Source organism: Gossypium raimondii, chromosome 11 (assembly GCF_025698545.1).
Source record: "Gossypium raimondii isolate GPD5lz chromosome 11, ASM2569854v1, whole genome shotgun sequence".
Taxonomy (NCBI): Eukaryota; Viridiplantae; Streptophyta; class Magnoliopsida; order Malvales; family Malvaceae; genus Gossypium; species Gossypium raimondii.
This window is the reverse complement of record NC_068575.1, coordinates 52,675,189-52,725,708: the sequence shown is the minus strand read 5'-3', so window position 1 is coordinate 52,725,708 and position 50,520 is coordinate 52,675,189. Positions and strand designations below refer to the sequence as shown.

At 33.2% G+C, this 50,520-nt stretch overlaps 5 protein-coding genes across 9 annotated transcripts; 3 read left to right on the top strand and 2 right to left on the bottom strand.

The window, feature by feature from the left end:
* The first annotated feature begins 4,025 nt into the window (after nucleotides 1-4,025).
* LOC105803039 (cullin-1) lies at nucleotides 4,026-10,128 on the top strand. The gene is made up of 20 exons (XM_012634983.2): nucleotides 4,026-4,248; nucleotides 4,626-4,795; nucleotides 4,912-5,011; nucleotides 5,525-5,710; nucleotides 5,844-5,891; nucleotides 5,980-6,183; nucleotides 6,292-6,369; nucleotides 6,745-6,834; nucleotides 6,940-7,020; nucleotides 7,113-7,160; nucleotides 7,558-7,587; nucleotides 7,662-7,748; nucleotides 7,833-7,982; nucleotides 8,062-8,117; nucleotides 8,243-8,363; nucleotides 8,444-8,605; nucleotides 8,703-8,846; nucleotides 8,979-9,197; nucleotides 9,309-9,476; nucleotides 9,883-10,128. The coding sequence occupies exons 2-20, from the start codon at nucleotides 4,665-4,667 to the stop codon at nucleotides 9,982-9,984; spliced, it is 2,205 nt and encodes a 734-aa protein (XP_012490437.1). The 5' UTR covers nucleotides 4,026-4,248; nucleotides 4,626-4,664; the 3' UTR covers nucleotides 9,985-10,128.
* A 149-nt stretch (nucleotides 10,129-10,277) lies between these two features.
* Nucleotides 10,278-20,167, bottom strand: LOC105803038 (hypothetical protein). Of its 3 annotated transcripts, none has more exons than XM_012634979.2 (15): nucleotides 20,018-20,167; nucleotides 19,567-19,717; nucleotides 18,761-18,833; nucleotides 18,517-18,647; nucleotides 17,979-18,380; nucleotides 16,580-17,859; nucleotides 15,938-16,374; nucleotides 13,959-15,850; nucleotides 13,713-13,873; nucleotides 13,355-13,515; nucleotides 12,726-12,886; nucleotides 11,585-12,429; nucleotides 11,288-11,444; nucleotides 11,095-11,219; nucleotides 10,278-10,538 (listed from the first exon to the last, which is right to left on the bottom strand). In XM_012634979.2, exons 2-12 carry the CDS (start codon nucleotides 19,663-19,665, stop codon nucleotides 12,235-12,237), a joined length of 4,992 nt encoding a protein of 1,663 aa, XP_012490433.1. In that variant the 5' UTR covers nucleotides 19,666-19,717; nucleotides 20,018-20,167; the 3' UTR covers nucleotides 10,278-10,538; nucleotides 11,095-11,219; nucleotides 11,288-11,444; nucleotides 11,585-12,234. The 3 variants fall into 3 exon arrangements, with proteins under 3 accessions (XP_012490433.1, XP_012490434.1, XP_012490436.1); XM_012634980.2 differs by having other exon boundaries at nucleotides 11,585-11,951; nucleotides 12,054-12,429; nucleotides 19,567-20,101; XM_012634982.2 differs by having other exon boundaries at nucleotides 11,585-11,946; nucleotides 12,054-12,429; nucleotides 19,567-20,101.
* An 8,500-nt stretch (nucleotides 20,168-28,667) lies between these two features.
* On the top strand, nucleotides 28,668-29,382 carry LOC128034576 (uncharacterized). Its single transcript, XM_052623128.1, has 2 exons — nucleotides 28,668-28,792; nucleotides 28,885-29,382. The coding sequence occupies exons 1-2, from the start codon at nucleotides 28,690-28,692 to the stop codon at nucleotides 29,340-29,342; spliced, it is 561 nt and encodes a 186-aa protein (XP_052479088.1). The 5' UTR covers nucleotides 28,668-28,689; the 3' UTR covers nucleotides 29,343-29,382.
* Nucleotides 29,383-36,308: 6,926 nt separating this feature from the next.
* LOC105803044 (uncharacterized) lies at nucleotides 36,309-41,940 on the bottom strand. 3 transcript variants are annotated; one of them, XM_012634988.2, is made up of 15 exons: nucleotides 41,483-41,940; nucleotides 41,248-41,320; nucleotides 41,110-41,131; nucleotides 40,927-41,005; nucleotides 40,752-40,784; nucleotides 40,402-40,550; nucleotides 40,002-40,158; nucleotides 39,500-39,740; nucleotides 39,029-39,270; nucleotides 38,300-38,563; nucleotides 38,100-38,210; nucleotides 37,331-37,555; nucleotides 37,030-37,233; nucleotides 36,758-36,934; nucleotides 36,309-36,680 (listed from the first exon to the last, which is right to left on the bottom strand). In XM_012634988.2, the coding sequence occupies exons 1-15, from the start codon at nucleotides 41,747-41,749 to the stop codon at nucleotides 36,471-36,473; spliced, it is 2,454 nt and encodes an 817-aa protein (XP_012490442.2). In that variant the 5' UTR covers nucleotides 41,750-41,940; the 3' UTR covers nucleotides 36,309-36,470. The 3 variants fall into 3 exon arrangements, with proteins under 3 accessions (XP_012490442.2, XP_052479772.1, XP_052479771.1); XM_052623812.1 differs by lacking the exon at nucleotides 41,483-41,940 and having other exon boundaries at nucleotides 40,752-40,834; nucleotides 41,248-41,296; XM_052623811.1 differs by lacking the exons at nucleotides 41,110-41,131; nucleotides 41,483-41,940 and having other exon boundaries at nucleotides 41,248-41,267.
* A 3,867-nt stretch (nucleotides 41,941-45,807) lies between these two features.
* LOC105803045 (zinc finger CCCH domain-containing protein 32) lies at nucleotides 45,808-50,226 on the top strand. The gene is made up of 7 exons (XM_012634993.2): nucleotides 45,808-46,199; nucleotides 46,370-46,512; nucleotides 47,578-47,640; nucleotides 47,764-47,883; nucleotides 47,991-48,272; nucleotides 48,355-48,672; nucleotides 49,448-50,226. Exons 1-7 carry the CDS (start codon nucleotides 46,106-46,108, stop codon nucleotides 49,844-49,846), a joined length of 1,419 nt encoding a protein of 472 aa, XP_012490447.1. The 5' UTR covers nucleotides 45,808-46,105; the 3' UTR covers nucleotides 49,847-50,226.
* The last annotated feature ends 294 nt before the right edge of the window (nucleotides 50,227-50,520 follow it).

Genomic DNA, 50,520 nt, shown 5'->3' with positions numbered 1-50,520 from the left:
ATTTCATGCCTTTGTCGTCCAGCCCAAATAGACCTTGGGTCTATTTGCCTTTGAAGCCCTCTTCCTTTTACCATTTAAGCTATTTAATCATTTCCCATAAGTTTGCATTTGTTACAATTTAGTCCTTTTTGTTCAATTAATTATCGGAACTTTAAAATTTCTTAACGAAACTTTAATACTAACTTTTTAACACTCCATAAATGTTTATAAAAATATTTATGGCTCGATTTAAAATCTCTGAGGTCTCAATACCCTTTTTTTTATTTTAATTATTTTAATATTTATTTCTAGTGCACTATTCACTATTTCAAAATTTTTCTTAACTTCACATTTAACTTATATTCACTAAATTAATAAGATTTTCTACTCATTTGTCAAATTTAGTGATCTCGAATCACCGTTCCGACACCTCTGAAAATTCAGGCCATTACATTTTTTTTCCTCGTCGGATTTGTCGTCCAAAAACCACTGTTCCATCTAGACCCAAAATCGGGTTTTTACATCCACTATGGGTATCACGATATCCACCCTCCAAGAAAACCCCAAGTTCAAAATTGTCTGAGGTATCGCGATAACAATATCTTTAGGGGACAAAATTAGACAAAAAAAAGGTAGTCTTTGTCCACCTGAAGCACCGATCATTGAAAACCCATTCAAGTTTGGCACAAGAATAGGGTCAGAATAGCTGCTTATATTAGCCAAAATTTGGCTGAGAGAAAATGAGGCCACATTAGAGGAGTTTTAGTTTAGGGTTTTCTTTAGTTTCTCTTAGCTTTTCTTTATCTTCTTCTAGGATTTTTTTATTTTCATTTCCTTAGCTATAGTTTTTACATTTCCCAACAAATTATCTTCTTGTTTTAGTTGTTCTCAGTGTTAGTTAAGTTAGTTATCACTTTAACTTAGGTTTATTTGCACTTTTAGGCTTATTACCTTGGTTGTAAGACATTTTCAAACTCAGTTTAATGTAATTCAGTTTCTTTTACTTTGTACTTGTTAAAGTTTGTTCTTTTTATGTTTATTGCTTTAAATTTTCTTATTGAAAGCTTTTCTTTACATGCCTTTTAAGTTTTCTTGTATAAAAATTTCAACTTTTATATTTTTCTCAGGCTTTACTTCAATGGCTTTTTTGCTTTTCATTTTCATGGTTGTTAGTTTTATTTTCAGCATGAGTAGTTAAACTTTTAAGGGGGTTGGTAAAATTTATCTTAGGTTAACTGATGAGATTGAGAGATAATCTAAATTAATTTGTCTAACTTGGTAAAATAGAGACATAGGAATAAAATGGAGCCATTTTGGGAGTTTAAACGATTTGGATCCCTAATCCAAGGATTAGTGAACCACACCAATGTTAACCAACAACCGTTTGTTATTTAATTGTTAATTTCGTAAATTTACATGTTTTACACATTGTTAGCTAGATAGTAAAGTAGATTATTTTCTCTTAATTTTATGATTTGTCGTAATATAACTTTTTGCAATTAGTTGGTTAGACTCTTTATTTTACACGCACATTATTTATAAATCGTTAAACCATTATTCTCATGGATTTGATCCTTGGAATACTCTAGTATTCCATTGTAACACTGTAAATATTACAACTGACCTGTCACATTTGCAGTCAAGTTGAGATAATTATATATTATTTTATTTCTTGAATGTTGATATTTCATATCTCTTTCCTTCGGCGATTGAGGGAGAGAGAAGCGGTCAGCTGATATATGGCACTGTGTCTAGATCATCCAATGAGGTGCAATAGAAGGTGGAGGAGGCTTTTGACTCATGGATGGTAATGGAGCGGCAGAAACAACGGTCACTTGTGAAAAATGCTGGGTTGGGATCAAACACTAATGGGATAAGATCGGGGAGTACAAGGTTTGATGTGCTTGTTGATCTAGATAGGGATAAAGATAATGATGGTGAGATTAGTAAAAATAACTTGGGTCCTACTAATGGTCAAAGTTTTTGTACGGATTCAACTACAGTGAGAGCCAAATTGGCTTTAAATGGACATAACAAGGGCAAGGGCTTAATGGGTGACTTACGTATTGATCTAAGTGTACGATCTCTTAGGTACGATCCTCGGAATACTTACTAAGTGTTTTTGTAAACAAACTATATTACAACCTGACCTGTATACTTGCGGAAACCACCTTAATTCATATCTTTAGCTGCAATATTCTCACTTCCTACGTTGGTACGTCGGGAGGTAGTCACATCCCATGAGAAACAAGGTCCTTAGGGGTTAGCAATCGTTTGTATTTAGCACAAGATGGTCAAGTGGTGTGATCAGAATTCGAGTGTAGTGCAAGTTGCACCATCGTCAAACTTGGAATCGATTTACCTTTTAGGCTGGTAGGTATGATCGAGTGATGAGCACGAGCTGAAACATAACTGATGGCGGAAAACGTACTGGTTGGCAACTACCACCATAGGACTGAGTGATAGCGAATGTCGATGTTGCTATTGACATGGGGGATGGTGTTGTTGTCGTAGGAGGGGTTACAAGGGATGCTCAATGAATGTGAGTTTGTGGCTTTAAGGATTGGTGTGGTCCTTATACTATTTGCAAAATTGCGTGTAGTGTATGAGGGGCAGAAAGTGGTGTGGGATAGCGGGTATTAGGGGAGGACCTCGATGATACACATTGCTCTAGTATGTTGCAGCACATTCAATCGATGTTACAAAGGCAATGGAGGGTTAAGGTACAATACACATTCAGATTATGTTGCGAAGTTATTTCGAACGGAAGGTTATGCCCATAAGATTTTAGACACACCTACTCCAGGCTATCAGGCGATATCGGCTCGTGGTTTGGTGTGCTTACCCATTTGATAATATTGAATTTTACTGTATATGTAATTAAGAAAAAAAATTAAGCTTACATAAGCAAAAACGTCATCTCCTCCATTTAAATAAATGGTCATCCTCTTAAAAAAATTCCGTTTGAAATAATATTTTTTAGTAGTATTTTCTTTTTATTAACCATATGTTTAGTTAGTTGTTCACATAATATTATAAAATTAATAACAATTTAAATACTACATTCAACATTTCTAAAATACAAATATTATAAAAAACATAAACAAATATCACGTTTACAAAGTAGAAACTATACAATTATGTGTTGAGTAAATTAACTATACTCACTACACGTAATATTTAATGTGTTTCGACCCAACAGATTAATTTACATTGAACTTACAAAAGCATTCTCATAAAGGTATTAAATCTCCTTTTCTTCTCAACTTTTTAATTTTAAAGCTTAAGCTGTACTTTCTAGTTTTAGAGGCATTACGTGGTCAGTAGAGCTGTTTATGGGCCGGCCCGGCCCGAAATATGGGCCTGAAATTTTGCTCAGGCCTGACTCGGAAAAAAAGTAAGCCCGAGCTCGGCCCGGCCCGGCCTGATTTTTAATAAACACAAAAAAATATTTTAAAAATAAAAATAAAAATATTTTTAAAGTATTTTAAAATTAAAAAATAAAAATAAAAAATATATATTTATTATATTCGGGCCGGGCCGGGCCGGGCTGGGCCAAAAAAGTTGAGCCCGAGCCCGGCCCATTTTTTAAACGGGCCTCATTTTTTTGCCCAAGCCCATATTTTGGGCCTATATTTTTACCCGAACCCTCCCATATTTCTGGCGGGCCGTCAGACCGGGCCGGGCCGCCCGGCCCATGGACAGGTCTAGTGGTTAGTGGTCACCAAGAAAATTATCTTAGAATTATATTAGATCAATGTATTTTAAAATTATCTTAAAAAACAATCTTAAGCACATGGCATCTTCTCTTAAAATTTATTTTTAATAAAAATATTTGTCCGAAAATTTAAATTTTTTAAATAATACATAAATACCTTTGCTTAATAAATCCCGTTAAAATTTAGAAGTTAATTACGGTAGAATCTTAATAAAAGAAAAAGGGGAGAATTTGCATTTAATTAGATGTAGCAAAGAAAACTACAAATAAACCCAAACATAGCACAAATCCTGATCTAAAACATTACTTCTTTTGGTTGTAAAATACTAAAAATTACCCGCTATTTAAAGCCATAAGCACACCACTTTGCGAAGCTAGAAATGCCGTCCATGTCTCTCTTTTTAACCAATCAATCCTCGCCTCCATAATTACTTCACCTCCCTTCCTTTCTCCAATTCTAACCTTCTTTGGCGATAGGCTACGATTCCTTCTTCTTTAACTACTCTCTATTTCACAACTCCATTGATTAATCGCTGCGTGTTCTTCTATTTGTAAGTAATCTTACTTCTTTAGTTTCGCTGTCATTTTATCGTTTCCTTTGAAATCTTGTTAATTCTAGGGCTTTCTTTCTTTCTTCCTTTTCTAAAGGAAAAAAATAAAGAAATTAATCTTTTGATCGACTATTTGACTATGTTATATATTCTTTGATTTCCGTGTGGCATTGTTTAGAAGTTTATGATTTCGCTGATTTTACTGTTGTTAGTTTATATTCGTCAATGTTTGACCTGCATCGGTTGTTATATGGTTATTTGTTTATGTATTTATTTACTTGGAATTCATTTAGTTGCTGAATTTTTGTTTGCCGATGCTCATGCTAGGGTTTTGTTGATTGTTTGATTTTTATTGTTTTGTTTATGTGTTTTTACAGATTTTAATCTGAAGAAATCTTAGCGCCTCTTTTACAACAATGGAGCGCAAGACTATTGAACTAGATCAGGGATGGGATTATATGCATAAGGGGATCAAAAAGCTAAGGAGGATTTTGGAAGGACTTCCGGAGCCTCCGTTTACCTCAGAAGAATATATGATGCTTTACACGTACCCCTCATTACTTAGCTTCAGTTTTGCTGATTTCTTTTGAGCCGTTAGTTATTATTTTTAGTTGTCTGTTTTATTTTGGTTCTCATCATCATTCTTTTATTGGACTATCACAGTACCATATACAACATGTGTACCCAAAAGCCGCCTTATGATTATTCTCAGCAGCTCTATGATAAGTACCGAGAGGCATTTGAAGAGTATATTACTTCAACGGTAAGGAAGTTGGTATTATCTCACCATCAGTAGGTAGCCAACTAATGGTTTGGTTTAGATAAATAAGTGTTGTGCATAAAACTTGGTTTCATTTGGAGGCTTTTTTTTCTAGTATGATTTTGAGGATGTTTATGTATATATCCCCTCTTGTGAAATCTTACTGAAATTCTCATATGTTTTCTTTTTTTCATGACAAAGATCTTTACCCAATGTAATTTACAATGCCTATTCCAGGGGATGAAACTGATGCCATGTTTCATTTATTTTGTTTAAGCGTCTATGTACCAAGAACTTCGGTTGTATTCGTTTGATGTTTAAAGATCATAGTTCTAGTTTGCTTTGTTCGTTGTTTTATAAGCTCTATGGTTTTATTGTCTATTACTTTTGTAAATTCTTCTTTTACTAGTCTTCTCCTGTATAGAAACCCCCCATTGAAGCTATTTATGCATCCATTTACCTTTTTGTTGTGAATGTGCTTTTTGTCTCAAATTTCCTCTCGTTCTTTGGGATCAGGTTTTGCCGTCTTTAAGAGAGAAGCATGATGAGTTCATGCTGAGGGAACTTGTTAAAAGATGGGGGAACCATAAAGTAATGGTCAGGTGGCTATCACGCTTCTTCCATTACCTTGATCGCTACTTCATTGCTAGGAGATCACTCCCTGCACTTAATGAAGTTGGTCTGACCTGCTTCCGCGATCTGGTTTGTGATTAATTCTTCTGGTATCACCTATATCTGATTATGATTTACTGAGCTGGGTTTTCAGAGTTTGCGCTGCCAATTACTTCAAAGATCCTTTTAAACAATTGTTTACAATCTGTATTATTAATTTCAGGTATATCAGGAAGTGTGTGCCAAAGTCAAAGATGCTGTAATTGCCCTTGTAAGTTCACATTATTGCTTCTTAGTTGATTGTATATTTAGGTCGCATTTTCAATAAAAAGTTAAGGGGAATAGTTACTTCATATCAGATTGATAAAGAACGTGAGGGAGATCAGATAGACCGTGCGTTATTGAAGAATGTGTTAGACATTTTTGTTGAGATTGGCATGGGACAAATGGATCGTTATGAAAATGATTTTGAAGAAGATTTGCTTCAAGATACTAGTGCTTACTATTCACGGAAGGCATCGAGCTGGATTGAGGAAGATTCTTGTCCGGAGTACATGTTGAAGGCAAGTGCTTAAGTTTTCCTGCTTTTGTTTTTTTATAGGTTTTAAGTTTTTTACTCTGATTAATTGAGATGGTTCTAATTGTTTTATTTACTTTAATGTTAATTGCAGTCTGAAGAATGCCTGAGAAAGGAGAGGGAGAGAGTGTCTCATTACCTGCATTCAAGCAGTGAGACAAAATTGTTAGAGGTGAGTTAAATGGCTGGAATAGGTTAATGAAGAGCCTTTTTTCTGTGAGCTTAATTTTGGCTTGAAGGTGATTTTCTTTTTCTTAGTTAATTTCGTTAATTCTCTGCTCAAAGACAGTCACTCAGATGAATAGTATTTGATGAATGAAAGTAATCACTTAGATGTAACAATAGAAGCTGCGTGAATTCTCTTTGAGCGGAAAGATCTGGTTGTTGTTTTATATGTTTCCTTCTAGCTACCTAGGCATTGAGATTGCATGTTTTTGACGTATGAATTGACATGGAATTATGTGATAAGAATTAACAATAAGTTCTTATAAAGATAGTTCTATAATTCCTAGAGCATTCTATTTATTAGTGTTTGTTCTTTATCTAGAAAGTGCAACATGAGTTGTTGGTCACATATGCAAATCGGCTACTTGAAAAGGAGCATTCAGGATGCAGGGCCTTGCTTAGAGATGACAAGGTATTGTTCAATCTTTTTCTTTTCTAGCAATGCTTACTCTTCTTGCTATTAGCTCCAACAAATGTATGTGTTAGATATTAACTTGGCCTTCTTTACACTCTGTAGGTGGAGGATCTTTCTAGGATGTACAGGCTTTATTGTAAAATACCTCGAGGCTTGGAGCCCGTTGCTAATGTATTCAAGCAGGTCTGAATATTTTGTTTTCTCTGTTCTGCAAACCAATTGATCTTCTTTCTCATGTCCCTAAAACCTAAACCTAAAGCACTTCCTTTTTGCAGCATGTCACTGCTGAGGGTACAGCCTTGGTTCAACAGGCAGAAGATGCCGTGAGTAACTATGTTAATTTTGTTGTTGTCCTATGATAGCAAGTATGATTGCTGGATGGTAGATATGGTTTTTTTTTTTTTTCTTTGCTAAACTAAGTCATGAAGATTCTTCTTGGATAGCAATTTATTAAGGGGGTGGAGTATTTTCCTTAAACTAACAGAATGGGTGCAAAGTAGTATTTAAGCATTTCAAGCTGGCAAGGTTCTTATTTATCATCATTATTGTTGTGCTTGTTCAATTCTCCTAACTGTTAAGTTTGATATGCCTTTGATGCACCATCTACTTTAGACTATGATTTTCCCAACCCTTGATGGAATAGATGATAATCTGCATAATTTAATTGTTTCTTATATTAACCTTCTGGTTCTAAGTGCTGATATTCACTCATTTACACAGGCTTCAAATGCTCCGGGTGTGCAGGAACAGGTAAACATCCCAACTTTTACAGCTATGGATTCTCTTGAAATCACTATGGATGTTGATTATCTTCTACTCATCAGGTCCTTATAAGGAAAATAATCAAGCTGCACGACAAGTATATGGCATATGTGACCGACTGTTTTCAAAACCATACTCTCTTCCACAAGGTTTGTGTTCTAATACCTAAATTTTTAATAAGGATCGTGTTCAATGATTTCATCTAAAACATACTTTGTTGAAATGTTCAATAGGCTTTGAAGGAGGCTTTTGAGGTATTCTGCAACAAAACTGTTACTGGCAGTTCAAGTGCAGAGCTTTTGGCAACTTTCTGTGATAATATCCTCAAGAAGGGTGGAAGTGAGAAATTAAGTGATGAAGCCATTGAAGAAACACTTGAGAAGGTGCCTTTTCCATCATTTGATGTAAATTTATGGTGATCTCATCTGTAATTTATTCTGAACTGTACGTTGGTTCCTGCAGGTAGTTAAGCTGCTTGCCTATATTAGTGACAAGGACCTCTTTGCTGAATTTTACAGGTGAGTCTACTTTCCTTTTTGGTAATTAAGTTTCACATTTGCTTGTTAAAAATTTTATCATAATGGCATGGTTTTACGTGATAAAGTTTTTTTACCTAAACTTTATTGTGTGCAAACATTGACAGGAAGAAGCTTGCTCGTCGACTGCTTTTTGACCGCAGTGCTAATGACGATCATGAAAGGAGCATTCTTACCAAGCTAAAGCAGCAATGTGGTGGTCAGTTCACCTCAAAGATGGAGGGCATGGTGAGTCGGCCTGTGTTTTTAGCCCAGTTTGTTTGTCTACACCAGTTGTGGTTTTTAATTGTGGTTTACCTCCCTAATAGGTCACAGATCTGACATTGGCAAGGGAAAACCAAGCCAGCTTTGAGGACTATCTTAGGAGTAACTCAGCTGCACATCCTGGGATTGATTTGACAGTTACTGTTCTCACAACAGGATTCTGGCCAAGTTATAAATCATTTGACCTCAATCTCCCTGCCGAGATGGTAATGATTGAAGATGATATTCCTTGATGATGGGACTAACTTTATTTTTCCACGGTGTGTTTAGAACTGTTATTTATATTTAATATCATTGTTTCAGGTCAAGTGTGTGGAAGTTTTCAAAGGGTTCTATGAAACAAAAACAAAACACAGAAAGCTTACATGGATATACTCACTGGGAACTTGTCAGATTAATGGCAAGTTTGATCAGAAAAGTATTGAACTGATTGTTTCAACTTATCAGGTGAAGAGAATCTCTGAACCATGAACTTTGCATTTAACTGTGATTTCTCATGGATTTTTGTTCATCTCTTGCTAAGTTTTGGTGTTCAACTTTAATTGTGGAATCTAATTTCCAAGTTGGCTATGTAAACAGGCTGCTGTCCTGCTGCTTTTTAATTCATCTGATCGGCTGAGCTATTCGGAGATCATGGCTCAGTTGAATTTGAACCATGATGACTTGGTCAGATTACTACATTCACTGTCATGTGCCAAGTATAAGATTCTAAGTAAAGAGCCAAACACAAAAACCATCTCCCAGAGCGACTACTTTGAGTTCAACTCTAAGTTTACCGACAAGTTGAGGAGAATTAAGGTCTGGGACAGTTTTAGCGCTGTCTTTTTTCTAATGTTGTTTTCACTTTTAGTAGTATGTATCTATTGGGATGAGAAAGATTTGAACTTCGTGAATCTATCTTTGTGCTAGGTTCCTCTCCCTCCAGTGGATGAAAGGAAGAAAGTAGTTGAAGATGTTGATAAAGATAGGCGTTATGCTATTGATGCTGCAATTGTACGCATAATGAAGAGTAGGAAGGTTTTGGGCCACCAACATTTGGTTTCAGAGTGTGTGGAGCAGCTGAGTCGCATGTTCAAGGTATATGCTAGCCCCTTTCTTTGTCTAGTTTAAGACCTATTTAGATGCCGTTTTTTGTTTACATAACTGACATGCAAGCACAACACATGCCGTGTGAGAATAGTCTTTTTAGAAACTCAGAAGACTACACTATCCTAGTAGGGTGAGAAAAATGAACTGAACTTAAAAGCACAATTATCATGTCCACTTTTATTGGAGTTAAAAAAAAAAAATCCACAAGTGAGATTAGGAAGATGTCTTGTGTGCATTTATGATACTAAAAAGTAAAAACCATCCAGAAAAGGTTTTTAACTCCACTTGTGGAAATTTTGACCTCCATTCCTACTCCTAACTTAAAATAGTAATAAAATATTTCTTAAATCTTGTGCTATATAATTAATATGATGTGGTGGTAATGTCTTTGCAGCCTGATATTAAAGCCATAAAGAAACGAATCGAAGATCTCATCACACGAGACTACCTGGAGAGAGACAAGGAGAATCCAAACACCTTCCGATACTTGGCCTGACATTGGTTTGGTAAATGTTGGTTGTTATAGGGAGATGGATTCAAAATCATTTTGGTTTTTTTGCCTCTTTTCTAATTAGAGTAATGTAAAGTTCATGGAAGTTCTTAATTTGGCCTATTAAAATTGAACTGTTATTTCATTGCACCTCTTTTCTTCCTCGGTTACCAACAATTATTACAAACAAGGCGAGAGTTGAATAATACTTTATTATAGCTTTGCTTTTTCTGGGTAAAGACTTTCAGACGATGAAAGAGCTTTTAACTTTCAACCAAGGTACAAACAAGGATACGATAGGAAACCAAAGGCAGATGTGCTTAGTTCGATTGGAGGATATGCCCCGTCAACAACAGTCCATCAAATGTTTTCAAGGCTAAAATTATTTAAAATTCATAACCAAGATCGACTCCAACTTTATTGATTTAAGACTTGTGAATAAATGTGTTGTTATATACATAGGAATAACGACAAATTATGAAATAGCGGCGGACTACCAACAATTTTCGATGCTAGGTCAATCCGTCGCCAGCTTCGCAACCACCCCAAATTATTTAAGCCTGAAATCAAAGGATATCCATATAATTAGCTAAACAAAAACTAGATATTAATTGTGGAAACATAAACTGCTAGATTCAACAAGGATATGTGCCGATCCTCATCAACTAACTGGCAACTCACATATTCAATAATTAAAGGACTCCCATGATGCATAAAATAAGTCAACCATGTGTTAATACATGGTTAAAGGCTGAGCTTCCTAGAATATGAACATACAAACTAGGAACATGATGCCCAATTGCTCATGCCTCCTAAAACTGAATCGCTGACTTATTGACACAATGTCCATGGTAAATGCCTAAATGTAGATCAGATACTGCTCGAACTTGATAATGTAGCACTTGCAAACAGTCCTAAAAGGAAGGCCAACTATTTGCAGATGGTACAAACTCTGATAACAATTACTTGCAATGGGCTTTCTTAGTCCACTATGTTGAGGGTTAGTTACAATTATTCGCCGCCTCCTAAGTTCAACTACATTTTTTGCAAGACATTTAGAAGAGAGGAGAATCGCAATTCAATAAAAGAACAAAATTGACCACCGAGAGTTTTTACCTATCAGCATTAAGATGCCGAACTTGGAGATGATAGAACCAATGGTCTCTCCCACAAACAAAAGCACTTGCCATTTTCCAGAATGAGAATCATTTAGAGATATGTTTATGGTACAAGTATATATGCTGCAAAAGAAGTAATAATAGTTAGAAGCAATGGTACGTCAGAGCAGAAAGAACTCCAAAATACCAACCTTTTAAGGGAAAAAAGGAATTAAAGAATTTCTGCAAATTTGTCTGGACTTCTACCACAGTAACTTCGCACCAACTCATTTTTCTTATATTCTTTCAACTCATCTTCGTGAGTCATAGGTATATACTGTGACAGGTACAGGTATTACTGCAGCTGACCTGGACAAATACAAATGAAGGAAGGTGAAACTGAAAGAAATCTAAAAATTAAAATGGAGAAGGGCATCGAAGGGAAAGAAAATCGACTTAAATGTGGCAATTTTGATTTTTAAAGTAGGACATGTCTAAGAGTAGCAAACCTGAAACTGTCAGCTACAGTCTGCTTCTTAGTGCTTGAACTGAGAAAACAGCAGTCCCTGTGGCAAAAGAGCAAGCACATGCTGCTTTTTGTCGCAGTATTTTCCTTAAGAGGCTCCAAACTAAAATAGAATCAAAAATTTAATAACTCAGGTGAACAAAAACAGCCTCCGGGGAATGATGATGCCAAAACAATAGCAAACTCCACTTTTTCAATTTTACCAATCTGCCTCTATCTATGGATGTCTTCTCTATCCTTATACAAAACTATTTCTTCAGCCGCAATACTCTTGAAGTATAATCACCTATTTATACAACTTGAAACATCTTGCATATAAACCTTATGAGTCCCATGCCCTTAATGCTGTCCTGAGAAAGAAATTAACTGAGCTTCTTCCATGACAGAAAGCAGTTGAAGCTTGCGAAAGAATATACTAAAAATCCAACTTATCTTGTATTGCACTTATCTACCTGTCAGTGTAAGAAAGCAGGCACTTGCCAGTTTTCTAATGTAAGTGTTGAGGATTGCCACGAGAAGAGCTGGTCACCTCTTCTCCTTTTTCTACTCTAGGACTTCATACCCAAGGATAAACCATCAAAATGAAATTTCCCTCCTAGTATAAAACCATCCTTACCAACCAGATTTTTTCCCTTAATGGTTAAGGGCTTCCATTGCCACTCGTACCAAACGAAGCACTCCCTCCACTTCTTGGAAGTTATAATCAAGAGCCTTCTTCACGAAAGTTATAGCTTCCCCACTTTCGGCCCCTCCTGAACTAAAATTGGCAGCTGCAAAAGTACTTCGTGATTTCCTTGAAGCTTCCATTGCATGATTTACATCCTGCGCCTGCGAATCATCACATTTGGTTTTAGCAATGATAGATCTCTAAACTTAAATAAGATATGCAAGCCATGGAGCAAAAAATGACATTTGATGCAGAACAGTAAGAGAGAGTGGGAAAACAGACAGTCCATCGGCAAGACTACAAAAGTTTTCGTGCTTGAAAGCACAAAACTGCTAGGGCAGACACTTTTTTTTTTTTTTTGGGGGGGGCAGCGGAGGGGAGAGGGGTCTATAATGCTTTCATTCTCATACCATGTAAAAAAACAATCAAAATTCTATACAACCAGAACTAAACTTACAAAGTTGAGCAACCGCACAAAGTTAGGGCGGTTTCGAGCAGAAATAACATGATTTCCAGCAACCTGGGGAGAGCTAACACCTTTGGGAAAAGCAACTTTGCCTGCTGTTGTAGGATGATTCAAATTATCAACATCAGAGGCAGAGGAAGAAGGAGACTCACCTAATTTCAAAACAAAAACCAATATTAACTTCACCAGTTTGCCTCGATCAACGCAGTATTAATGTTATTTATAAAGAAATTCAAAGTCCATAAAGGAATACATGAAATAAAAAGATGATAAAGGGGCTGGAGAGACTGATGAGTAAGCTTGAAGATATCTATTTATACGCATGCATACCAACAAAGCCCTTCCTAAACTTAGGTTGAATGCCAATTTGAAGAAACTAGCAAATCATGTCAAATACCAACTACAATATTGATGATTTACAAACTCAAGCTCTCCCAAACCAGAGAAACAGAATAACAAATATCTGTCTGAACCTAAAACAACCCAAAAACAACAAAATGAAACCAGAAAAACATTCTGTCCAAAGATTTTCAGATTTTGATATCAAAAAACAAATTCACTGCATATAAGCAAAAAGAGACGCACTGTAAGCAAGTAAACTAATCATATGCTACACATACCAGGAGGAACCATTTGCAAAGCTGTCTGCAGCTCGCGCCGGTCCCTACTTGCATTGGCATGGGAGGAATAGATTACTCTCATATAGGCCACCTCCATACACTTGTAGGCCAAAGAGGCAGCAGCCATGTCCTTTAGTCTCTCATACTCATGGGCACAAAACCTGAATATTAGTTGGTAAAAACATATTCAAGAGCCACAAAAGTGGAATCTTCCCAAAACAAAGTGCAATAACAGAAGATTTCCATGTAGCAGGAATTTTTTCAATTAATTAAAGATCAAACTTGAACAATGATGTGTGGCAACACAGGTGTAGGAAGGAAGAAAAACACCAACTAGATCACCTAACATTTAACTTACTCGCAGAGTTTTGCGGTGCTACTGTACATTTGCATGGACTGAATCATATCGCCATGTTTGTTACTCTCACTGTTGCAAGATTCTAGTAGTGAAGCACTATGAAGAAACTTCAGTGCTGCCTGGAAGTAAAGTGCTGTGCTCTCCACATTTGATCCAGAATTCTGAGGAAGTTTTAGAAGTTAAAAGAAGAGGCTTGCTAGAGGCTAGAATAATACAGAAATGCAACATAAAGTTAGTAAGGAAAACCTTGAGACGATCAGCCAGATGCTTTAAATCTTTAGCCTCCTTCAAAGCATTGGTAGCTGCCTGACTTGAGGAATCCTTTCTCATTGGACTTGGGGCATCAACATCCCTGATCCTACATCCACCTGATGTATTTCTTGAACTATTGTGTTGAGTCCCATTTTGATGATCAGCCTTCTTTACTTGCTTTTGTACCTTCAGTGCATCATCAGCTTGTGGTCTGTCAGCTCTGTTTCCCTTTTGGGACCCAGAAACTGGGCGGGGGCGACCAGTCAGCATCTCATTTTGAGTTCCTCCTGCAGGCAGCAATGATAACGTGTTCCCTCTCCCAGAAGCAATTTCTGCACGATCATATTTTTCAGTGTGGAACCTCTTTGTATATCCTTCACTATTGCTTTCCTGCAGAAGATTCTGCTTCATAGTTGACATTAAATCTTGACCTCCAGAGGCATCTGGTTTAGCATCTGACTGACCAACACTTGAATTATTCTCTCTTTTACTACTCTCACCTGACAACTTTCTAAGAGCTTCCTTATCATCATCAAGTCTATTCACACTTTCATTGGACTTGACTCCAGGCAACTCCTGAAATTTATTTCTACCATCCATAGATTTTACTTCACAGGAAGGAGCACAATCTGGCTGTTCATCAGCAGAACCAGATTTAAAATTATGATTCCTGTCCTTTGACCGTGACAACCCCTTGCCAGATTTTCTTGGATAAGAGACATTGGGATTGCCACGATTGTCATTCTGACTTTCGTCATTATGGCGTTCATCCATTATTATTGATTTACCAGCACATTGGACCTCTTGACCTAAATAATCAACACTAGCATTAATAAACTCGCCTTTTCTGATATCATGAGAAGATTCAATTGGTGCCTTAGCTTTACTGACACCGAATTGATCAACATCCTTATCCTGAATATCAAGTACAGAGGACTCAAGGTACCCTTGTTGAACTGCAGCAGAAGGTTTTTTCTTCCTTATTGTCCCTGACCTCTCACTCCCACCATTATCTTCACCATCTGAGCGTCTTCTAGGACTACCTGCAACAAAAAGACAAGCATTGCGAGACTCATCTTTCCCTGCAACATTCATCTTTGTCAAAGGAAGTTTATCAGGATTAGCAATTCTCATAGGAGAAGAAGAAACTGATTCTACTGGTGAGCCTTTGGTCTCATGGAAGCCAGGTTTTGATTTATGTGAGCCAGAAACTTTAGATGAGCTTGAGGTAGCTGCTAAAGAAGGTTCAGCAGATCCAAAATCTCTTTTTAATGAGTCCATACCATCTAACCTCTGTTGGGACAGAGAGATATCTAGATCTTGCCCACTTTGGCGATTCTTTGTGTGTCTACCCTTTTTCTCCAGTGTACCACTGCTTTTACTTGCAGAGGAATCCTTCCCTCCAGACTTGGATGCCCTGGCCTTCTTTTCCCTCCTGTAGTCATTCTCGCAGAACTCTTCCTTCACAAATACTCTGTTTTCCTGGAGGTGATTACCCATACTCTGGAAGGAGTCTGTATACAATTGACTATTAATACAATCATCAACTTCCCTCTTTCTTGAAACTGCCCCACCATCACAATTTGCCAGATCCAGTGATCCATCAGTTAAGGGAACCCCAACTTTGGTCTTTGGTCTTTTACCAGAGACCTGTTGCCTGTCCTTATCTGACTTTGAGTCCTTACAAGAAGATCCTTCGCTGTTTTTAGGTTGATCCTTTCCTACTGATGTATTAGGCAAACCATTACTTGTGCTCTTACCAGCATGCTCAAACATCCAATCTTCATCGGCAAGACGAGAACTTTCAACCTTAATTTTCTTGGAGGCCCTTAAAGAATCTTGCTCAGTGGTCCTTTTGCCTTTCATGTTTGAAGTTCTAGCATCACCTATTTACATGTTTTATAGAAGCAATACATCACATAATTTAGAAAAATAAAATAAAATTACAATAAATATCAGTTTAAAAAGAATACCTCCATCAGAACTATGTTCCACCAATTTATGCTTCTCTTTCGACTTATTTTTGTGTTTCTTGACAGGCAAGTCACATTTACTTGGATGTTGTAAACCAGATTCACCTACCACAGGAGATTGAATCACACCATTCAGGCTTCCAGACTGGATTGAGGACTGCATGTTCTTCTTCATAGGAGTTGGCCCATCTTTATCCGTGGCATTTGATATTTCTTTTAAACTGTATTTCTTCCTTCCAGCAGGTGGCATGACATGTGAACCAAAACTTTGTTGGTTTTGTTCAGGTTGCAAAGCATTGGCAGAGGGTAATCTAGACATAATATTGCCAGAATTACTTTGCAGATTAGTTCGACTCTCTACAGCAGGAACATTATACAATGCGAAAACAGCTTTTGTAGTTTTATCCTCATCAACATTGCAGCGGTTCATTGCAGGCCTAAACATTTACAAGAGAAACAATATTACAGATTGGAAGGAGGGAGAAGAGATATACTTCCACAACCTGTCACAAGGGTTTAAATATCAACAACCATAGTCTCATGTTCAGTCCAATACACTTTTAACAATTTATATGTATGAAAAAACTTCAAAGTCAGAATCATTAATTACAGATTTAGAAGGGATGATGATAAAGAACTTACAGCCAGTCAAGCATGCTGCATAACCACTTCTCAGGTAAGTCAGCAGGATTTATGTTTATTGGAAGAAGACGCCACTTCTGGCACTTATCACAGCGAACCCAATTTTCAATTATCAATGTAGGAGCTGCAGTTGCAAGGGAAGTTCCAGCAACACTCGCATTGGCAGAGTTGGATGCACCATCCACAGTTGTTCTAGTATATGATTTGGTTGCCAATAAATACTCAGTTTTCTTCCCACTTAGTCTATCATTGTGTGCACTGTTAATTGATGATGTGTTTTTTTCAGTCTCATGAGCTTCCTTCAGCTGATCTTCAGAATGAATTTCCAATGAGCTTGTTCGGTTCTCTTCCTGTTCAGATTCTCCAATATCACCAAGAATATCTCTATCCCTATCTTCAGCCTTTTGAAACGGCCTTTCTAATTTTTTGTTTCCCGAATCTCTTTTGTTTGTATAATTGTTCAAGTTAACAGTCTGCTTATGTTTAATAATCGAAGAAGACTCAACCCTCGAGCTTTCTTTTTGCACCTCTGTAGTTAGACTGCCATGACCCTGACTGCCTGTTGGTTTTCTTTTTCCACCAGAAGAGGTATGCTCCTTGGTGGGAGATAACTTCATATTATCTTGCTCATGCGATGTAGCTCCCAGGCAGATCTTCTGCTTAGGAGGATCCACCAATTCGCTATTTAGAGCTTTGCCACCTTTTACAGTATTAGAGTCGGCTTTGACAGAATCACAAGTTTTGTCTGCTTTATCATACCCATCTTTCCTAGCATAGCCTGAAATATCATCTAGAACACTTGTCTTTTGTTCCTCCAAAACCTTTCGAGCTGAACCAGCCCTTGGATTCTCCCACTCAATCTCTTGGGTAAGTATTGGCCCTGGTGAATCCTCCATAGCAACATCATGGACACCTTTTTTTCTTGTCATGCCCTTACTTTTTACCTTGTCAACAGAAGAATATGAATTAGATAAGAGAGGAAGCTTCAGTGTTTTTGAAACAAGCTCCTCGCAAGCCAATGTGTCAACAATATCAACTTCCTTCTTCAACATAAGACCATTCTTAATCCTTGTTTCCCTGCTACTGCTACTCTTCCTTTCTACTGGAAAATCTTTTTTCTCCACTGACTTTGCTTTATTGTCAACAAAGAATGTTCCATCATCCTTTCCAGCATCTGATTTATTCTCTTCTGGAATCTTTTTCTTTACAATCAAGTTAAGTAGATGATCAGGGAGAGGTGATAGCAGTGTGTCCCCAGGTACAGGAAAGGAAGTCATAGACTGCTCAAAGCATCCAGGGGGAAAAAGTATTCAGATCACTACATGCAGATGTAAGAAGATACAAGAAAGAAACATTCTTTTTATGAGCAGAATAACATAATAGTAAATGAAGGATTTACCTGAAGAATACCGGTTGGAGATTCAAATATTATCTGATCTTGAATCTGCCGATACATCCCTTCACTTTCTGAGGGGCTCTCCTCTAAGGAGGAAGATGGTGAAATATCAAGGCCAAGACCACTGTATATTGCAGCACTCTTTTGTGTCAAGTTATCTGAACCCACTTTGATTCGCACCTTCAATGTCTTCAGGTCTGGCAGATTGGCAGCTTTATTGCTTGCAAAATCGCACTTAGAGGCAAGCTCATCATCATGAGTGGATGTTAAGCTGACCTCTTGTTGAATCGAATCATTCACAGACGATGCCTTCAAAGCAGGGAGGGTTACAAAATTTGAAAGAGGTGGTCCAGGCCTAAGTGACTCAGAACCACTTACCCGATATGCTGAGTTATGACGGCCATCCTATATAACAAAACAAACAAAGGGCTCACGTTACTTGGACTTCTCAAAGAAACCAAAATCCTGTGAAAGATTTCACCTGATATGAAATGGAATAGATATCCAAGGCAGTAGAAGAGAAAAACGAGAAAAATTCTACCTCCAATGACATATTGTTTAGGGACCTAGGTGCATCAGAACTCTGAACTTTGGGCGGACTCTTCGGATGAGGCCAACTAGGAGAACGTGTATAAGTCGGTAAGAATGATCCATACCCACCAAACTTTGCTCCTGTGGATATGTCAGGAATCACAAAATCATCAATTTCAAACTATGAACTCAAATTTATGGTGACTGTTGACATCATAAGTATCGATGATTCTCTTCTCTCTTTTTTCACCTACCCAGATTCTCTGCAGAAACTCCACCTTCAAAATCCTTTTGAAAATGTCCAAGAACATGTTGAATTTTCTCATCCTTCAAAACATTCAAGGAACCACATATCACTTAAAAGATTAGAACTGGAAAGCGACTAAGAACAAGCATAAGACAAGCAATAAGACATTGGAAAACTTCTACATATTGCACCCTTAGCAGCTAACCCTGTGGAAGCAGTAATAACACACCAAGACTCTATAAGCTAATTAATGCGCTTGAATCTTACTCTCCTGACTTCCGATTAAGAAACCCCCAGCATTACAGCCAAGATTACCATAATTAAGCATCACCTACCTTACATGGAAACAATTTATGAACAATGCCTTCTCAGTAAACAGGTGTCCAACTCGCATCCAACAACTCAAAAAACCCAAAACCCATTCAACACCACACCAGGGGAAAAAAAGCTTCATTTATGACAGTGCTAGATGCGTTACAAAAGATGTTCTCTTCACCTAAATAAACCTATAAAAACTAAGTTCTCTAGATAGCTCCATCACAAACCAAACATAATTTGCAGCACTAGAATTAAACGTGTAAACACACTAAACTACCAATACATATCTTGTATTTCTATAATAAACATAATTAAACAGTAAATACATTTAAATTGAAGTCACAACATCCAACATTGCAATTAGTCAACGTAAAAATCATAGCTTTGGATCTAAAAAACCGACAAAAAAACAAGCTAACACTATGTAATTTAACATTACTTAAAATCAAAAAAGCTAAGCAGTTAAGAGAAATAAGAAGTGTCAAAATCCCTTACTATGTAAGAGAGAGAAGATAGATCATTTTCCGCATCATAATCATCGTAATTGTTACTATAAGAGCAAGCCTCTCCTTCTTCAAGCTCAGCCTCTTCCATTTCTCTTTCACCAAACCCTAACCCTAGCCCCTTCCTCGCATCGTTAGACAACCTAACGAAATTATTCAACAAAAAAGAAAAGTAAACCTCACAGGAATTATCAAGTTCTCAACACGTAATTATCTATTATTCGAAGCCCAAAAGGTTCTCCGACCCATTTTTTACAAGCTACCTAAAACCCACCAAAGGCAAAGGTGGTTTTTTTCCCTAATTTCGATCAAAAACGGAACCTGGATCACGAATCTGAACGCCTAAACAAAAATTTAAAACAGTTTCATATAAACAAAAAATAAAATAAAGCGATTCAAAACACACGATCTCTCTAAATTCTATTGTTTTTTAGGGCTTTTACTTTTATTGTTTTGCTGCGATCTCTCTAGCTGGAATCGGTTAGCTCAGAGGGAAAGAGAAATGAAGAAAGAGAGAAGACAAAGAGAGAGGGACTCCCTCTGGTTTTGGTGTACAGAGCAGCCGCGTTTTTTTCGTTTTTTATTTTTTCTGGCTTAACTTCTCTAGACATCCTCAAACTATGTTCTAAATTTTAAATTGGTCCATACTCCATAAATTTCAATATATTTTAACCGAATCTTCAAAGTATTACTATGGTTCCAATCATGTAATTCCATTTGTTGAATTTATAATTTAGTAAACTTTTTTAAGTACGCTTCCCATTTTATTTGAATTAATAATTAAATCAAGACAATTGAAATGCTTTAAATTTTTAAAATCAATAATTTGAGAATGATTAGTTCTAATTTTCTTAAGCAAAGAAACGGCATTGTAAATACTAAATAGAGCTATGTCACAAGTAGTTAAAGAGAAATAGGTTTGTCTTATCAATTTAATTCGGATATCCTTCTTTCTTCACTACATTCGAGTGATATTATTAATGGATGCAAAAATATTTCTTTTTCATTTATTTGATCTGTCTTTTTATTTAAATAAGCCAAGCATTTTTGTCCCAAGACTGATCAACAAATGACGATCATTTAGCGCGTGCAGATCACATTTGTTTCATTATTAAATTCCATAAACAAGGCAAGTTAATTCAGGCATCCAGACAAATATATGTATATGAGGCTATTATTTTGTTTTTCAATGCCTTCCTTTTAAACACATTACCTAAATATTTAAAGAAAAATCTTTTAACTGTTTTATTTTAGCCTTTAGTCTTTAATTATTCTTAATTTTTTTAATTGAGTTTTGTTCTTTAAAAAGAGTCAATTTTTGATAAAATATTGATTAAAATATTACATTTTATTAAGAATTCAATAATTTACGATTTTTAAATAAAAATAATTGATTAAAGTTGATGCTTTTTTTATTTTAAAAGCTAAAGATTTATAAAATAAAGCAAAGAATAGACAGTTGGAAATTTTATAGCAGAACAAGACAAGACAAGACATTTTCTCCAGAAGCGCGTGGGTTTGGATAACTCCTCGGCCGCCCTGCGTGTGAGGTGGCAAAATCCAGCTTGTCCTAACATACTAAATTCGTTTTCTTTTTTTTCTCTTTTTAGTATATGTCTGCAAATTTTCATAATTCATTTTTTTTATTTTTCCTTACGTAGTATGTTGATTTTACTTCCTTTTAGAAAATCTTAAGTTTACTTACCTGGCCCCACTTGTTATATAAATTTATGTGTCTGATGATTTAATTTTTAATTATGTGATCTTTTAATTTTACTAGCATATTTTAATAAAAATTCCACTATCTTATAATCTTACTTAATACTTAAAAATAAAAATAAATAAATAAAATCAAATTTATACTAGATAATATTCCTGTCTTGGAATCATATTTGTAATTTGTTTGTTCCTTTTTTCAGGTTGTAATTTTGTATAAAACGTTCAATTTAGTGAGAATTTTATTTTTCTTAAGAGTAAAATAGAAAGTTAGTAGTGAGTATTTTAAGCCTTGTTTTTTTTTTTTGAAAGCAAATCTAATTAATGACAAAAAAAGATCTGTAACAGCTCTAAAATGATTTCTTGTTACAGTAGTCAACTTTGTTTATTCTTGGATTTTTAGTATTTATTATTTAAACAATGGTTTCTAATATGTACTAATCCAACAGCGATTATTTTTCTTGTTTAAAGTTAGGGTTTCCCTGAAAGGCAAGGCATGCGAAGTTAATTAAGTTATTAATTTCTTTAAGTATTGACAATATTAAAATATACTATATTTTAAATCTTATGTATAACTCAAAAATAATTCTTAACTTTGAAGTCTCGAGCAGGACTAAAGCATTACTTTGAAGGTATATTCTAAAAGAACTCTGTTTTTTCACTTAACACTAAATACAACTTGTCGAAATAGTTTAGTTGACCGAGTTATTTTAATTTGATTTAATTTTAAAATTAAGTGGAGTAAAATAAATTTGTTTAAGGAAAATTTTAAAATATAAACAGACTAAATTAAAATATTGTTCATAATATGATTAAAGTTTAAATTAGATCAACTAGTGGTCAAGGGTTCGATCCTCATCTTGAGTATGGAGCAGCTTTAAAATTCATGGTTAGCATCTACCTCTTAATGGACTTATAGAATGCGGAGGATTTGTTATTGGACCGCTCCAATAGATACATTGAGAAATAAATTTTTAAAAAAAATTAATTTATATTATATAAATTTGAGACCATATATATTTGAAAATTGTTTCAAAGTAAAATAAGAGGAAAAAAATTAGATAATTTAATATAATAAACTTGATTGGGTAATTTACTTGTTTAAAGAACCAAATTTATCATTTTGGGTTTTTTATTATTTTATGATTTAACATTTTAGTATTTTTTAGAATTTTATATAAGTTATATATATTAGAATTTTTACAAAATTTTAAAAAATTAGAAATTCTTTTAGTTAAATTTGTGAATATTATTTTGAATATTTTGTATTTTTTATAAAGATTAATTTAATCTATTTTAAATTTTATTTACATTAATTTATTGTAGAATTTTTTAATTAATTGAATTACTCAAGTTTTAAAATTCAATTATTTAAATTATATATCTAATTATACTTAAACTCGAAAATATATTGAAAAATTAAATAATTCAAGTACTTCAATTTAATTAATTTAAAATTTTAAAATAATCTAGTTAAATAGAGTTTTACTGGCGTCTGAAATTTCAAGAATAAGGGAAAGAAAATAAATGAGAAAAAAGAAGTGATAGACGCTTAAATTAATATAACTCACATCGTGGGTGGATCAAGTGACAATGGTTGTTAGCCTGTTTGGTGTTTTACAATATTCTCTCCTGGAAAATGCTTTGAGTCAATTAGGTCGCCCATTAATTTTCACTTCTACACTACTCCTATGGCATGTTGGATGGGAAAATTAAAATTAAATTAATAATTACTGATAAAAAAATTACGTTGTTATTGGTTAAAATACATGATGCATTAAATAATTTACTTTAATCTTAACAATATTATGCAACTAACTCTTGAAAATAATATATATGATGGAAATATATATAAATGATTAAGCGTGAGTTTGGATGGGCGATGTGGTGCGTTTAGCTTATTTTTTTGTCTCTTGCTGTAGTATTGTTGCCTACAGTATCTAATCTCACCGTCACCACTATTTTTACACTAACCACAAGTAAACCCATCGTTCTTATAAACCTACCCAAAGATTTTGAATGCAAAGGAAAAAAAAAATGATAAGACGGAATTTGTTGTGAAAGAAAAAAAAAAGGAAGGAAATAGTTTTTAGGTTAAAATGTGCAAGAAGTCCATGCAATTTTAAAAATTGAGAATTTAGTCCCTATACTTTTATTTCATGAAATTTAATTTATCTACTTTTGATTTTAAAATTTAAGTTCAACTGTTAACATTATTAAATCCATTTTGTTAAATTCAAATTAATTACAAAGTTATTTTTTTAATTACATGGCTACCAAGTGAGTATTTTTTATTTCAAAATGTCATAACAACAAATTTAACAAAAAAATTAGCAGTGTTAACAATTGGACCTGAATTTTAAAATCTGAAAATAAAAAATTCATGAAATAAAAATATAGGAACTAAATTCTTAATTTTTAAAAACATAGGGACTTCTAGAACATTTTAATCTTTTTTAATACAAGGCTTAAGTTAAGTATAACTCTAATTTTTACGGTGAAAATATTACATGCTTAAGCATGCTTAAATCTACATTCTTCAAGTTGTTGCAAAAGTAAAGATGTAGTAAATGAGTATTTTTAAGGTACCAATACGATTTATTACAAGTAATTTGTATAACTATGATTGGACTCGATTGATACCTTTGCACAAACTAGATTACAATTACAATCAATATATTCATATAATTATGCCCAGAATCATAAATTACATGTTCGAATGATCTGATTGATAATTAAAATATATTCAAACTTAAATTAGAATAAATTTATACAGTAGCGATGAGATTTAAACCATAATAAAATTTGGAGTAAGAAATTACACATGCCCAAACCTACATAGTAGGACTCGAATATAAATACTCATGGGCATGGCCCAACACCTTACACTGTGTTTGGTTCAGTGTAATCTCTAATCATTACGCCCCGATTACGCGCCTATTCCATTACTGATCTATTCCAGCGTTTGGTTCACTGTAATAGGTATTACGCGGCTATTACAACACGGATCTAAGCCCCCAAAATCTCCGCTTTTCTATTCCCTTCCCAAATCTCAGATTCCCTATTACATCCGGCTTCAGTGTCCCAAGTCTCTGTTTTACCCTCCCTCCCTCTCCTTTTTCTGTCCCCATCTTTTCTCTTCTCATTTCCCACTGCTTCATTTTTTCTCTCGGAGCACGTCTGGTTTTTGAATCTTGAGGTATGAATCAACGTTTGGTTAAAATGTTTATGATTTTCTTGTTTAAAGTTTGGTTAAAAGTTACAGAATCCCCATCTTTTTCTGCTACTTCTATTTATTTATTTTTCTTTTTGGTGCTAAATACTCGCTCGAATTATTTTCCGATTTGGAATTAGGGTGTTTTCCGATTATAATCTTTACTATTCTGAAATCTTACTAATGCTATATCGGTTACCCACAATTTGTTTGTAACGAAAAACATGGTTGGTATTTTTTCCAGATTTTCTGTTGGCAGGTCTGCCCATCGACGCTCCAAGAATGCCTTTGTAAGTTTCTTTTCTTCATTTTTTTCCTGTTTCTATTTTTTAGAAGTTTATTTGGGTGGATTCTGTAACTTTCAAATCTGAATATTTGGGTTTTTATTTCCCTTTTGGATTAGTTCATTGATGTTTCATCTGAATGTTTGGGTTGTTTAGTTTCTTGTTCCTTATTGCTTTGATTTGGTAGAAATATCCCTTTTGTTTTATGTGTTGGAATTGGTTGATTTACTTTGGAGATATCATGTCATTATGGTAGAAAGAATTGTCTATAAAAATTATATATTGTTTTGTTTATGGTAATAAAATCAATTTTTCATTCCTTGCTCCAATTCGAACAACTTTTCAAAGAACTTTAGCTCCAATATCCAATGCATTAAAAGTTTTACAGAAGGCGAGTAATGAACTCCGATTCCAAGATCGGTTCATCGGGCATTTCATTTACATGTCGACCTCACCCTATGTTTATTTATTTTATTTGTTTTAGGGTAGCATAGATAGTCAATCTTGGTTTCAGTTGAATATTTTAACTTCAAAAACAGATTTAATGTTGGAATTATTAAATGATTAAATTCAACAAACGAGTATCCTCTTTATTGATTTTTTGTCTCTCAACACTTAATCGATTTCCTTTTATCATTACTGAGTTCTTTCTTCCAACACTTCTTCATCGCAGATCGTCCCGATTTGCACATTCTGAGTTAGTTTTCCATTGGTATTTATGGTTTTGTTTGTATGTTTGTATTGCTCATTACTGACCTTTGTATTGCTCATTACTTGTTTCTCGATGGCACAGTATTTGATATTTAGCTTTGTAACCTTGTAGTCATTAAGGAGGAGTAAAATAACATTTGAATGTTCATTGTCACGTGAAAATTCATTTCTTATGTATTTATATGTACTGTTTTCATTTGAAGCTTTCCACACTTTGGTAGATAAATGAGTCACTTTTAAATGCTTTATGCTATTGTTCATGATTTCTATGCTATACAACTAAATGATGTTTATTTTTACTGATATTCTTTACTGTGTAAATTTTGAATACATTAATTGAGCCCATATACTAATCTTCTTATTAGTATTTATTTTCATGTATAATTTGATGTTTGTTAACTTGGTCGCAGTAGTCTCTGTGTTATTTTAGAGAAATTACTTTTTAAGTTGATCTTTTATCAGCAGAAAAGTTCCCCCTGCTTCTATTTTGATGCTAATTCATTTCTATTTTAAACTAACTGAAGAAAGAGTCATGTTGTAGTTTTGGAAGTCCCACAGTATGGAGTTAAGCAAAAATTCCATTAATGCTCCTTACCTATTTAGTATCTTGAGGATTTCGCTATGGTACTAGATAGTTGATAGGTCATGGATGTTCTCCAATTTACGTCTATGCAATTAGATGTTACTAATAATTTAGCTTTGGTAAGCAAGTTAATGTTACCAATAACGTTTTCTGCTTCCAGTAGGCCTTATTCACTAGTTTATAGATATTTTCTGATTTATCATATATAATAAATTTGTAAAGGTTTCCCTCTCCCTTTTTTTATTTGTTATTGTAACCTAAAAAGAAGGCATTATGATTTACTTAGCCCTTTAACTTTACAAAAAATAAATAAATCATTTTAGCCCTACATTTAATCTTTCACATCTTTTAGTCATTGAATTTGCGTGGTTGGACAAATCATCTCAAAATGGAGGAATAAATAATGTCTATTAACTTTGCTCATATAGTATTTATTTCAAAGAATCCACTTTTAATTAATTGAATTAAAATAATAATAATAAGAAAACAAATTTTTGGTGGGTTTATAATTATAAAAGAGATGCCAATGCTTGACTAAGATGCGAAATAAGACCATTACATTTGTTATTGAACCCATTACGCTTGCTTAATATGAAGATTGATCTCAAATTTGGTAGCAATATGTTATTAATGTTAGTGCCATCAAAAAGCTCTCAAAGTTATTATTTTTAAGTAAGATTTGAAAGTGATGCATAATTGATATCATCAAACCAATCAAATTAAAAATAATATATAATTAATTTATCCAATTGAAAACAATATAAGCTCAAAAAAATTCAAATTACAATCAAATAAAAGATCAAATAATATTTTGTGAAAACAATGATATCGAAGAAGCAAAGAGTCTTTGATACATTTGGAAAATGTATTCATAATTTCCTAGTGTTTGTTTTAGTAAAATGAGTTGAGTCAACGAGAAAACATGCGTTCGTTCGTAAACATCATTTTACTCTTCACTATCATGTTGACGGAAACACATTCGTCAAAAAAAAAGGAAAAACAATCACCTCTCTCTCATTTGCATTCTGAAGCTTTGTACAGATTCTTAAGCTTCTCATTTGCTTGAATCTTTTATTTTCGGTTGCTGAAATAAGAATGAAAACCAAGATACAGTGCTAATATTTACTAAAAATCACAAAAACCTTTTAAGACAAATTATTAAAACTTTTAATACCTTTTTTAGAGGCAGTTTTCTTTGTTGCGTCTCCTTCTTGTTTTTGTTCTTGTTCTCCTGTTTGTTCTATTTCTTCTTTCTTTTTTTGCATTTCTTTAGCCAAGTTTCTATTCTTTTCGTCATGTTTCCTCTGCTCCTTCAAAGCTTCCTATTTCCTTTTCAACTCAGCAACTCGGTTCCTTTCCTTCATACACATATCAAAATATGCACCACAGCCACACTGTGTCTCATCTCATCCAAAGTACTAAAATATTGATTGTAATCAAGGTAAGAAGTCGCCATTACCATCTCCTTTAGGTTTCGACACCTGTTTAATTTCCTAGGGTGGCGTCATTTGCAATTGTTATTTCCTAGGCTGGGATAAAACACCCACTTCCTTTATCATTATACATAAAAATAAAAGATATTTGTCGATGTATGCTTGCTGTAAGTAGAACAAATATTAGCCTCTTTCCATGTATGCTTGCTATAAGTAGAACAAATATGATTTGAATTATTATAAGGTATAATATCTTTTCTTTTATTATTGTTTGGGTGATTGATGGAAAAATGAAATTAAAGTTGCAACGATATCATTTAATAGATACTTTTTTGCTTCGTGTGTTCTAAATTTGTGCTGTTTATTTTTATTTGATAATGTGTAATTGCAATTTCAATTCTTTGATAGTGTGTTATAATTTTAATATGATTTGCAGTAATGGCTCGTCTGCCTTTAATTGCACAAAGTGTGAGGCGTAAAAGAATTGGTATTGCTGTGACAATGTGGTTGGAAATCTGTAGAATCGCGATTTGGTTCTTATTTAGAATGGGTGCCAGCCTTAGCCTACATAGACCAAGGATTAGGTCCTATACAATAGATTTTTATGCAAAACGGGATTATGTGAAGAGGCTTGTATATGCTAGTGACGAGACCTGTATTGAACAAGTTAGGATGAATAGAGCTGCCTTTTTTAAACTATGTGAGATGTTAGAATCGATAGGGGGATTGAAGTCGACAAGGTTCATGCTTGTTGACGAGCAAGTAGTAATGTTTTTACATATCATCTCCCATCACCTGAAAAATCGAGTTATCAAGCATCACTTTAGAAGGTCCGGGGAAACTGTTAGCAGAGCATTTCATAGTATTTTAAATGTTGTCATACGCTTACAAGATGTGTTATTTAAAAAGCCGGAGCCAATTACAACCGATTCTTCTGACACAAGGTGGAAATGGTTTAAGGTATTGGACTGAGTTTTATATATAGCTTCAACAACATTTACTTGATTTAGATTTAAATTAGTATTCTAACTCAAGGTTTTATATCATGTAGAATTGCTTAGGTGCTCTTGATGGAACCCCTATCAAGATTAGGGTTCCAACAGTTGATAAACCTAGATATCGAACGCGAAAAGGTGACATAGCAATAAATATGCTAGGTGTTTGTACACCTGAGATGCAATTTGTTTATGTTCTTCCTGGTTGGGAAGGTTCAGTTGCCGATGGACGGGTTCTTCGAGATGCCATTAGTAGAAGACATGGATTAAAAGTTCCTCATGGTAAAGTGTATAGTTAGAGGACTTTGAATTATTCATTAAGATCAAACTTTGTGTGCTGAATTAATCATTTTTAAAAAAAAATTATTTTATAGGTTGTTATTATCTAGTTGATGCTGGATACACAAATTGTGAGGGATTTCTTACACCATTTAGAGGACAGCGATATCATTTGAATGAGTGGCGTCAAGGTTATCAGCCAAGTTCTCCGCAAGAGTTTTTTAATATGAAACATGTCTCAGCACGTAATGTTATTGAAAGATGCTTTGGCTTATTAAAACTTAGATGGGGAATACTTAGGAGTCCATCGTTCTATCCTGTAAGGGTGCACAATAGAATTATTATTGCATGTTGTTTGCTCAATAATTTTATTCGAACCCATATGAGTATTGATCCCATTGAAGCGGAGGTGGGAGAAGGATTACCTACAATTAATGTGGTGGATGACGATGAACCGAATATCACAAATATTCATCCATCGGATGCTTGGGCTACTTGGAGTATGGAACTAGCCAACCAAATGTTCGATGAATGGCAAGCATCTAGAAATTAGTTTGTGAAACTTTTGTAAAACTTTTGTATTGATTTTTGTATTGTACTAAACTTGTTGAATTATAATATAATTTCTTCTAATTCAGCATGTGTTATAATTTTAAATTTTTTGTGGTATGGAGCTTTTGATTCATGATATTCAACTTAATTCCTTGATTTTATAAAGTGTTGACCTTTTGAATCATGATATTAAAATAGTAATTAATATAATTTGTTTTTTTTGTTCTTAAGATCATTATGTCAGGTGTTCCAGAATCAAATGCTTCTTCTCAAGCTTCTCGAGGAAGCAAAAGAAAATGGGTTCCCGAGGAAGATGCAGCATTAGTTTCCTGCATGGTGGACCTGCACAATGTTGGAACATTTAATGCTGATACCGGGTTCAAAGCCGGTTATTTGAACGAGTTGGAGAGAATGCTACAAACGGTTTTACCAAATGCAATGTTGAAGGCGAAACCTAATATTGAATCAAGGATTAGGTTACTTAAAAGGGAGTGGTCAATCGTCTACGACATGCTTAATGGCCAAAACAATAGCGGTTTTGGTTGGGACGAGCATAGGCAGCTCGTTGTTGCTGAAGATGCGGTTTGGGAGTCCTATTTAAAGGTAAGATTATTTCAAGTCTTTATTATATTATTTTTACCAAACTTATGACTAATATGATTTCCTCATTTTTTTAGAGTCACATAGAAGCCGCGCAATTCAGATATCGTACTTTCCCTTGCTACGACCAGCTTACTACCATATACGCAAGAGATCGAGCAACTGGGAAAGATGCTCAAATAGCTGCTGATGTTCTTGAAGAAATAAATGCTGAGGATGTTCGTACTACAGGTATGGATGAAGAAAGAAACTCATTCTATGATTGCGGTGACATCCCTTTGGATGACATGGATGTTTCGCATGAGCCAAGAACGAGATAGAGACCAAGGGGTTCCTCATCTTCAAACAAGAGAAAGAAGAAATCGATGCTCGTGATAATGTGTATTCTTCATTTGATAAGGCGCCACTTTGTTGGGGAAAAATCCAGCCGTTGGCGATCAAATCGAGAGGAGTATTGCCTCAGAGGTGGTAGTTCAGAAGTCGAAGAATATCAAAGATGGAAGAGAAAGCTTCAAATTTATATTCAGCCTTATGGTCAATTGAAGGTTTAACCGACGATCAGCGGTATGATGCTTTGAGTAAAATTCCCGATCATCCAACTCAAATGATCGTTTTCTTTAGTTTACCTTCTGTTGCCCGATTGGAATGGGTCAGAAGATTTCTTTCTCACCATTAAATATCAATGTTCAAACTTTTTGATGTTGTAAAACTATATAACATATGGATTATGATGTAGAATTTCATTTTCATCTAACATTTTCTTAATATAAGTTAATTATGTTTATGCAGACTATAATTCTCAAGTTATATATTGATTTTAGTAAATTCATATAAGAACATTTTATTATTAAGAATTTTATGAAATTATATATCATTATTAAATTATATTTAATATTAATTATTTTAAATTGTATAAATTCATATAAGAAAATTTATTATTAAGAATTTTATGAAATTATATATTATTATTAAATTATATGTAATATTTATTATTTTAAATTATACAAATTCATAAAATATAATTTATTAGTTATAATTATTTTAAATTTTATTAAATCATATATTTTAATTTAAATATATTTAATATTAATTATTTCAAATTTTCTTTTATAGTATCATATATTATGATTTGAATAAATTCATATAAGAATAGTAATTATTAAGAATTTTATTAAATTATATATTTTAATTATAACATATTTAATAATAATTATGTTAATTTATATTTTACAGTATCATATATTATGATTTGAGTAAATTCATGTAAGAATATTAATTATTAAGAATTTTATTAAATTATATAATTTAATTATAATATATTTAATAATAATTATGTTTAAATATGATTAAATTATTTATTACTGATATTAATAATCTTATTAAAATTTAAATAACAATAACAAATAATTTACCAAAATAAATTTCTGCTAATTATTAAGAATTTTATTAAATTATATATTTTAATTAAAATATATTTAATAATAATTATGTTTAAATATGATTAAATTATTTATTATTGATAATAATAATATTATTAAAATTTAAATAACAATAACAATAATCATTTACCCAAACAAATTTATGCTAAGGGTATTCTAGTTATTTTAGTTTTTTCCATTATGCTATTACACATCTATTACATTCAACCAAACACAGGATTACTATTACGCCTCTATTCCATTACATTCAACCAAACAGTTGATTTGCTATTACACCTCTATTCCATTAAACCTCTATTCCATTACACCTCTAATCCAATTCACCTCTAATCCAATACAGCGAACCAAACGTGCCCTTAGTCTTTATCAATACTGCCAATATCTCATTGGCAAATGATTAGTTGTTTTAAGTTCAGGATGTGGGCGAGTTTTTTACATGAATTTTTTTTTTGAAAGTTTTCTTTTGTTTAAAAATATTTAAAACTTATTAAATTATCTTTATATCATATTCCATTAATTTGTGATGCTAATTTAATTTGATATTTTAATTTTTTAATTAAATTGGGGTCGATTAACTTGTAATGTCAACTTTGTCAAGGGTTTAATATTAGTATTGATATTTTCATAAGTTTGTGATGCTATTTTAATTTAATTTTAATTTTTATTAATTGATTTAGTATCGATTAACTTGTGATATCAACTCTATTAAAAGTTTAATATTAATATTCATGTAGATACTATTATAAAACTTCTAATAAGTCGAGTCAAACTACTAGTTCTCGAGTCAATCTATTTAATCGATTTAATTGCTAAACCAATAGTAACTAAAATTCATAAAAATATTAAAAATTTTATTAAACCGGCTCAACTTGTTTGGCTACTAGTTTTTGTCCTATTTTTTTTTTATTTTCACTGGTTTCAAGTAGTTTTCCATTCAATGGACTCGACACCTTTGTTTGGACTAGTATACCAATCGATTCTCGATCCAGTTGGTTCGGTCGACCAATCTAGTCTTGTTCCAAGAACACTAGTCATCATCAAATCTGGACGGAATCTAAGTTCAATGATCAAAATAGACATTGTTGCCAAGTTTAGATACCAAAGTGACCAAAAATAAATAAAGGTACCAAAATGGATCTAGTTGCCAAGTTCAAGGGCCAAAAATGTATTATCTCTTATTTTTACAATGTAACAAATATTATATTGAGAGTGTTTTTTTCGTTTTATATAAAATACAGAAAATGATTTAATATGAGGAATCATAATTTTCTAAAATTTCAATTTTACTAATTCAATCAAAACCTTATCAAATTTTATGTGAAATTTTATATTATTTTTTCGTAAAATTTTGTATGCATTGTGGTTGTATGTTAATTTTATGTTAAAACATTAATTTAACATCATTTTCAACAGAGTAATTGAATAAGAGTGTAATTACTAGGTAATTATCACTTTATTGTAATTAATAAAATTGTAATTTCTTAAACGGGTTTGGTTGACAAAGTATAATTACATAGTTACATCGTAATTCCCTATGTTATGTTTAGTAGTACAATTTGTAATCAGAGGCGAATCTAGAGGGCTGGCAGGGACCCCGACCCCCCTAAAATGAAAATTTTCTATTTAGGCCTTTTAAAAAAGTTTAAACTTATATAATAGTAAAGGTAAAATTGCACTTTGGTCCCCCTAAAATTATAAAAATTTTATTTAATCATTTAAAAATTATAAAGATATAGACTATAAAAAATTAAAATTTTATTCGGCCCTCCTAAAAAATTGTTCTGGCTTCGCCCCTGTTTGTAATTACACGATTATATAAATTATATTTTTTTAAAACATCAATTATTATAAAAATTATTAGTATGATAAAAAATTTATAACAAAATTAAAATCAAACCATCATATGTATTATGTTAGCCTAAAAAAATAGTTGACTATATGATTGAAGTTATGAAATGTGCAACTTGCTAATACGATTCATTTTTTTTTATTGTATATTAAGGTAACAATATTAAGATGCAAATTTTTTTTAGAACGGTAAATTTCTTCTCAACCACATTTTGAAGCCTTAAATGTCTCAAAGAGTTAGCTGTTTATGGTGCTTGTGTCTGACACAATTATCTCAATTTGTATCATACCCAACAATATAGTGCAAGAAAACTTTTTGCATTTGCATAATTAACATCCACCTAAAGATATTTGGATTCATAATCTAAATAGTTTGTAGCTTTAACTATAAAAACTTATATAAACTTAATTTAGAGAGAGACTTATGCTAGATTATATTATTTTTATAATACGTAAGTTAAGTCAATAATAATATAAAGATTATAATATATAACCTTTATATATAAGGTTTATAATTTGTCCAATAACTTTCGTAACACTTTTTATAATTTTTTATAAATAAGTATATTATTTTATGATATATAACATGAACACATAAATAAGTTATGTTCATTATTCTTGGCCATAAATTTTTGTAAATATATATATCATAACATTTTATAATATGTAAATTATTTTTATAATGAACTTTTTCGCATAAATTCAAAAATATTTAAGGATTTAAATAATACTTTCTTTCTTTTTTGCTATAGCTTTATAAAATACACATATAATATAATTTTTAAAATTATATATAATAAATTTTTTGTTATAACAATCTTAAACACTTATATGTGTTCATACTTATAATATAATCTTTATAATTTTAATAAAATAATTTTAAAAAAATTAGATTTGTTGTAATTACGTGCATAATTATTTCAAGTATTACCCTCTCCTAAGAACTGAAAAGTACAATTGAGGTACTCCAATTACACTCAATTTAATGGGACCCATAACTTACAATGGTTTCCCAAACATGTCATCATTGTGTAATTACAAGCAATTACACCTAAATTCAATTACTAGGCGATTTTCTAAACATTACCTTAGTAATTGGATCTTAAAGTAATTGCTTGTAATTACACATATGCATTATGCAGCATGTTTGGTAAACTATTTTGTAATTACATATACGCGGCATGTTTAGTAAACTATTTTAATTAATGGATCCTATTGAATTCAATATAATGGAGCATCCAAATTACACTTTATAATTATTATAAAATTAAAAGTAAGTGAATTGTGGGGATAATTAATTATAATAGATATGTTTATAAAAATATATATTTTTGTAACTATTACCTTAATAATTATACTTTTATACAATACACAGTCTAAACCTTCGTTATAGCAGTATTACGGATTTGAAGATAAAAACATATAGGCTAAAAGTATCATGAAGGCCCATGTAATAGGAGTCGAATTGCATCTTACTATATTTATTCAAAAGATATACGAAATAGTCTCTATATGTTAAATCAAATGACAAACAGACCATTATGTTTAAATCCAATTTTAAAAAAATACCCATTTAGCAAGTATACAGCCAAAATTCTAAAGCATATTCTGTTATTATTTTCCAGTGAAGATGATGGTTAAATTTGGTCTCAACAAATTCGAGTCAAACCTGGCCACATTGAATTTTGCTGCTCCCTTAGCCTCTCTACTGTCAGTTTGATTGGGATCAGGATTAACACACAGTCTGAATATTATTAGAGGTGGTAAAATGGCCTCAACTCAAGAATTTGACTCAAAAAAAATCCCAACTTAAAGAATTCCAATCCTATCAAATTCGAACCTAAAATTACCTTGAACCCAAATTTAGTAATAAAATAAAATAATCAACCTGTAATTAAATATTTTTATAAAAACTTTAATTATTAGTTTTATTCAAACAATTTTTTCTTAATAAATAAACCGTTTATTTTATACATAATGAAATAGCAAATTTTGGAGAAAATGAGATTACCACTATTACACAATCGCAAAAACTTTATGATATTAATATCTAATTTTAAAATTCCTTTGTCTAATTATTTGTCATTATATTTAGCTTCTAATTTTTGAAATATAAGGATAATAAATGGTTTAGATCTAAGAAATATTTGTATATCATCAACTAATAATAAAATGTTTTTTCTTAATTTAGGGTTAAACTTATGTCATGAAATACTAATACATAAGAATATCACGTATTTTAGAATTTAAAATAATATTATTTAACATTATCTCTTCTCAAATTTTATATGATTTCAAAGTAATAGTCCAGTTTTAATTTGTTGTAAGCATAAATTCTTTTCATCATAAAATATATAAAAGAAACTCGTTTAATTGGTTTTCAAAAATCAGCATGATTAACTTGTAATATATCATTTTAAAGTATTTAACACAATTGGTTTTATATAATAAATAAATTTATATATTTTTATAGCAAAATTTTTATTTTATATTAATATTTAAACATTTAAATTATATAAATATATATGATTATATTAAATGTAAAACAACTAAATCCGAGATTGAGACCGATCTCAAAATAATTCGAATTTCAAAATCCGAACACAAAAAATCTTAAACTCAAATATGTTGAACTTTTACACTAGAATTATAGTTACATGATAATATAACTTGGAACTTGGGAATTCACATTTAAGAAAAACTAAATGGGTTACTAATAAAACCAACTTTATGGTTGGTTTAGAGAATAATTGCATCAATATACACACATCTGAAATGATAACCTTTGATATTTTTTTCTAGATTTTTATTTTTATCTAAATTAATTCTTGAATTTAGTAATTTTGTGACATGTGATGTTATAAAATTCTAAAATTATATCATATTATATATTAATTTTAAAAAATTAAATGATGACCTTACATAATCTCATAATACCATATTATTATCACATTCTCAGGTTTAATGATTAAATGATATTACTAGTCAATTAGTAAACCCTTCTGACTAGAAAAAAAGGAAAACTTTGCATAAGGAATCTAAATATACAGATTATTTTGTCCAGAAATTGAAAAAAAAAATACGAAAAAGCAATATTAATTATTAAAAAAAGAAGAGTATTCTATCAAACCATTGTTTGGTGTTAAAATCATTGGTTCACCGTATACAAGAGTATTACATGTGATTTTGGCCGTATGTTTTTTCTTTTTTATCATACACTACCAAGTAAAGCAATGACAGATTCATACAACAGAGGACGAGGCAGACTTGTTTGAGAGCATATGTTGTAGAGATTCAGGGCTGCTTACTGGGGGCCTGCAACTGAAACTTTGGCATACAAGAGCAACCACTTTGTCAGCTGCAAAATTGTTTCTTGCCATGAGAGCCACTTTGTTATTATTCGTTTCCCAAAATTCCATCTCTGCTGTGTTTGTTGGATCTATATGAATTACCTGTTACATTGAATGAGGACAGGGTCAAGTTTTGGATGTAATGGAGATAAAAGGTGTTGTTTGTCTTGTGTTATTACTGTTTTGTTCGGATCATATGAGGCATGAGCAGCCGCAAGCATGTTTTCGAACTCTTCTGAAGGCTTATGGCCAACCAGCACAACTTGCTTCCTGGAAGGAATCGACAGCATATCGGCTGCACAACACATAAGTGGCACTGCCATTGCCATTTCCTTTAATCTCGACTCGAAAACAGCCTGCAAACACACACAGAGTTCCAAAACCAAGTCGCTATTTGTAGAAAGCAAATTTGATTCGAGGAAAAATTATTCTCTTTGAAGTGAGGACAAACCAGAAGATGCTCTCCGTTCTGCCTGTAATGGTCGGATTTACTGCCAGAAACCATGGAGACCAATCTCACAAGATTGATTGCAGAGACTGAGTTTCCTGATGGTTCGGCTCCATCGTGATCTTCCTTTACTCGGAGAAGCACAGAAGGGTCTTCTCCTGGAGTGTTAAAATAGGCTCCACCTTCTCTGTCGAGGAATAACTCATCCTGGACCATAGAATTGGGAAGTAAGATGAAAAAATTACTACTAGCAAGGAGACAGGAAACTGATCCTGGTGAAAAGAAGACCATCTATAGCCCTTGCCTGCATATCCTGGAGTTCAGTTGCCCAAACTAACCAATCAGTGCTACCACCAAACTCGTAAAGATCCAGCAGCCCTGAAATCAAGAACGCATAATCATCTAAAAACCCGGGTGCATTTGATGGGCCATTCCTAAAGCTATGCTGAAGCCTGCGTGTTTGTTCATTGTACAGATGTCTTCTAATAAAATTTGCCGCCTTTTCTGCAACTTCCATGTACTCCTTAGGCTGGAATTATCAAATAGCAAAATTGTTTTACTCAAATAAGAATTAACCGGCAAGAAAATGCAATAATGTAAAAATAGCAGGACAATACCGCTCCTGCTATCAACATGGTGACCACTTAAGAAGTTTGAAGATCACTTAAAAATATAATTAGATCACTAGTATCTTCAAGTGTCAAAATTACCAATCAAGAGAATAGGACAAAACTTTTTGGCTTACCATATTGCCCTAGGGAAATAGCTAAACCACTAATAAACCAGTTTTACTTTACTACTAGGCTTAGCTGTAACAGGTCTTATAAGCATTTGTGCTACAACCAAAGCCAGCCACAATATATGGCGTGCTAGCTTCTCTCGTATTATGTAAAAGTTAATACATACATCATATCATTAGCTTTTTCATCCTTGGGAAGGTTTTGGGAGCTATAAATTTTAAAAGCATAATCCAGTCATGAGCATGGTTAAAATCTATAAAGCAACTCTTTCCAATTAAAGCCACTATGACAAATCAACTTGCTTTCCATGAGTGAAGAAGGTTAAAATCTTACATCACATCCAACAACAGGGAAGTTGGAATTTGTGCCCTGCGGTTCACCCTTGAGGATTTTAGATGCTTTTGCAAAAGATGAAATTGCAAGTCCATTCCACGATACAATCACCTAGCAAGTACTTGAGGTAAGTGTTTATCACCAGTAAGAAAAAAAGTAATAAGAGGAGTCGCCTAACATTATTTCTGTCAGATACGTACCTTATCATCCAAATGTGGCCTAGGTCTCTTTGCCCTTGCATCAAAAAGTTTCTTTTTGCATTCACCTAGAATATCCAGATACTCCTGGATTGACATGCCAAGTTTTGATGCCAGTGCTGAAGAATCATTTCTTTCAATGAGCACATTTTTCCCCTTGAATTCCTTGTGCGGGTCACTCATGCTAGAAAGATCGCAGTTTCCTGATGGCTTTACATAGTAATGTTCCTTAAAAAGACTAGCATGCTCTCCAAGAATGTCATCAATCTTAAACATGAAGATCAACATATTCTTTAGAAACTTAAGATAAGGAGGGAACTGGCAATTACAACGATCATTATCTCATAATAGGAATGACTACATGTTACCAGATAAGAAGCATTATGATCAATCACAAATGTATGTGCAGTTTTCATACACAGCTCGAAAAGTAAAACTATATAGTAGAGGCATAGGGTCATTTGACACAACAATGAAGCTCAAAAACATAGATAAATAAACTAAGCCATGTAAAGGACAATTCTAATCATATCAAGATGAGCATCATGCTAAATAAAATCTTCTTCTTTTCCCAATATCAACTGAAGCACAAGAGTCCTAGTGCAATGAAAAATCTCGTCATAGGGCGATGAGCACCATGCTTTATAATATCTTATTTTCTCCCTCCATAATCAAAAGTATCCTAATATAATGAAATATGCACATGCTCGGTCAAAAATGATGGAAAATGACCTCTTTGCTCGTCCATATGTAGAATGCTCCCTCCTTTTTTCTGGTTGCACCTTCAAATTCAGCACTATCAGCATCCTCTGCTGAAAAGATTCCACCTTCTGACCCAATCATATCTCTCCTTAAATAATCAAGGATATCTCGAGATATAAATGAATATAATATGTCTCTAGAGATGAAAAAAGCATCCAAGTAAACATTGGCAAGTTGCCCTTGATCGTACAGCATTTTCTCAAAATGAGGAACTGCAAGAGAAGTAAAAGTTACAATCATGTCCATCAGAACAACAGACAAAATGAAGCTCAAAAACACATGTTGCAGTTAATATTAATAGTATATAATGAATTATTTGTTAATATTTGACGATCATGTCAATCAGAAAGATAATATTCCATGCAAACATTTTTCTTTCAACTGCTAGAAATTAAAACAAAAAGGTAGAGACAAAAACAACAAACAAAGAAAGAAACTGACCATGCCAGCATTCGTCCACACTATATCTGTGAAAACCACCTCCAACGTGGTCATGCATACCTCCTCTTGCCATGCATTGCAAACTAAAGAAAACCATTTTCAGACTCTCTTTTGCTTCACCAGGTTTTCTGCTTTCCTCTAATTTTTTGGACTGATAGAGCATCAATTGAATCTCGACTGGTCTAGGAAACTTGGGAGCAGATCCAAAACCACCGAACCTTGAATCATAGCTGTTAGACAGCTGAAAAGAAATGCAGTTAATAACTCCTGAAAAGTGAAACATTTATCTATTTGGAACAAGCAAACATTGATCTCAAGGAAAAAATATTCTGCTTTTCTTATTACAACATTGCCAAACACAGCAAAAAAGAAAAAAAAAAAGAACCAATGAAGCACTTCAATAAAACTCAATGATTAAATTATACCCAGGCTATATTACTAGAATCGGGTTATGGTTGTTCATGAATAGGCCATGTCAAGTTCTGGAAAGATAGAAGCATACCTGCTCTGCACATAAGCGTAATGCATTTTGTGCAAGCCCATCTGGCAACTGATTTGAACCTGCACTAGCCGATAATGCTTCTGATAGCTGTTCAATAGCAAAGGCTCCACTCTTAACAATCATATCTCTTTTATTATCCCAAGCATCCTTCACCTTTCTGTAATAGCAGAACGAAAGTGTGCGGGTGGAGAAGAATAAATTGTGCAAAGTGAAAAAACAACATGCATTAGTGAAGTAATATGAATTTGAAAGGAGAAGGTTTAAAGTTTAAACTCAAATCTTAAAACTACATCCAGATGGCACCAATCAGTGCTTACAATCCCACCAGAAAAGGGATGGATAAGAATTACGAAGCTACAGGAAAACAAAAACTAGTGTTTCAGGAAGAATATATGCTAACCTAAGAATGGTCTTAAATCCAGGCCTTCCATACTTATCCTCAGGAGGAAAGTAAGTTCCACCCATTAAGGGTTTTAAATCAGGTGAAAGCAAAACGGACAGCGGCCACCCTCCACCACCGTACAAAGCCTGCACATATGTCATGTACACCTAGAAAAAAACGAAAATTATTCTGTGAGCACAATATATTTGAAACAGTGGACCATGACCTATTAATTTTTATACTGACTTTCATTGTGTGTGAACTATGCAATCACTCTGCTATGCTTACAAAATGATGTTATAATCAGTTAATCACAATCAGAGTAACTGCACAAAAGAGCTTATACAATTACTGTGTATCTCATTTACCTTGTCAACATCGGGCCTTTCTTCTCGATCCACCTGTAGTAGCATGTCAGAAGAGTATGGGAGATCAAACGCTTTAAGGACACCTAGGTTAGTTAATGACTTACCATTACCAAGCCAGAATTGCACATTACCACATACCAAAAAAAAAAAAAAAACATCAAATAAATTCACTCACCTTAATACTCACAAACCAATCATTCAACAACTTTGCCACCTCTTCGTTTTCAAAAGACTCCACCTCCATCACATGACACCTTCATAAATGACAGGAATCTGTCAGTTCTCATTTCACTATTTGGATTCACAAAAATAATGTAGTCCAGATGTCGATTTGCACAAATGGGTTAAGACTTTTTACCAGTGACAGGTACTGTATCCAACTTCAAAAAGAATCCACCATAAAAATAAATGACCAAATGACCGAAATTAGTAACAAATTGTCAATTTTCAATAACTGTAAATTATCCAAATGACAATAAGTAAGACTATATCATACTTGATAAGAAGATTGGCACGTCTCTTTTTCTTGCTTCTGCAAAAGCTTCTTCACCCCAAGGATACCAATCAACCTTCAAAATAAAGTCTTAACTCATTGAACTGATATGTTTTCTTTTTGGCTCAATTTTATAAAGCCAATCATTTATTAAACTCAACTGAGCTGAAATATTCAAAAGAAATAAAACCCATCAGTCCCATACATCCCACGATAGAAGAAGATAAGACAGAATTACCGGGTTATGAGCATGTTGAAGAAGATAAGGACTATGCTCAGTTGCGAGACGATTAGTATACTTAAGGGAGTGGGAACTTGAAGTGGAGGTCCGTTCAGCCATGGCGAAGACCTTGCACCTGCAGGAGTTAACGGGTCGAGGGAAAACGGTCGAGAAAGGACAAGGAAAGTGAGTGAAGGAAAATGGGAATTTTCTGGGTAAGGTGGAGAAGTGGTTAAAGTGAGAAAAGGAAAGAGAAGAAGAACGGAGTACCAGAGTCTTAAGCATAGAAATTATGGACAAAAGTAGCGAAAGGAAAAAGGGATAAGAATGGGGCAATATATAGTAAGAGATTGGGGAAGGAAGAGAAGAGATTACAGAGGAGGTGACATATGGAAGGAGATTGGAGACTTTGGTGATGAGAAACAGGTACGTGTAACGTGGAGAATTTCACATTTCAGTGATGGAAAACCAGTTTTAGGTTTCGACATCTGTATATATGTTCTGTAATAATCTTATTTGACTATTTAATGATATCTTCAACGTTGATTAGTGTAATAGTTCATTTCCGTTTTTTTTATATAAATAACTTAAAAATATTAATTAATTATGAAAATATACTAAAACAAAAATTATATATGAAAATGATCCGTTTATTATTATATTTGTCGATGCCACCGGACCAACTTACCTCTCTTTTTTCCGTAAACATGACCCAATTGTTATTGTTTTAAAAAAAATTTCGACCGAATTGAAGTGTGATTATATAAAACGTTTAGGGACCTGATGAAATAATTACCATTTTTAGATTGGATGAAAAAAAGGATCTGCCTCACATTATGACAGCACCAAATTAAATAATTTTCAACTTTTAGTTTATTTGCTGTTCCTTTTTAAAATTAAATTTAATACCTTTTAAAAAATATAAGAATAACAAAAATAAATCCTTCTTATTTTTTTATTTGTTTAAAAAATAATAAAATTAAAAAACTATTTAAAATTCTTATTTAAATTACCCAAATATATCCCTCAAAAATTTGCTCAAGTTTATCTAAATTTAAATATTTTCATTCCCTAGCATATTTGAATTTAGATAAATTTGGAGAATTTTTTGAGGGATGTATTTGGGTAATTTAAATAATAATTTTATATAGCTTTTTAATTTTATTGTTTAAAGAAAAAAAATGAGAAGGGTTTATTTTTGCTATTCTTATATTTTTTTAAAGGCTATTTATATTTAATTCTAAAAGGGAACAAACCTAACATGCAAATGGACCAAAAATTGAAAATAATTTAATTTGGTGCCCCGTACAATAAGGCGACATCCTTCTTCCGGTCAATCTAAAAAGGATAATTGCTTCATTAGGTCTTTGAACGTTTTATATAATCACATTTCAGTTCGGTAACGCCACTGTGTCAAGCAACATTGATGATTGAGTCATAATTAGGAGGAAAAAGTGATAGTGTCGTGGGCTAGTCAGGCAGCACTAACGAATTATTTTCATATATAATTTGTTCTCTAGATTATTTTCCTAACTAATTAATATTTTTAGATTATTTATATTCACGCGATGCACACCGACTAGTAATATATAAAAATAAGTATTAATTATATTAATATATAAATTAAGTCTTGTATTTTTAAAAATACGGTGTAATGGATGAATGAGTTAAAGGATTTTATGTTAGACAAGTGATGTATTACAATATAATGAAAATTAATGGTAAAGACTAAAGAGGATGTAATAATGTTATATTTAAAATTGCAATTAAATAAAGTGTGAAATATTAGAAAACATTGTTGAAAAGATTTAAGAACTGAGGCGCATAAGTATGTAAACATTGTTGAAAAAATTCTATTAAGATATAGAATATTAGGTGAATGTGATGATATATAGTTAACGTTTCAAAATATCTTTTCATTCCCGAATATAAATATTTTTATTTCACTATTATATTTTTACTAAAATTATATAAATATTTTTAATTCGGTTGGTGTTATGAATTAGTTAGATAATGTGATTTTATTTTATTAAAGTAGTGATACCAACATCCCAAAATTTTAATCTTAATATTTATTAGATTTGCACCTAACTTTAAGGTAAAACTTCTTAAAAAACTAAAATTTAGAAGTCATTAAAATACTTGTCCTCTAAGTCATGCTTCACTGATATCAGTCACCGGCCAAAAAGACCAAATATATTTAGGGCATTTAGTTATTTTCTTTTAGAACAACTATTTATTAAAAACAAAACCACTAAAGAAAACTATTTTCTTTCTCTCTTTATTTATATTGAATGTAGAGCGTTAGGAATCGACCCGATTAAGCAATGAACAAGTAAAAATAGCAGAAGAAATTGAGAAATTAAACACACAAATTTAACGTGGAAAAACTTCTCCAAAGAGGATAAAAAATCACGGGCAAAGATAATTTTACTATAATGGTAGAAGAACGAAAAGTACAAAAGATGAAGATAAAAACTAAACCCCGAAAATTCGAAAAAAACCCCCTCAAAACGTAAACACAAAATTCTCTAAATGTGTTATGAGTTCTAATCTAATGGGTGTATATTCCTAAGGTTGTAAAAGAGCCTATTTATAGGCTAAATTAGTTAGTCAAATAAACAATGCTAATAAATGCTAAATATACTATATTAATAAATACTAAATATTCTAGAAAGAAAATATATTTTTGTTTAACTTGACTTACAAGTAATTTCTTAAAATTTGGGTCACACAACCCTAACAAAGATAGACTATAAAGTATAGAGTATATATTTTTATTTTCTCTCATCCACCCAAACATTAAGTCCTCATAATGCAAAATATATGTAATATATAGAATTTACATATGCGTATGCCATACAAAAATAATATCACCATGAATATAAAATTATAATTTGATAATTCCAAATGAAAAATTAAAATAATACAAATACAACAATATATAAAAATTATAATAATATACGGTATCTTAAATAATTAATGTTTACATGTATATAATCCTGATAAAATTTTTAATTATTGTTCAAATGAAATAAAATAAAATATATATTTTTCTTCAAATGAAATGAATATTTTCAGAATAAATAATTTAAAATTGAAATGAATTATACAATATACCATCCCTAACTCAGAATTAACCTCTTTAATGAGTACTCTCCCAGATCGCCACTCGTGACCTGCCCCTCAATCAGAGCTTCCCAAATTTATTGCAAAGTTCGTACACTTAATAGTCGAATGACAAATTTACCCTCCAGAGTCAATCAGCCTTTACCACACTACTCCCCCTGCTTAAGTGATCCAACCATAACATAAAAACAGTTCAAAAAAGGTACAACGATGCCCGAACACAATAAGAGGGTTATAACGGTCATTTGAGTTCGAACCAGTGTCGGTTACCTGTTCCTGTCCAAAGCCCGGGTTTCATTCCCAAATTTCCAGCTACACTTCATTTAGCGGTACGAAACCAATAAAAAACTAAGAAAAGTTAGCGAGAGAAAAAAGAGGGAGTCAAATTCCATAGAAAGTCCCTATACTATGTACTTTTTGTCGAATTAGTCTATTTACTATAATTTGATATTTTTAATCTCTTTACTTTTCTAAATGTATTTTTCAGCTTTACGAATTTTTTTTGGTAACTGTATCATATAATTTGACGTCACTATAGTAATATGGGATGTATACTTTGAATTTTTCTTACTATTAAATATAAATTAGGCTTTTTATTTTTTCCAAAGAATTTGTCAAGTTATAAAACACATTTAAATATGTATAAGTCACGTCATCGTACAGTTTTAAAAACATTAAATATACTTTAAGTTTGTTGTAATTTATACATTTGAAATTTATTCTTCTGATTTTTATTTTAAGAAATTTATTTTTTGTGCTTTTAAATTTAAAATTTAAGTCTAATTATTAATACTAGTGACGTTATCTATTAAGTTCAAGTTTATTGCAACACTTTGTTTTTGTCAATGAAAAAATTAATTAGGGTGTTTATGGACTTAAGTGTGGCTTGAGTTTGAGTTGTATTACTCGTGTTGATGTTAGGGCTTTATCCTTCTCTTATAATTCACTATTTTTTTTTTTTGAAATTGGAAAAGTAGGAATAAGTTTTCGAAAATAAAAATAGTGACAAAATTTCAAATACATGAAGATCTTAGGGGCATAAAACATATTTTGACCTTTAAATGTTATTTGACAAAATTAATGAAAAAAGGGTTATTTTTTAAGAATATTAATGAAAAACATATAAGGCTGCCAAAAACATATACTACAAGGATGTATTACAGAATTTGACCAAACAAAAAATATATAAAATGATTAAAGAGAAGGAGAGAAGGAGAAAATTCAAACAATGCCAAAAAAAAGCACCTGATCCCGGACCGTACTGTAATAGAAAAAGGAAAGAGGAAGAGAACAAAAAGCTCAATTACAGTAAAAGAATCTCTTTCTTCTTCTTCTTCTTCTTCTTCTTCATCATCGTCATCATCATTGCCCTTCTTAACAATTTTGCACTCTGTCCGATCATTTTGAAACATTCCTATATTCTCTGTAGAACCTCCCCATTCTTCTTCTTCTCTCTATTGTAAAGTAGGCATTAGTTAAGGTGTTACTGTACAGGCCGCCCGAATCCGTTTGATGGAGTTGTACAGTCGCATCCCGCCACGGAATGGGTCTCAATCGGGTTATCAGTCCGAATGGAGCCCCGCTGGTCCTGAGACTGGCCTGGAAGGTAAATTCCGTTCGTTTCAACATATATTTTTTCTCGCTTTTCTACTCGCATTGTAACAATGTTTGCTTGGTTTAGTTCTTCTTCTTCTTCTTATTATTTGGGGTTTTAGGGTTTTTACAATGTGGAGAGTGAATCGGGGTTTTTATTAGTGTTTCTTCGGTGTAATGCAGAGTCAATGTGGCAATTGTCGTTGGGGGGCACTGAATCTTACCCGGAGCGGCCTGGGGTACCTGACTGTGTTTACTACATGCGAACCGGGTTCTGTGGATATGGTAATAGGTGCCGCTACAATCATCCTCGCAACCCTGCCTGGGTAAATTTCTCTGTAATTTCTTTGATAACTGGGGCTTTAGTTTTCTTTGATAACTGGGGCTTTAGTTTTCTTTGATAACTGGGGCTTTAGTTTTGCTTTTTTCGTTTGTTTGCAATGTTTGATCCTGCTTTGAACGGATATCGATTGATGTACAATGGAGTGAAGGATATTAAACGATGATGTCAGTTTTACCTATTCGTGGTGACAGTGGGATCTCAGTCTTAACCTAATATGAAGAGAATTTAAGAACGAAATCCATTAGGAAATGGAACTTACTATGCTATAGTAATGTATAATCGAAGCAACCTTTCTCTGTTATAATCTATATATCTATTGTATGGTAGTTGTTATAATTAGTTATTTCATTACTTTCTTTTTACAGATTATTCTTTATTGTTATAATTAGTTATTCCATTACTTTTTTCCCAGATTATTCTTTCATATAGATTTGTTTCTTATAAATCATAAGGGTTCTGGTGGACACAATTTCTTAGTGTGTTGTTTGCTCCAAATAGAAATCGAGTACTGCTGTTTAGATGTCATGCTTGACATTTTCTATTCTGGATTTAAATGAGCTGCCACCTAAGTTTGCTATTTATGCAACATTTTCCCTAAACTTAGTAATTTGCTTGGTTCCTTTCTTAGGCTCTAATTAATTCATACCAAACTGTCTGATGTGTGGGCTAGGTGATAGATATTTATTTCTTATATTTATTCAAAAGATTTTGTTTAATCTGTGGGTAAGTGAAGCAAACAAAGGGGACAGTATACCATCAAGTTGTGTTTTCTTTGGATGAGTGTGGACTTAACAAGTGAACTTCAGGTTTTCTGTCTTTGTTTCACAGGCATGAGAATTCTATGATTCTAATAAGTTAGTTGCCTGCTTCAGCTAGTCTTTTTTAACATGAATTGAGGATCACTATTGATAGAATAGGATGATGTAAAAGTATTTACTTCGGTCTTAGTCTTTGGTTTTAAACTCAGATAAGTCTTTTCTCGTACTCACCTTTAAACCTTTTGTGACAGTTCAATCACTCATCTTTATTTGTTTGTGATACCATTTAGGTTGAGGCTGCTGTAAGAGCTACAGGGGTGTATCCTGAACGACCAGGGGAGCCCACATGTCAGGTGAAAGAATAGTTTTATGAAAATATGCCAAATTGTTTTAACTAATCTACCCCTTTGCTAATTAATGCTGCAAAAACCTTTTCCTTGTTTTTCTAAGTCTTTCTTTTCCCTTCATGTTTGCAGTTTTATTTAAAAACTGGGACCTGTAAATTTGGCGCATCCTGTAAGTTCCACCATCCCAAACAAGGAGATCAATCCTTTAGCCAAGTTCCATTGAATATATATGGATACCCATTACGACCGGTTTGAATTTCTCTTGTTTTCTTTTTCTCCTCAATTTGTATTTAGCTATTTTCAGGATTCTTAGAACTTCTGGCCACCAATCTGGTGTGTATTCTATCCATTAACAGGGTGAGAAAGAATGCTCCTACTATTTGAAAACGGGGCACTGCAAGTTTGATACTACCTGTAAATTCCATCATCCTCAACCAGCTGGAACATCAATTCCAGCATCTGCACCTCAATTTTATCAGCCGGTGCAGTCTCCTTCAGTCCCTATAACTGAACAGTATGGAGGTACATCCACCAGTGCAAGGCCTCCTATATTACCTGGTTCATATGTTCAGGGGGCTTATGGCCCTGTTCTGTTTTCCCCTGGGGTGGTTCCTATTCCGGGTTGGAGTCACTACTCGGTAGGATGATCAGCATAGTTGCATTAAGATAGTGCGTAAGTCAATCTGATTCCTGAAGATGTTTTTTGCTTTCTTGGTGCAGGCACCTGTAAGCTCAGTACTCTGTCCTGGTGTGCAACCTGCTGTTGGGGCTACTTCTCTCTATGGACTAACACAGCTGTCTTCTTCAACACCTTCACATGCAGGACCTTATCTTTCCTTGCCCTCTTCTATGAGCCCTTCAAGTGGTAACCAGAACAATCAAACATTTCCAGAGAGACCCGGTGAGCCTGAATGCCAATACTATTTGAGGACTGGCGACTGTAAATTTGGATCGTCTTGTAGGTATCATCATCCTAGAGACAAGGTTGCGCCATGGACAAATTGCATCCTCAGCCCAATGGGACTTCCTTTACGTTCAGTATGTGAACATTCTCGAACTCTTTGTTATTATTTTATCAATGTTTTCTCTGTAAAAGATGACATTCTGTTATGATTATTGCTTTTACATGAGCTTGTCTTTTATATAGATCTTGACTAATAGATCTTGCATTATAAGTAAGTTTAGTCAGGTTAACATATTTTAAATACCTCTGAGTTGATGTTGCTTGCCCTAGAAGTATGAAATTCTGTATCTAATCTGTTATGGACTTGGCTCCTTAGAGGGGGAAAGAAGGAAAGTGACAGCCTTTTGGCCCTCTCTTTCCCTCTTAAGTAATCTTACTTTCTTATTTTTGAGGAACTATTTCCCTCCCTAAAATATAGGCTAGATATGCTTCATTATACGAGAGTTTAATGCTCAAGAGTAGGATTGAGAGGGCTTCCGTAATGGTTATCATTTTGAGATTTCTTCATACACATTTGACAGCTTTATAGTTTAGAACCTTCTAATAAACTAGTGTTGAAGGTTTTTGCTTGCTCCAGTACTCAGGAATCAGATTATTGCTTACAGGATGGTTTGTGTTGGTCAGAGCTTCATAATGAATATTGGGTTCAAGCAGTATTGCTCTCTTGAACAGCCTTAGTTATGTTCTAGTTTGCTTTCATTTTTTTCTTCTGTTCAGCTTTAGCATTGCTATCCTGAACAGCTAGTGAATTTCCTTTACAATTTCATGTTTTGAGATGTGGTATCTATACTAATACGTTATGTTTCTGTTTTCAATGGTTGTTTTAATTAGATTCTTTCCTTTAAACAGGGGGGGCAGCCTTGTTCTTTCTACTTGCAGAATGGGCGCTGCAAGTTTGGGTCCACATGCAAATTCGATCACCCAATAGGAACAATGAGATATAGTCCGTCATTGTCATCTCTCATTGATATGCCAGTTGCTCCCTATCCAGTTGGATCTCTGCTGGCTACATTGCCCCCTTCTTCCACTTCTTCCGAGTTACGGCCTGAGTTGAGTTCAGGGTCTAAGAAGGATTCTTATTTGAGCAGAATTCCTTCTTCAAGCACATCTAGCAGTTCAGTTGGTTTGATTTTTTCACAGACAGGTTCTGTTCCCCTTTCTGATTTGCAGCATTCAAGTCAGAATTCTGTTCCTTTATCCAGTACCAGAAGCACGAGACAGGGTGGTGAGGTTCATCGCTCAAACTGATAAAATGCTGGAGCCATTCTTCATTATCTTGCAGATGTGGTTTTACCAACCACGATATATTTTCTGTTAATAGATCTCAGTAAATTATAGTCAATAGTGCAAAGTTACATTTCTCAGCAGCAAAGGGTTATCAACCGATCTGCCTTACCTCACAATAGGACCGATGGTTTCTTATGATTAGCTTGTCCTTTCATTACCATCAATATTATCTGCAATAAGCTTCTGTAGCAAACATTGTATGAAATACTACCCCTTTGTTCTGAATTCTGAATAATCACGACAGAAAGCCAATATATCAGGTTAGCCTGTTACTGTACCTTCAACTTGATGTTTTCTGTACTCATCAATTTGCAGTGAAGACTTGATAAAGGATTCTGTCAGTTCCCTGTACTGCTGTTAATTTCCCTTCTTCCCATCCCTTTTCTAGTCGCTTCAGTTTTTCTATTAAAATGTTTATCTTTTGATATTGGGAGTAAAAGGATGCTGTTTTTGCCTCATTTCTGGGGTTCTTTGTGGGAAGAGCTTGAAGAGCATACAGGGAAACTTATGTAAAGATTCTATCTATTTTGCTTCATTGATTAACCTATATAATCACTTTATTATTATTAGTTAAAATTGCTGGAGAAGTCAGTCCAGGCAATCCATTGAGCTTCGAATATGAGTAATGCATTTAT

Coding starts and splice junctions, on each gene's coding strand:
- LOC105803039 (XM_012634983.2), top strand. CDS start 4,665: ATGGAGCGCAAGACTATTGAACTAGATCAGGGATGGGATTATATGCAT. Junction 6,184..6,291: donor GTCCGGAGTACATGTTGAAG/GCAAGTGCTTAA, acceptor TGTTAATTGCAG/TCTGAAGAATGCCTGAGAAA. Junction 8,118..8,242: donor CTCTTTGCTGAATTTTACAG/GTGAGTCTACTT, acceptor AAACATTGACAG/GAAGAAGCTTGCTCGTCGAC.
- LOC105803038 (XM_012634979.2), bottom strand. CDS start 19,665: ATGGAAGAGGCTGAGCTTGAAGAAGGAGAGGCTTGCTCTTATAGTAAC. Junction 18,834..19,566: donor TATCTTCTCTCTCTTACATA/GTAAGGGATTTT, acceptor AATGTTTTGAAG/GATGAGAAAATTCAACATGT. Junction 18,648..18,760: donor AGTTTCTGCAGAGAATCTGG/GTAGGTGAAAAA, acceptor ACATATCCACAG/GAGCAAAGTTTGGTGGGTAT.
- LOC128034576 (XM_052623128.1), top strand. CDS start 28,690: ATGCAATTTGTTTATGTTCTTCCTGGTTGGGAAGGTTCAGTTGCCGAT. Junction 28,793..28,884: donor TGGATTAAAAGTTCCTCATG/GTAAAGTGTATA, acceptor ATTATTTTATAG/GTTGTTATTATCTAGTTGAT.
- LOC105803044 (XM_012634988.2), bottom strand. CDS start 41,749: ATGCTTAAGACTCTGGTACTCCGTTCTTCTTCTCTTTCCTTTTCTCAC. Junction 41,006..41,109: donor GGATACAGTACCTGTCACTG/GTAAAAAGTCTT, acceptor TCATTTATGAAG/GTGTCATGTGATGGAGGTGG. Junction 40,785..40,926: donor ATTGGTTTGTGAGTATTAAG/GTGAGTGAATTT, acceptor ATGCTACTACAG/GTGGATCGAGAAGAAAGGCC.
- LOC105803045 (XM_012634993.2), top strand. CDS start 46,106: ATGGAGTTGTACAGTCGCATCCCGCCACGGAATGGGTCTCAATCGGGT. Junction 46,513..47,577: donor ATCCTCGCAACCCTGCCTGG/GTAAATTTCTCT, acceptor GATACCATTTAG/GTTGAGGCTGCTGTAAGAGC. Junction 48,273..48,354: donor CGGGTTGGAGTCACTACTCG/GTAGGATGATCA, acceptor TTCTTGGTGCAG/GCACCTGTAAGCTCAGTACT.